The sequence below is a fragment of the Sipha flava genome, unplaced genomic scaffold (assembly GCF_003268045.1).
Source record: "Sipha flava isolate LNK unplaced genomic scaffold, YSA_version1 247_pilon_pilon, whole genome shotgun sequence".
Classification (NCBI taxonomy): domain Eukaryota; kingdom Metazoa; phylum Arthropoda; class Insecta; order Hemiptera; family Aphididae; genus Sipha; species Sipha flava.
Genome location: NW_020272895.1, coordinates 799 through 72,887, shown reverse-complemented (window position 1 = coordinate 72,887; position 72,089 = coordinate 799). Strand labels below are relative to the sequence as shown.

The window sequence follows — 72,089 nt, the reverse complement described above, 5'->3', positions numbered from 1 at the left end:
TGTAACGTGAGGAGCCAGTAAAAGAGGAGGGATACTATTTTGTTTGCTTCAAACGATGTTATTTGAAACTGAGTATTATACCTCCTAGAATTATCAAAGAAATGTTTTGATAGAAGTTGAGAATTATCAATTACATTTTTAATTAGGTCCGAAGTATCCTCAAATTGGTATAAATCAAATCTACTGTCAACCCAGCAAAATCCATGGGTTTCATTTTTCATTTTTTTGCATGACACTTTGGGCATAATATAGTCATTTATAAATTGGTCCTATTTCAAACGCTGGAATATTTAAATAATCAATCTATAATCAGTAATTAAACGCTTATTTTAGGCTCAAAACTTTACGTTGCTTCTGTGCAAGTCTTTGAGAACGTTTTTATGTGTTATATTAATACAATATTATAATTGTTTCTTTTATATTTTAATATAAATATTATATAATTAATCTTTGAAAAAATTGGAATTTGATGGGAAACCAGATGAAATTAATTTCTATTTTTGAAATGTTCTTTTAATTGCAAATACACGGAATAAAAAAAAGTGTTTCTATGAATTATGTTTAGGTATACCACCATGCTTATGAAGAATTAAACTCATTGTATAAATTATAAAAAAGTAGCAGTTTTCATTTATAGATATAATTGTAATTTTCTTTCACAAATTATATGTTTTCCACATGAGTTACAAAATATTATTTTTTCATTAGAACTTCCGTGTTTTTTTTTTTTTTTTTTGCGTAGGAAATTCACTTACATATTTTAGAACTAAAGAAGTACTCATTTTTTACATTTTATACTTTGGAAATATGTCCGTGTCAATTTCCAACAAGGTTGTAACAACAGTTTACTAAATTTTAAATTCATAATCTTTTGGTTTTTATTATAAAATTAAATGTATCATTATATCTATAACGACGGTAAGTATAAGACTACAATCAGTAAACTATCCCTCAATTTTAATTTCTAATCCATACATGTTGCATATAATACGTATTATTACGTAGAGATTTGTCAATACTGCAGCGTTTATCGACCAACATTTTTTTGGTAACAGTGCATGCATTGAAGTATGCAATAAATATGAATTTACAATGAAATATGCAAAAATATGCAAAATAAAAATTTAGTGGTAAATTCCATTCAGTATAAATCGTCATGATTATTAACTGAAGTTAAAAAACGCAAAAAGGAAAAAATTATGTAAAACATATAAATCCGGGATCTACCTATAAGCTATCATCACTAACATAATACGAGTATTATACGTGACCGTCGAGTCTATGGAAAATTTTGAACGCTTTGAACTAAGTCGTGGTCTCGATTTCAAACCACCGAAGGGTTTGATCATCTGAATACACAGTTCGCCGAAGCGTCTTTGAACGCTATTTTGATTAACATTAAAAACAGTGTAAAACATTCTAGTTTGACTTACGTAATATTGCACGTTGCGGTAACCATTTGTATAGCACCACGTTGTCCGGCTTGTCGGGCATGTGATCGTTTTCGTACTTCCAAATGATCGTCTGGGGCAGTTGTCTGAATACGGATTTTAGCTTGTCTAATATGTCCTCAGGCAGTGAGTTCAACGCCACCAAAGATCCGAAAGAAAACACGATTACTCCGAATTCATCACTGTCGTCCAGCACTTGTGCTAAATCCTTCAATCAAAATAATAATCGTTCGATTAGCCAATGAGAAATAAAAACGCTGACTATCGGTGTATATTATCGGTGTATTATGATATCACTATCCTCTTCTCCCACTCTTTTGTATGAAACATTATATACCCATTTTTTTTTTTTTTTTGTAATTACTCAGAAAATGTTAAGTTTCATCAATACATATTTTCACAGTAATTTATTTTTATTTTTTTTTTAATCGAACTGTCGTTGGTATTTGTATTTTATGAATATAAAATATTTTTGTTCGAATAAAACTCGTTTTACAAAATAATTTAAAATATAATATATATATATATTTATATATTATATAAATTAATTTTTACCATCATATAATTTGACTAAATTGTTAATCTATAAAAATAAAATTAACCATTGACGTTATTCGTGAAAAAAATAAAATGCTCAATCAAAATGTATGATATTGATAAAAAAAAAATGTTAAAATATAATAATTTCTATGCTTGTACAGATGTAAGTTGTAATATATTTTATACTAAATCCGAGAAACCTACGTGGTGTTGTTCATTTTTCCTCATACGTTTAAAAATACATTCGAGACCACTGTAGTACGACGAGTCATGTACACAATTGTACATATTACAATTCACGTACAAATTTTTCATAATACCGCATTTAAACCGGATAAGTAATTAACTCTATTTTTATACAATGCATTATTATAATAAGTAATTTAATTCGATGTTTGACTTTAACTACGTTTGTATTGATTATATGAACTGGCTCTATCAGGGAATTATAGAAATCGGATTTTACGATGGATGTGGAAGTCCTATTGGCCATTAATAATATCAGTCACGTACTTGAAATAATTAAACAGTAAACATTAATCAATTTATTCCAAATATTTTGCTTTTTAGTTTTATTTTTTAATATTTATGATTTTTACGACAATATATGCATATTACTTATTATATAACTTATTGTAACGAGCATCTTTTGATAAATACATTTTTTATCATATTTTTCAACGTAAACTTTTCGTTTAGATAACTCGTGGCAATTAATTGACTTGCAACTTATACAGGTGACTAAGCATTACAACTCCAGTTGTAATTTTCATCATAAACTTACGCCTTAGCGTTCGATCCGTTATTCGTATTCGATTGTAATATCGGTTGTCTTGTTTTCAACCTAAATAAAGTGATGGTTCGTTCCGCTAAAATTTCGCGTCGTCCGCCCATGCCGTCCAAAAGGAAATTATCCAACAGTTCAGTTACTACTCTTCACGATAACTTCAACGGAATAGCTGAGTATTTGACGAAAATTAACGGCAGTTTACATACTTTTCGTTCTCATTCTGTATGTCCTTTTAGAATTGTTATCAAAAACCTCCAACATTCCAGTATAGGTAATGCAGTATCTATACCTACCTTTGCCACACTGTCAGAATTGCACAGTGACTTATGAGGCAAGTCCATAATGTACTCGTATAATAAAATAACCATCCTCATCCAATATTTTTCGTCATTCTTGAATATAATGATAAAAATAACCAAATCTACAGCATAACTTAATTAATAAATACGAAAGTAATAATATAAAAATCAAATACAACCACATACGGTCCACCGCAATGTTTTAATCTGCAATTGTATGGTTATTATGTAATTACTGTCATTCGCTGCGTCAAATATAGCGAAACTCATGAGTCTGATAGTAGTACCAAGGATCGCTTCAGTCCAGCTAAATGCGTCCACTACTCCAAGGATAATACGCGACCAACTTCAGATGTTGCCGGTTCTACTAATCCATTTTAAATCGTCACAAATGTAGGTTTTCACACTCCCACAACAATACCTCTTAGTCCAAAAATGTAATTTCCAAGTCCTTTCCAACGACCCTTCTCAATAAATCCCGTCATATGCCTCTGTTACTTCTAGTCCCAAACCAAACATTAATTCACAAAGTTCAAATTTAAATTTAGCTCTTTTAATATTCCTTTCTGATTTAATCTCCATTCTAAACTAATATTTTCTACCATATTGATAAATAAATAATTAAGGCATAACATTCCCCAATTATTTTTGTTATTATGTATACTAGTTGCATTTGATATTGTTATTATCTGCTATTATTTAAATTTTTATTACTATACTATCATTATGTTTAATTTACTTTACCTTTTGCTCATCATATTTAAATATAAACAGTGCAAATTTAAAATTTTGACTCTCCAAATATCATATTTATTACTAAAAATTCTAAAAAAAAAACTCTGTGACCTACACATTCATAAATGTACTTGTATAATTTTATTTTTTTTTTACACAGTTTGCACATTTAATGATTAACCTAATATGAATCCTTAGTGCGTAAAATTGAAAATTTCAACCATCCCTCATATTATACCGATCCTGTCAGGCACCCTTAAACTTTTTTTTTTAAATAAAAATTTCAAGTATGGCGTTTTCAAAATGCTGTTATGTGCATACATATTATAATGTCACGGGCATACATTCTATCACATAATGTTACAGATATATATATATATATAAATACTATATCGATTGCATTACAATACCACAATGATTCCATTATAACGGGAATATGTAAATGTAGAATCAAAACCACACTCGTGGATAAATTAAATTATTTAATTAGTTCACATGATCATTATACGGGAAATTAAGATAATAAATAAATAATCGAAATAACAGTGACCACACTGTATACACATCCTGTATCTTTGCGTCAGTAATTATGTACCAGACGAGAGATCTCACACACACGCAGAATCAATAAGGAATTATCATATTTTATTATTATTTTCATATACACACACATACTTGGGATTTACACACACACTTGCATATATCTGATATAAAAGGGGGTCCCGAACAGGCCCTAATTTAGATGTGTTTTAATCTTGTTAATGCACGCACCTTCACGCCAGTTTGTTTAATAAATTAATTATTTGGACTTAGAATAATTTTACAAATTGAATAAATTGGACTTAGAAATATATCAATAAAGTTAATATTTTAAAGTCTTGAGTTATTAATTTCAACATTATTATTACTCTACATTGATTACGAAGCTGAATAGTTGAGTGTACTCATCTCTCGTTGCACTATCCGGTACCCATATATCGGCACGCAACATAAATTGGCGCAGTCGGTAGTTCTTCTTTTTGAAAAATATTTCTAACGAAATTCAATTCATGAAGGCTTATGGTCATGTAGTTACTTTACGGTCATGTGAAATTCGTTTAGAAACCAGTGATGTCCGGCAGGAATGTCGATCGGTATATTTTTAAAAATACAAGCAGGGGTGGATCTAGGGGGGGTTCAGGGGGTCAGCTAACCTACAGTAAATATTTGTTGACAAAATTGGTCTCTTGGAAATTTTTTCTCTTTTTAGATCTTGATTTGGACTCTTGGACAGTTGGCCCATCGGAGTTACTTGAAAAATGAACGCCATGTATATTCAAAATTTAAAATTTTTCAATTCATAATGTATATTTTAAATTATATCGTTTTAGTAGAAAATTAAGTAAATCATATTTTATTCCGTACGTTTATTGCGCTGATAAAATTAGATTATATTTATTAATCGTAAATAAGTTATTATCGGTGGTATCACTAATTCTAAATTGTAATATAAATATACTTATAAACTTTTATGAGCATATTGTGTTTTTTTTTTACAAGGTATTAATTTCTAATTTAGTTTTATCCTTAATAAATGTCCTCTTGAAATGGCTTGACTCGCGGTTCCCCGACTCTGGATCCGTCTCTGAATACAGGGGTTAGGTGAAATAAAATAATCGGGTTATTGAAATAGGTGAATGTTATTCTTAAACATTTTAAGTTAATATACCTCTTTATTCAAAAGGTGTATTCCGAATAAAGGACAGATAGATCAATCTATAGTTAAAATGTTATATATTACGTTAGTACGTGTATAATGCTAACATATGTGGGTATGCATTTTATGTTTCAAGTTCCAACTATTTATATTTTTAGATCATAAAATAACGAATACCGTTTAATGGAAATTTGTTAAACATTTGGTTATTGATTTAACAATTTTTGGTAATTTTTAACCCTTGAAATTGAACGCGTTTTATGAACTTTTAAATGTTGCAGATTTTCGTGACCATGGTCAACGAATTTTGTCTTTAAAATGTTTATAAGAATTGCACTTTGATACGTGTTTTAAATGGTTTTACATGAAAAAAATTCGCGCAGTAACGGTAGGATATATCGGGATAATGCGTCCGGCTTACTTCGAGTTCTCAGCGACAGGCACGTAACTAAGGGAGAACTAGGGTGTACCTGGCCCACCTTAATATGTGTCCGTCCTTAGGCCGGTCCACCTAAAGTATTCAAAGGGGCCCATTCTTATACGATGGCTTTTAATTTTACCAAATTTTTAATATTGCCTAAATATAACGCAAATAAAACCAAATACTTCGGGATTTAATTATAACCTAATATAAATAATGTAACTTGTAACTAAATTTAAACGATCGATTATATCATATCCTGTTTATGACGTTTTAATTAATAATATAGTAAACTAAAATTTAACTACGTGTAATATTAAATTAAATACTGTTATATTTGTGTATATTTATCTAACAATTGTTGTCTATATTTTTTTCATTATTAAAGTTTTAGCTTAAATCTACTAATTTATACATTTTGTTGTATTTAATTTATATTTGTATCTAAAGTTAACATGTATATCTACGTAATTATTTGACAGTAAAAAACGATGGCACGTTAACATAGTTTAATCAGATTAATTATAATTATTAACGCAAATGTTTGTTGTAAAAAATATATGAAATTATTCATCAAGTTAGTTTGTATGTTTAAATAATTTTTAAATAACTAACATGAAGTTAAAAGTTAAAAGCTATTTATAGCTAAATATCGCTAATATACTACAATGTCACGTTGTTCTTATCTTATCTAGACAGTGACTACTGTATATTTGTATGTCTATTTTTAAAATACTTTGTCGAATGTCAAAATAAAGTTACTTAGATTTGGCAAAAATAATTTCCCCTGCCTCCCGTGAAAGCATGAAGTTATATAAAACGGGATGTTTTTCTATTTCTTCCATCTACTTGAAATTAATTTTTTGTTCGTTCGTTTTTTCTACAAATGTTCCTACAAAAACAGAAAAAGCTCCGTCGGGCAACAAAATATCGAAGTAACGCGCAACTCTAACGTAGACTATAGTCTATTCCAAATAAGTCTGGAAAAATGTACGACAAAAATGCGTCCGGTTTCGCGCAGGTATGTCACGTGATTTGCCGATGGCGAGCGCTGTTTTCGACGATTCGGTTGTATACAGGCTGACTGTAGTTTCTAAACCATCACCACTTCGCTTGCCTACGACCTATTGACAACGTACTTCGCGTATACACTCCATATACCCGGAGGCGAGTTCCGGCCGTCGACCGATCACGACGCATATCGAATCCGAGCCATTCACAGCGGACCTGCATGCGCGATTTTATCCAGACTTATTTGGAATAGACTATGGTCAGTGGCGTATATAGGGGGGGTTTGGGAGTTCAAACCCCCCTCCCCCGAAATTTATGGTTAGTACGACCCACGTGTGCATTTCTTAAATCTATGTATTAATTAAAACCAAATTGTCTAGTATGGGAAAAAAATGCTCTCTCCTAATTTTTAAGCAAATTATACGCCCAATTCTTACCTACGCTTGCTCGGTATGGGGTAATTGTGCATCCTCGCACATCAAAAAAATGCAAATTGTCCAAAACAAAGTCCTCAGAATAGTTGCAAATGTTCCGTGGTTTGTCAGAAATCCAAATCTGCTATTGATATTTTGAATAAACTATCCGTTGATTTTTTTCCAAATATATGGTGCTTAATGTCAATATTAGTAACTTTACCAGTCTCAACAGCGTCATCAGAAAGATCGTTTTCGATATTGAAAAGATTGAAGTCGTGCTTGAGAAATAGTACAAGCGAAAATCGACTAACAGGATTATCTCATGTCAATTCATCGAAGTATTTCACTAAACACTGAAGAAGTGGTAAATAATTTTGCAAATCTACCTCGAAAATTAGACTTTGTAATTTATGTTATATTTATTTATATGACCTGTAATTTATGTATTCTAATTTTCATAGTTATTAAAAATAAGTTAATTTATAACCTTCATTTAGTATATATTTTTTCATAACCCCCTCCCGAAATTAATTCCTATATACATCATAGTCTATGGTTAGTGATTTATGTCAGTAATTAGTTTCTGTTCAATAGCTCCACGTGTAGAATTCTGCGTTTTCGTCGAAACGTCGAACGTGCCGACGAACCGGACCTAGCACTACTTACTCGGGGTATCGGTCCTGCGGGCCGCAGGTGAATGCCACCGATATCGACGACGTTGGGCCCCGCCGACCGGGCCGGTTCGATCGAGTGGTGCGTGTTGATCAGCACCACGGCGCCTGTTGACGCGGACGGTGACAGGACGGCGGTGTCGTGAACCCAGGAGCCGGCGTCGTGGTACCGCCGCACCAGCTGGGTGTGCACGTAAACGAGCGCGTTGGCCAGCCGGTCCCGGAACGTGACGGGCGTCGGGCGGTCGGCGAGCAACGCGCCCAGGTACGACGGGCTGTCCGGTGACCCGGTGGCCGCGGGCATCCAGCTGACCGGCGGGCACGGCACCACGTACACGGCGGGCACGCGCAGCGCCCGGGGCAGCGCGGCGCCGCACTCCGAGTGCAGCGACTCCACGACGACCGCGTCGAATCGGCCCGCGCGGCCACCGCCGACCAGATACCGCCGCGTGCCCGGCATCTCGAACAACAGCCGGCACATGCGCCGCGTCAGGTCGGTGACGGACCGCACGAGGAACGCGTTCGACCGGAACAGTGACATCAGCTGCGCGTAGTCCAGGTCCCGGGCCGTCCGGTGCGCGTGCTCCGGCACCCCGGCCGCCATGTCCACGTGCGTGTAGTTCGGATGGCCGGCTAGACGCCCGGTGGCCGGGTGCACGGTCGCGCACACCACCACGTGGCCCGCGTCCACCAGGCTCTCCAGCACGGCCGACATCACGTTCCAGTGGCTGTGCCCGACGCTCGGCTCGTACGCCAGGATCCGGTACGCCCGGCAACCGCCGCACCAACAACCGATCCACAGCGCCGCCATCATCGCCGTTGCCGCCGCGCGCCCCAGCATCTGTGAACAACACGATGCCGTTACGACGTGCCACCAGCGACTGCAATTCGTTCGACGTTTATTTTATAAGGTATAGTAGTTCACCGAAATCGGCGGAAATGAACGTCGAGCTCCGGATCCAAAGGGAGATAATATTTTCCGAAAAATCGACCTAAACCTTTTCTCCGCCCAGGACTGGAGAAACGTTCAAATGCATCTCGAAATCGGTCGTAGACAATCGAACACTTTTGTCTGTACATTTAAACGACGTTCGAACGAGGAATGAGAATACGTGCGGCATACCTACCGCGTTCAAGATTGCGAAAAGTTTTCTTGGACTCCTACGAACGTTTAATACCGATTGATGAACGGACAAACGCGAAAACCGAGTAAGATTCGGAGTGGTCCGGGTGAAAGTCCAAGTAGGGTAGGGTTCCGATATTTCTATGTCATGATACTATTATTAACTCACGAATTCCTTTGACTACTAGCCGCACTGATCGTGCACCTCCATGTAAATGTTAGAACTTGTAGTACTATTTCCGAATAACAATAGAAAAGCTACTGCCGAATCGGGAAATATTGGCTCGTCCCTTACACGTATATACATTTAAACCGAATTAACGATGTTAGCTTCACATTTTTAAAACATATTTTTAAAAATAATAGAAGTAGAGTACATTCAATACCAGTAATTGTAAATAGAGTTCAAAGGAAAATCAAAAAAGAGATAAGAACCCATTTTTCTTACTATATTTTGTTTTTTAAAAATTAAATTAATCAATAATTATTTTTATTTATATTTAACGAATTATTTTGAAAATGAACAGTTTTTTTTTTGTATTAATTCGTCATAACCCATGGCTTAAGACAATGTCTAACGTATAATATATTATAATTGCCATGTTTAATTGAAATTAAAATGAAAATATATAATCAAATTCTAAGTACTCAAAATGTTCTTGCCGTTAGTGAATATTTATTTTTAATTTGATTACAAATAATATTAAGAAGTATATAGTTATTAAAATGTTTTATTAAATATAAGGTTTTGGTGTATCCGTACTGGGTAATTTGTTGTAGTATTATGGTTTTATCATATTGATTAAACAAAAATATAATGAGAATCAGAGAATTGTGTTTAATATTTTCTAATTTAATTAATTTTAACGAATGATATAAATATATTTTTTTATATACTGTATTATAAAATACTTATATTGGACTTCAACCTAACTGATTATAGTTACCTATGAATATTGACTGTTTTTATGTTACGAATTCACAATTTTCATTTTTTAGACTAGAAAATGTAATTTAAAATAATTTTTACGACAACAATAATTAAAATTTAAACTGGTCGCAAAAAACGAAATGCACATTTATAGGAACCATACATGTGTTTTTGTAAAAAATCATTATTGAGTTTTTTTGTATTTGAAAAAAGTTAATTTAAAATTTTACTTTTATTTGATTGATTATATAATTTACAGAAACGCCAACCTTTTGTAAAAATGTATAGCGCCTACATGGACGCAACAACTGAACGTCTCTGTAATCGTTTGCATCCAACTTGATGAAAACAAGTTCTAAACAATAAAAATGATTAACAATTGTTGTGTTTATAATTAAAAACCTATTTTATCAAATTGAATGCAAACAATTACAGTAATATCTAGTAGCTGCGCTCGGGCATTATCAATATTTACAATAGTTTGGCGCAACTGTGTATCATAAAATCATTGCGTGAATGGAGAATAACTTTACCATCTGTTTGAACTGCATAAAATAAGATAACATTTTATAATATTTTATACGCTGACCTTTTTTTTCGAGTTCATTTATTAAATATTATGATTATTATTTCTATTGAATTTTAACGTACAGTATACTTAAAATCTGCATCCGTCATGCAGTGTTACCTATTCAAAGTTCCTGTACGTTTGTTTTCCGCTATTGTCCAGCCGGAAGAACTAAAATGACAAATTTAAAGAGTACGAAATTCAGTTTATTAATACTATGGTCTCTTGGCCTTCAGCTATTTGATTTCTGAAATCATGGAGCATATTTATATACAATTCTGATTCATATTGTTTATAATTAATAACCTTATTATTAATGGTAAATGGTTCTTTCCACGATGGATTTCCACATTTTTTTTAGCGGTAGATAAGGTCTGTGCACAGTGAATATATTTTGGTGTGTGTGTTGGTCATGATTGTCCACTCATCAAACTGACCCACGGAAGGGTAGTTAAAATAAGGTACGTGAAAGCGATATAGTTAAAATAAAAAAAAACATAGCACATTAAATGACACTCGACAGAGTTATAATAAAATAAAAAATAGTTCGACGGAACAAAAGTATAAAAGTCGCACGAGTGGGTATAAAAAGTAAAAGTACAGGATAGAAGTACAGGAGACAAAAAACGATCGGGCGTCAGACCCGGTCGACGGATCGGTGACGAGAGCGATCGCCGTAACCGTCGACGTTTGAATAGACAGAGTTTACATACTTTATAACATAAAGGAATCATATATAAAATAATTCAACACTATAATAATAATTATAAAATATACAAAATTAGGTGACGGTTGGTTATATGTGATGATGGGACTAGGCACTGTATCCCCACAATGGTTTAGATAGTAAAATTCCATAGTAAAAATACACGAAACACTTTTTTTAACGATTGGTCCGATAGTGGGAAAGAATTAGTTTCTTAAATAATTTGCGCACCCTAAAAAAAAAAAAATCTGAAATGGCGTTCCTGTTCAGTTATCCAACCAGTACCGGTTTCTATTGTACCGGGGATGCGCGACAACATGCGGTAACATGAATGCGTCTGAGTCAAATCTATTTTAAAATTACATAGATAGCTTTGACCTTTTATACGATTTACATAAAACAGTACGCGCGTAGTTTGTGCTTTGAAAGCGTTTCAGGCAGTTTTTTTGATATTTATTCCAAATTTTATTAACTCATTGTATTTTTGTAGTTTTTTTTAATACGAATGAGAATTAGTTCGAGTATACATTCTGCTTGACGAAATCAATGTGTGTTCGATGATTATTGTTGGTGCTAATATAATAAAACTATTATGATAAATATTATTTAATGTTACGTTATGTTTATTCTACCGATGCACTTTTAGAGCAAGATCGCACGAGCGTCTTGTTGACGGATGTTACGACGTCAATAGTTAAAATTATTTGTAATTATAGCTAACAGTCACATATAAGACATCCTTTAGTTTGACAGACCGTTCACTGTTGACGACGAATATGTTATAACGTCCGTTATAAATTGCCTAACCAGCGTTATAGAATAATATTAGATTCAATAGACAAATACAGACGAACGTTTAATCAACGTCCGTCATTTTACATATAGTAGATATTTTTCACTCGTAGAAGGAGATAGTGTACATTTAAAAAAAAAAAAAAACATTTTCCAATACAAATATGGAAGCTAAACAATTAAAAACTGAAATTGAAAACGACCAGTATTGTGGGACACATCCGATGAATTTTATAAAGATCAAAATAAAAAAAAAAAAATAAAGCTTGTTCAAACATAACGTCTGTTGTGTATAAAGATTTTTTAAATCATAGGTTCTTAACCTTTTTTTGGTTATAGACTCTTTTCAAGTATAAACTATAACCATGGACCCCCTCAAAAAAAACTAAATTTTTAATTAAAATTATTTTTTACAGTAGAACCCTTCTAATCCGTCACCTTCGTGACTGAGGGTTGTGGTCGGAACGCGAAAAAGGTTGGATCATCAGAATATAAAGAAACATTTGAAGATAAAATGTTACCAAATTATTTAATTTATTTATTTAATCATTTTAAATATTATTTTTAATTACATACATATATTAAATTAAATAAATAATTAAATAATAAAATAAATAAAAAATAGATAAATAGGAAACGGACAATTAATTTCATAAATATATCTAGTCATTTACTATAAATTGGAAAATCCATATTCATATCGATAATACTATGGTCGGATCAACCGCAGTGGCGGACTAGCCGTGGCGGATGAGAGGGGTTCTACTGTAATAATAATAATATAAGGCTTAGTAAATACTTAATTTTGTTAGGTCACATTTAGGATACATCCTACATACGAATAATTTTTTGGTGATTATTTAAGTTTCAGTGTGATAGTTGCTGTTGTTTTGATTGTATTATCGGTTTAAATCCGGGACATTTTTTTTCTTAACCAACGATTTTGATTCATCAAATAATTTGAAACAAATTTATCTTGAGGTAATTTTAAAAATCTCCGTATAATAATCGTTCACACGTATTAGCGGTCGCACTCATCATTTTATTTTGCATTGTTTTTTTTTGCTCATAACTTTCAAAGCAGCATTAGCGAAAATCGCAACCGTCTCGTCATCCACGTTGATGGACATTGACGTTGTCCCTAGCTGTGTGTGACTGGAAATACAACGTTCGTTAAAATAACGTGCGTTCGAAGTCCGTCAATAAAACGCTCATGCGACCTTATTCTTATTAGATTGAAAAAATACCGCCGGAAGAAAGTAATCGTTTCAAGAAAAATAAGATCGATGTTTACGTTTTACACGTGGATTTATTCTGAACACTTACCTTGAATTCGTCAATAGTGAACACAAACGACCAGTGAAGAATCCGGCGAGGGCAGTGCGTAGTGGGCAGTGGGTAGTTTCTCAAGCGTTGGTCAACGCATACGTATCGTTTAATGTGTAAACTATGATATAAATCACCGATTAACTAAGTATTTTATTCGGCTGTGGTTTGGCAAACGCTATCAGTTGAAAACCAACAAAGAGGTCATGATAATAATTTTTTAGACAACCTCGTAGTATAGATAACATTTCATATGCCTAACGTACGCGCATATATCTGTTTGTTAATACGCCGAAATGTATTAGTATTATTTTCCTTAATCGTAATAAATGAGTTATTACCAAAATATAAATCTGATCGGCGCTGCTATTTATCCATCGGGGTTTAAAAACCGCGATGAATTTTAACGGCTCGAAATTTGATTGTTAAGTTGTAAAACATTTTACTTATTGAAAACATGTTGGGCCCAGAAAATCATGTCACATATTATAGTAACCTTAAACAGTTTGTAGTAAATATATGTCTTATACTTCTTCGTAAAATATGAACTATGGAATATTTTTATTGGTATATTTTTTTTTTTTTTTTTATTATTACCAATGAAAGCAATCAATCATACATGTTATATGCGTCATAAGTTGCATAAACAAAATAGATGATTTGAGTATTTTTTTTCTTTTTCTTTTGATATATTATGTATATTAATTTAATTTAACGCATTTTATTTTAATTTTCTCGCAATGAATAAAAATTAAACAAAACAAGTGCAAAAGTATAAAATTTTTAAATATGTTATATAGAACATATAAAACATAGTGTTTCGTACTTAGAAAATGAATAAAATATATAATTCAACGGGTGAAGTTCAATTTGTTGTTTTATAACTGAAATCATTCTCCGGTCTGTTTTATAGTCATGATGTATAATATAGTATTAAAATAAAACTGTACGCAACATTGACAACTGATCGATTACGTGTTGGTAATTTATTGATTATTTTGTAAATACAATAAAACTTAGATGCGCGTACGATTCAGGTGGTTTATAATGATGAATATTCATCGATTGTCACTCATATGCGTTGTAGTATATGTGTTTTTTTTTTTTTTTTTTGGGAGAGGGGGTATTCCATGCATATTAGTTTTAAATTAAATATACAGTCGAGTCACGATAACTCGAAGTTGAAGGGGGATAAAAATTCACTTCAAGATATGTATTATTCGAGATATCTAACTAATTTATTGGGGAAGAATTTTCTAGAGGAATAAAACACAATTCGAGTTGTCAAGTTTTTCGCGTTATCGAGGTTCGACTGTATTTTTATTTTATTTTTTATTTGAAATGCGGTGGCTCACGTTTTAGGAAATCCAGGACGCCATAGCGCGGGTCTTTAATATCGAGTTTTCATTGGCCCATTTCAAATGTTGCGCGTTTTTCTAATATTCACATTAACTATTATCAATAAACTCATTTTTTATCATCAATATATTATATTTATATGAATTTCAGAATATATTTTTAATTTACCTATATACCATTAAATTTGAATTCTTATAGTATCTATACTCATATATATATATATATATAACACTATAACGAAAATGTTTGTCAATGTTAAAGGGATGCTGTATAATGTACAGAATACTATATACTGTCTATATAGTATTCTGTATTACCAGTATTACATTATAACTAGGCTTAGGGACTTCTAGCATTTGCATACTTTTTTTAATTATTGTTAAATATAGCAGAGTGCGAAATAAATTCGTTTCTCGATGCCATGATATGAGATCTAAAATTTGAATGTGCATATTTTTGGATATTTGATACATTTTGCAGGATAGTGCATATTTTAAAATTTTTATGCTTATTTTGCATATTTTGACGATTTTTTTAAATTTAAAATTAAAAACTATAGATACATATTTCAAACGATCGAAAAAAAATGTACTTAATAATTAGTACTTAATACTTCCAGTAGTATGCTATCTGCAAAATACCTCACAATCTCGTTATAATTTTTGTGTAAGTATAAATAATACTATAAACCCGTACCGATCGTATCTGGATATCAACCGAATGTCGATAAAGATAATAGTTGATGTAGAATAATAGATTATTTATTTAGTGTTCAGTTCAGTCGATTATTAATAATAATAATTTATTATCCCACGTTATTTTTGCGTCTCGCAATCACGCAACGTCGAATCATACATAAAACGTCGTTCGTATTTCGTAACATTGTGTCATGCTGAAAGTACAACAGTCTACGAGTAGCCGACTACAAAGTTTTGTTTCGGAGTTTATAGATACATTTACATCCGATGAACACGTTTTATTTTGTGTACTATGTGGTCATTTTTTTTTTAATGCATATAAATGCATATTATAATGCATATTTTAATGATTTTAGAAGCATATTTGCATGCATATTTGTGTATTTTTTAGAGCTATAAGTCCCTAAGCCTACTTATAACAAATAAGATAGTACAAGTTCTTATATACAACACTAATCTGTGGGCTTTTGCTAATCAGAACATAATATATAAATATAGAATAATATATTATTATATTTTAATAAGTAAATATAGGTAATATAAGTATATAGTTTTTAAATATAATTTAATTAATGCTCCCTAACCCAAAAAGATATCAAGATAAAATATAATTAAAAATAAATATTCATTATCATTTAAATTTATATGTAATATTCATATCTTATGAATTATTAAAATGAAAATGGTACCTTAAATGCATGGGATGAAACCCATTCCCCTAATATAATTTTAATGAAACTCATTATAACTAAAAAGTAGGTGGTCAACAAAACTAATTAGTGCTGTTGACCACTTAATTTTTAACCATGTTACCAGAAAGAGTAAATACGTTGCCTACTTAATCACGTTCAATGTCATCTGTTATTTCGGAGGTTACATCGCGACGCCACATCGAAAATTCCGTATTATACGAGAAAATCATCCTCATAAATCATCCTTTCATCCATATTTTCCATAAGAAATAGTTTTTTTGATGAATAGATTTTCGAAATAGATTTTTCCCATTTACCAGATGTCCCGCGACGGTTCACTATTTTTATTTATTGAATTAATGCCTAGTAATATCAAATACAGGTACGAAGTAAGTATATTGCACGAGTTTGATTGCATAAGTTAGAAAAAAAAATATTAGTAGTTTACAATATAATATCAGTTCAAGTTAAAATTTTAATTTTACATTACAATTAAAAATTATGCTTTAGGTTTAACAGACCATTAGTGAAAAGATCAAAGTTTCATAAACTGTCTTATATTTAAATGTATTTATTTGTTTTAACAATATTACATAACGTGTGATATTGTGTTTTGTTTTTTTTAAAAAGGTTTTCAAAATTGTTTATAGACAATGTCAAATACGACTTGTATAAATCATTTAGAAATAAAATATGATTGATGAATGTAGATAATATTATCAATTTTTGTCTAAAATGTTGCTTTAATATGTAAAAAAATGACCTAAAACTCAAAATTTTCTCAACTTTTAAATTTGAAAATTTCTTATGTAAGTTCATTGATATACTAAACATTCATTCTAAACATAAAAGCAATTCTAATTTTAGTTTGAAATTCTAAATCTTTTAATAAAAGATTATTTAAATGTTTACCAAAAATATCTCAAGAATTTTGATTACAAAGTTTCTTTTTACCACCGTAAAATTTATTGAAACCAGTGTAAAGTGATCTTTATTTGAATTTGTTTTAAGACAATGCTACGATAAGTGCATTTCGCTTTCAAATCTTAAGACTATCCTAAGTGGTTTGTTTAACATTTTATGTTTTTTTAAACAAATATTATGAATTATATTTTGTTGTTCAAATTCAATTTAAATAACATAAGATATTTTATTAGTTATAAAAACCCAATTCAATATTTTATAAGTTAAACTGTTTTGAAAATACTATCCACATTTCAATTTTCTGTATACTATTGATTCACAGCACATAATCAAAAAACTATTTTTAGTTGAAAGTGAATAACATAACTCATAAGATTTTTAATATTTTACTAGATTGAAAAATCGATGCAAGATTTTTTTTTAATATTTTCTTTAATTCAGAAAAAAAAAATACAGAAATGTCGTAAAAATATTTTTTAACGATTACATAATGAAATGTAGACATAATCAGGTATTTCGAAAAATTCCCATTAAATAATATTAATTATTTAGTTAGTATCCTATATAATCAAACAACACGAAGCATTTAATAAGACGCTTCATATTTTGAAAATATTTTAATGTTATTTTTGCTGTTTATAAGCACTTTAATTTTTCATTTGCCCAAAATCTCGGTGCCTTTTAATTTTTGAAAGTTAGAACTTTAAGCTTAACCTACCGCATAAAAAGGTTTAGGTCTACTATTATATCGATCATCATTAGAAATGTAAACTTATCCACCCGATCTCTTTCTCACAAAAAAATTGTTTTTTTTCGAGAGAAACGATACATTGGTTTTCAAGTTTAAAAGAACAATACAACAAAACTATTCTCCCGAATTTTGTAACTCGTAACCATTGAGTCTCTTCCAACCTAACATATTTACCTCTTATTGGTAGTTAATTTTCAAAATTTAGAAATTAATAATATTGCATGGCTGTAACTTTTTTGTTCGGAAGTTATTAAATTTGAACTTATGCAGAATATTATTGATTGACAATTATTTTATGACGCTCTATGTCTGTATTAAAATCACAGTGAAAGACAAATAAAGATTATTTGGTTTGCCACTAATCGCCTATTATTAACATATACTACAGAATAACCGATGTATAACATAATTTTGATTTAATACACAATAAGTAATTAGGTATTGCAGTACTAAGTAAACAATTCACTACTTCCTGTTCATAACGTTAAATTTTACACTTGGACATATATACAACTACTTATAAATATTAAAATATTGTTATTAGTGATATTGTAGATTATAATATTATAATATTATTTCCTTTTATTTTTTTATCGAAAATTTATTTACAAATGAATGTCTTTCGATTGCCTATAAACAGCGCCGTCTTACGTTTTAGGATCATACCAATTACGTTCGAAATCACATAAGATTGTAACAATAGTAAATAGAGTTGGACTGTAGTCTTGGATACATTCAAACTTCGAAAAATTATCGTATGATATCAAAATGTATTAAATTCGTGTCTCAAGCCATCAAGAATTCTGACTGAGATATAATAGAATCGTTTTTTACACGTCTTAGATGTAGAAATACGGTGATTGAATGAACTTTTATTTACTTCATAAAATTGAGTATGTTGAAATTCTGAAATTTAAGCGTGATAATTAAAATTTTTTACGGTAATAGCCATTCTCAATCGTATTTCTATCATAATTATTATAATTTGACAACTACATAAAAACTTATAATATTTACTTGAAAACGAATTATCAAAACAATGCTGTAAGTAAAGTCACCAAGCATAATCATAAAGTTGAAAATATTGAATTATTACATCCGAAAAATTGTAAGTTATACAGTAAAGCGCTAAACTCACATTCAGATATGCAGAATACCATTTAAACTCAGGTACACAACTTATAAATGGTCAAAGAAATATTACGCAAACAGACACGCAGCTAATTAGAAAATAAATTTACAATGTCCGAAAAAAAATAATACAAATAGTTCGTTTCAATTTAACTGAGATTCATGAGTTATTACGTAATGAAATAATTTTACTGCAGAAAAAGATCAATTTGTTTTAGAAAATAATTCTGAAAAGAATATTTTTTTATTTTCAACTGGAAAAATATTAAATTCCTCGGTTTATTAACGTGTATTTATGTGAACTGTACATTTAATTACTGTATTAAATTTTTCTATTAAATTGATTCACTGCACATGGATTTTAAAATAATCATCATATGTTTACCTTAAGCATTAATTTTATTACTCGAAGAAGAAACAAATTCTTATACAGAAGTTTTTAATTATACAAATGATAAATACTTGAGCTTTTAACTCGAATTTTCACCAAAATATAATAATGCTGACTTTGAAAAAGTTATTCACAAAGCAGCAAGTCAAATATGATAATAATTGATAGCAAAGGATGTAGATTTCACTTAGGATAAGCATGGTAAGGTGTACAACGATAAATTTTAAATTTTTATTTATTTCATAATATTTATTAAAGAAGACGTAAAATTCGACCTCTCAGATTACAAAATTAATATTAGTCAAACTTCGAGAATAGAAAATGTTTTCAATAGTTTTTTGACTTCCTTTTTTCTATCAAAAAAAAAAATTAGCAAATGTATTTATGTATGATGTATTGATAATTTTCCCTGCTGAAAAAAAGATATCAACAATATTGCGAGTGAACGTAAACAGTGATAAATCTGTATCAGCTGTTGAGTAAAAATGAAAATCCTAAGTTATGGCAGATTTACAATTAAATATGAATGTTAAAATTTACCTCCCTGGGTTTTAAGTCAATACGTAGAAAAATTTTGAACTCTACTGATTATTTTTCAAGTTTTCTAAAAAGTGAATTTATCACGAGTGTGTATAACACAACTTTATTAAGTGAACTGCCTATCACATAGGTTACCTAAAGATACAGTATATGAGAACAATATATACATATAGTTTTTAGTGATTTAGTCACAAGATTTTAAACAAGAAATATAATAATATTGAACCAGTGGCGGACTGGAACAATTGATATTAGGAGTGGACCTATTAATTCAGACAACTCACCTACATTTTAATCACTATCACTACCACCAAGGGTGCTCATAGGAGTAAAGGGAACATGCGCCCTCCCCCGATATTTTTTGGCTACTATAAAAGAAAAAAATTTGGGAGGAAGTAAAAAAAATAATTATTATATTATATTAGTTATATTTTCGAATGGTTATTATGTGCGTTTTTTACATTTGCTTGATATAAGCATTACATTAGCTTAATATCCTTTATATTTTTTTGAGTGAAGTAGTGTACAAGATTTAATCTTTGAAAATATAATGGTAATGTTTTTAATTTTAATCATAAGAACCACATAGCAATTTATCCGCATCAAAAATGTAGTGATTAACTTGTTGATGGAAACGACTTCTCCACTACTATCTTATTCAAATATATTTTTATTTATTTTTTTTTGAGCCAGCAATACTCAACCACTCTTCTTGGTACTTTATGCTGGAACTATATCAAGGAAAGAGGATTTCACCATCGTTCATTAACTAATATATATATATATCAATATATCACATATAAGGCCAAATTGATTAAGAATTACGGTGCCTCATCAAATATACAAAAATTTTTTCGCTTCGTACAGTTAATACTGTTTAATGCCAATGTGTAGGATTTGATTTTTGAGGATTCGTGATTGACGTTGATTTCAATGGCTTGGCTAGCTCGTCTTTCACGTGGTAATATACCTATCTAGCCTATCCGTCAATCTAGATATTTTATGCCGATCGGTCGTGATTGTTGTCCCTCCCGTGGTGCCATGGTGGGGTGGTAAACGGCTTAGGTGCTGGCACCTCCGCTGATTCCGCAATATCACGATATTCCGTTCCCATCCCCTTGTCCCGTTGATCTTTTCTGCCTCGAGGATTCTTCTTCTAGATCCGACTAAAAGCCCGCTAGTCTCATCGATTCCGTGCATCTTTTTTCATATAGCTTTGGTTTATTAAAATATTAGAAGGTTTTTTTTCTATATTGGGTAGTATCAGTATATACATCTGAACACTGTATTTTCCGAAATCCTTGGCCCTTACGGATGTGGGCTCCTGATGGTTATGTTGTGTTTGATGTGGTATGATGGTTATGTTGTGGTTAATGTGGTATGATATTCATGTTATGGTTGCATCTGAAACAATATGTAAATGTATTTTTAAAATTGGTTTTTAAAACATTCTTTAAAAATATATACAAACGGATTAGTAATAGGAATGATGATGGAGTAGTGTACAATGCTGTGGTATCTTTGTTTTATTTGACTTATATCCTCCTCCTACTCATGGCAGAACATATTTTAAGTAATTTTTACTTGGTGGTATTTCAATAAAATTGTCTACCAAGAAAAAAAATAGATGGGAAATAAGCAAATTATACCATATTTAGATTTGTTGAACTCTACTGAGACATATATTAAAATAACCAATTTTTGAATAATAAAACCTTAAAAAAATAATTAAAAATAGAGAATATATATCAGAATCTGTATTTAAATTTTTTTTACATTGTACCATTTTAAATAAATAATAAAATATAATTTAGGTTATATATTTATCCATGTACTCAATACATAATAATTATTAATTATATAATAAGGAATGAATAGTAAAGTGAATATTTTAAAATAACGGACATACACCACCCTACGGTTAGGAAAACAATCGGAAATTATAACACAAAAATATTTGAACAGGACAAAAAGTTAAGAAAAAAAAAAACTAACATTAATTTATAAATTGTATTAGTATTTTTGTATGCATTATGCATATAATTATTAATTTCATTAAGTTGACATTGATATTACCACTGTAGATAGCATTCAATTATCATTGGGAGGTATTAGTTCCACATACTTAATATGTTAAAATATGCTCTGCCTCATGGACCTTCATCATAACATTCTAACGACTCAACATTTTATTCTCAAATTTCGGAATTAGAAATTGTTGAATTCATTAAAAATGAAAATTCGTGGAAAAAAATTGTAATTTAAACTATAAAAAAAATATATATATATATACAATATAAACAATTATGACATTACTATGAGTTACATCCTACTGTAGTTATTTAATAGAAATGTAATTACTATCAAAATGTATTACTCTATATCTTCGTTTTTATTCTTTTCATCGTATTCTCTGTATTCTCTTACAAATTTCCGTCCTTTCCTCCATATTTCTCTCCCACCTCTTGATCAATTTCTCCTTCGTATTTTCCGTCTTTTTTTCGTGGTTTTCGTCTTCTATTATATTATATACAGGCCAATATTTGCCTAGCCATAAGGATGATGTCCTGGTGTCCGTACTCGGCCAACAGTTGTCTATGGATCGATGTTCTACCATGGATACCTCATTACTTGAAACCGACTCGATATTTATAAATCGGATATCGGTGTAATCGATCTCCATTCTAAAATCATTGTCGGTAGCCGGTTCTGAGGTATCCATGGGACATCCGAATGTATCCAGACAACGTATCAAGCACGGGTATTTTAGAAGATGCTATCCTGGCTCACAAATGTGTTTCATTAGCATATAAATCCAAATAACTAATTTTTATTTTGAATTTATTTTAGCATTTTTTGGTGTTTGTTACTTTTTAAGTCATTTTTTGACATTTTTAGTCATTTTTACTAATTTCACACTAGTTCACTTCTTATCATTTACTATCGATGATTATTCCAATAAATTATGACGTGTCTGATTTTATCTCGTCGATTACATTCGTCGTTGTCGTAATGTAGTGAATAGTATTATACCTAAATTTTATTAGTTTTTCTTAATATTCGATTAGTATCCAATAATATTTTGTCGATTATAGTCGTCGCTTCATTGTCATATTATATTGAATAATACCTATTATATCTCAATTTTATTATTTTTTCGTAATATTTTCGAAATGGCGAAAATTAAAACGTCGGTTAGTGCTCATCTGCGTCTTCCAATCACTTCAGTGGATGTGGAGAGAAATTTTTCCAAATATAAATATTTATAAACAGATAATCGTCAATGATTTATTTTTGATAACATCAAATACGCTTTAATCATACAATACAATGATTTTGATTTTTGAGTAATTGTAAGTTTTGATAAACTTATATAGAAATTTATAGTAAAATAGAATAAAATATTTAAAAAAAATGTATTTTTATTAATTTAAAACAAATATTTGTTATTATTTAGGTCATTTTTTTAGGACATTTTTTGTCATTTTTATGTCAGATTTGTATCTTTTTTTAGGTCATTTTTTAATGTTTTTAAGGTCAACTTTAACTTCCGAGCTCTAGTTATATTGTACACCCATAATCGAACAATGTGAGCTACATCTAGTGTGAGTAAGTTCATAGTTTTTGAATGGCTCTATTTATTGTAGCATTTTATTTCAAATTATTAAGGGCAAATGCTTAGATCCGCGTCAAACTTTCCCTTATACATAATTTATTCCTGCACTTTTCAAGACTCAAAATAAATTAGAAATTTTATACTACCACGGTAAGTAGTTTTAGAAATATAGATAATTGAAATAAAAAAACAACCATTCGATTTATGATGATAATATTTAATATTTCTATACTTCTGCGTTATCGTTAAAACAGTCGAATTCGTTTATATTTATTTTTATACCTTTTATTTTATTTTAAGTAAATGCTTCATTATCTGTATTCATTAGCCTACAAATTTAACAAGGTTAAGAAAAACGAGAATGAAATATTTACAGATAATTTATTGAGTGCGTATTCATATATTAATTAAAGGTAAAAAAAAATTACCTAATGATATCTTACAATCGATTACAGCAGAAAAAATTTAAACAAGTTAATTATTACTGAAGTAAGTGATAAAGTAGATAGTAAAAAGAAGAGGCTAATTAAAAACTTAAAGAAAAAACTAACGAAAATTATAATAATATGTATGACTGTATAAAGTGAAATTCTAAAGTATCTTTCATAAACAAAGAATCTTCGTGTGACACATGTATAAAAGAAAAATAAAGGCAAAAAAAAAAGAGTATAAGCTTTTGAAGAACAAAAAAAAAGCTGTAGTAAGAACGATAGTAGTTAATGATAAAAATTAATTATATGGCAGTTGAAGTTGTAAGTTATATTGTAGTATAGCGTGGCCAGACGTCCCGTATTATATAGGGAAGTACCGTATTTCAAAAGTCTGTCCCGTTATTCCGACATATGCATCCGGGACGCTATATTGTCCCGTTTTTAAAAAATATGAATATTTTCATATAATAGAAAATAAGTAAATAAAATTAAAATTATAATTTTTATCTGTTTTTATTAAATATCAATTACGGTCTACGGATTAAATGTATATTGTATATAATTAGGCATTTGTAAAATAATAATGTGGTTGCTATATTATTACTAACCTAATCGATTTCTAAGTATCGAATTCAATTATTCGAAAAAAAAGTTATTTTTGGTCTTCGTCGTGGGCGTCAGTCGTTTCCACCAAAACGGAAATATTCGATTTTCATCCTCACCAAATCTATTTCTACATAACTGTCTAAATTATATTTTAAGAACCCTTTAAAGTTACCCAGGGACCACCACGGAGAGGCGATTCTTATTGATCCCCAAAAAATTGTTTGACTTAATTTTCGGATTCATATTTTTGAACTTTAATTTAATTTTATAATTAAATTTGTATTTATACCTATATATATATATTCAAATATTTTTCATAATTCTATTAATTATTTATTATTTAATATTTTAAATAATTGTTGCATAGGTACTTTTCTTAAAAACGTTATTCTTGAAATTTTTTTATTTTTATATTCTTCTATTGCGTTTGTTGTACTTATTAATCGGTTTTATTACATTAAATTTTACAGAATAATTTATAATATATATATATAAATTCTAATATATTCAATAAATACGTATATTATTCAGTGAATAATATTTACGATTCACACTGTTATGTTGTCACAGTACTGATTCGATCACTATATTAAATCGACCGAGTGACGGATTAGCGATAGCTAACCTGTATATTTTAAACAGGGCCGGCCCAAGCAAAAATAGTGCAGTAGGCAAAATCAAATTTATCAAATATTTCTTCAAACTCAATGTGATCTATTTTTTAATACAATTAAAAGTGTCGAAACAGCCAATTTATCTATCGTTGAAGTAAAAAGTCATTTAGTCACTTTACTACTAAAAATTAAGTCGCGAAATATTAACAATTTTATGACGATTATGGAACATAAATCACTAAACAATTTAAGAAATGAATCAATTTTAACACAAAATATATATAATAACTACCGGACAATTTTTTTCGACTCATGTTCAGTTTACTGAGTGGACAAATCTAACATTATGCAAGTTCAATGAAGTTTCACATTCAAAAACTTGGCTCACTGAGTGATTTTGGAGAAAAAACCCTAATACAAAAGTTGTAGAGAACAAAATTTTGAAGATAATGACATATCCGTTTTTTATACATTCAGTATTTAACAAGCTATGACCAAAAAACCAATTTTTTACTTTTTCAAATGCTTGTAACTTTTTTCCTAGGGATAATTCAAAAAAAAGGTTATGTCATTATCTCCAAAATATTATTCTCTACAACTTTTGTATTGGGTTTTTTTTCTCTAAAACTACTCAATAAGCCGTAATATTGAAACACGTAAACACATTTTTGTACATGTTTTTTGGTGGTGTGGCGTCCTCTAACGGTCGAATTTTCTAGACACGATAAACCCCTTCACTTCACTGAACTATTCGCGCCACCTTACCCGATATATATTTTAATACGGGCCGCCGCGACCGGTCGGTGTGTCGTCGTTGGTTGATTGTTGCCCCGTGTATAATTCGCGATACCGTGTTATTTATGTTACGTTTGTGGTCGCCACATAATATCTATCGTCGGCTGTTGCAGTGGCGCAGTACGCAGTAATATTTGTTTATTATTCATTTATTGATATAATAATTATTATTATATTTATATGATATAATTATTAATTTATTATTCTATTTTATTTTATTCTTATTACATGTTTCGTTTATTAATGTATTATAACCAGTGACGGTGCTAGAGTTTGTGAGGCCCTGGGCAAAATTAATGTTGGGTCTTATAATTTATGTTAATAAAATATTTTAAGTTCAGTTAAATCAGAACCGCGGGGCCTTAATTATAATTTAAGGCGCGGGGCCCTGGGCAACTGCCCCTATTGCCCACCCCCTCGCGTCGTCTCGGTTTATAACCTTTACTTGATTATATTTTATATTAAATATACATATACATAAGAAAGGTGTACATATACAGTCCACTCTTTTTTATCGGAGCTTGGTTACCTCGAGCAAATAGACTTGTTCGGGAGCTCGCTCACACAATAGTTTTAAAAAAAAGTTATCAAAGATGGAAGATATATGTATCATCGTGCAAAAAGTGGTAAGTTTTATTGGATATAACTATAAAATATACAAATCAAGATATAATATAAATTATAATATAATTTGTATTTTATACTTTAAAACAATTTATTTTTGATGATGAAAATAGGTACATTTTAAGTAACATATACAAAATACGCATTAAAATATCCTTAAAAAAATATATGAATTAAAATAAAAATTTTAATTTATTGATTTATTTTGTTTTAATGAAGTTAAAAATTATTAAAAAAATACATATATAGAAATGTATAAAGAATATTGTATATTATTATCTTAGCTACTTCACCAACATAGACGCACCTACTCGATCACAAATAAATATAATGTAGTTAATGTAAATCAGTTTTTGGTCTACAATTGCCCTTTGCTGTTCATTATTTATTTTGTTGTTCATCTAATTCACTTATAATAACTTATATAAAGTCTCTAATAAATATATTGTTATTATTAAATTACAAAGTACACATCAATATATTGATGTGCATATGCTGAGTCACCATAAAAATTATAAAATAAAAACCAACAAAACTCCTGAATTGTGAACGCGGTGCACCATCTAAAGTAAAAAGTATAATATGCTTATTTAATTGTTTAAAATAAAATGAGTACAAAGAAATGATAAAAGAATATTCTTATTTAATATTTTTCGAATAGAAGTAAATAACTAAGAAACGTTATAAAAAAAACCTTTAAACCTATGTCAATTCGTCGAATTTTTTTTAAAAAAAAAAACTTATTTTTACTGAAATTGTATTCATTAATTTTATCAAATTTCCTCTTTGTAAAAATATAAACGATTGTCGGTTGTAATCTTTCATTTGCATATAATTTGATGAACTTCATATTGTTTTGCTTTCTTAGGTGAAAAAAAAATAATATATCTTTCTATATTTCATTGGTATCTACGTTTACGGTCTCGTACACGTATTTTGTTAGTATAATAATAAAGCATTAATATTTTTCAATGTGTGCGTATGTCGTGATGACCGTAATATGGACCTAAAATAATAATAAGTGTATAATTAAATTAAAATTTGAGTTGAGCGATATTATGCAGCACCAACAATATGATATCCGTTTTATACTAAGAAAACAATATGGGGATTAACGGTATCTCACAGTGTCAGAAAGAGATAAGCTTAAAAAAAGGTGAGGATCCTCAAAAAAAAAAAAAAAAAACACCTTGTGTGAATAATGAATATTAAAGTTGATTCAATATTTAAGCGCAGCATTCGATTCAACTGTGGATGGTTAACGTTTATCTGTTGCCATAGAACTCACTCATATACCGCCAATAGTTAAAATTATATTAAAGTATATATTAAACCATAAAGTTGGAACTAGTGATGGGCAAAAGTGACTAATAACTACCGACTTAGTGGGTAGTATCAAATGACTAATGTAGTTACTCGAACATTTTTATTATTCGACTAGTTATTATTTTTCGACTAATTTTTATTATTTGACAAGTTATTATTATTCGACTAATTATTATTCGACTTATTTTTATTATTCGACTAATTATTATTCGACTAATTATCATTATTCAATTTGACTTTTTTTTATTATTCAACTGATTTTTATTGGACTGATTGCAAACTTTAGCATGAATTACTTTAATTCAACAATATAACAAAAATAATAATAATATAACAAAAAACATAAACATTATTAGGAAAAATAAATACAAATTTACAACTGTTTTAAATTTTTGTTTAAAAATATGAACATATCTAAATTTTTTGGATGTGTTCTATTTTTTTTTTGCTGACATGATTTCACCTGCTTTTGAAAAAATTCTCTCTGTAGGTACTGAGGTAGCAGGGATCACTAAATACTTCAATGCTAAGTTGAATAATTCGCCCAACAGTATTTTGTGTTTGATCCAAAAATCGATTGGCTTTGAATCATCCAAGAAACTTCATAAATATACGGCTTCATTATTAGAGATGGTTTGAATTTCAGGAGTTTCAGAAATATTAGAATTTTCTTCTGTAATGTTAAAAAATATACATTTTTATAATTAATCAAAATTTTTAATGTAAAAAAAAATGTATTAATATTATTAATTCCTTAGTTCCTTACCATTCAAATTTTCACTGATAAGTAAAGATAGCTCATCTGTAATACTCTTTTCTACGTTTTCAGCATTAATTGTGTGCTGAAATGCCAACTTTTTAAAACGAGGGTCAAGTAGAGTCGCTCTTGAAAACTCAGGTTTAGGATTTTGCTCTTCAATGAGTTTAAAACGACTGTTTAAATTTTCCAGCAATTTTTTCTTGATTAGCTGACCTAAGTATGTTCTCATTTGTTTTGATACTAGAGAAATGTGTAAACCTAAAAATATTTGTTTAATTATTTATTAATTAATTTAATTTTTTTGAATTTCTTACTTACCTCTTACTAATGGAATAACTATTGCCAATGTCGGATAGTTCTCTCCTGATAACTCAGTAGTCATTACTTCAAATGGTTTTAATATGGGGATAACATCTCCTATTACTTCCCATTCTTGCGAATTTAACATTACAGGTCCATCCTTTAAGGAAAGCATAGCATAGGTCAATGGTTCTTTTAATTCGACTAGTCTTTCCAACATCAAGAGGCTACTGTTCTATCTTGTTGACACGTCTTGCTTAAGTTTTAATTTTAAAGCTCCTAACTGTGTTAATTTTTCGGCTAATTTCCTATTTGCAACTTCTCTTTTTTTAAAATATGTCACAATGGAACGACACTTCTTTAATAAATCATTTAGATTTTGACATTCATTAGATTCTAAAACATAGGTTCCCAACCTATGGTCCGCGGACCACTGGTGGTCCGCGAGACATTGTGAGGTGGTCCGCGAGCCATACTTACAAAATGTAAAAATATTTTTATAAATAAATTTATTTATAAATTTATATTACGTAGTGAAACCCATGTTATTATTTCAACCGATAATTTAATTTTTGTTTTACATTTTTACATTAAGATTAGATTATATCGGCACAATTTAACAGATTATGTTCAAAGTTGAATATAATATTGTTGGTTTTTGTTGTTAGTGTCTCCGTACTCGTATTCCGTAGTCGACGTTTGTGTTCTTTTTAATTTTTCGTGTGTTAGATTGTCGAAATATAGCTCCGAAAAGAAAGTATGACGATGGATACATAAAATTTGGATTTATCGCAATCGAAACTAATCGTGAAATTCGACCACAGTGTAATATGTGCCACCGTTCTCAGTTATGATGCGTTGAAACCCGCCAAGTTAGAACGGCATTTAAAAAGTGTCCATCCTAAATTTAGTGATCAACCACCAGAATTTTTCATTGGTAAATCAGAAAATTTAAAAAAAATGAAACTAGGAACAAGTGGTTCAAGATTTGAGGCAAACGAAAAAGTTCTATCTGCGTCATTTAAAATTTTACAATTAATCGCAAAATCAAAGAAATCACACACAATTGGTGAAAATTTATTAAAGCCTTGTTTACTAACTGCCGTAGAAGAAATTTTAGGTGCAGAAGCTAAAAAGAAAATTCAAGAAATTCCATTATCGAATAATACTGTGAAAGATCGTATTGATAAAATGTCTTTCGATATCGAAGAACAATTACTAGTAAAAATAAAAAATTCGCCTTTTTACGCATTGTAGTGTGATGAAAGTACTGATGTTTCACAATGTTGTCAGTTACTGGTTTTTGTTCGATTTTTGGACAACAACAATTTAATAAAAGAAGAGCTTTTATTGTTATAAGAATTGAGTACTACATCAAAAGGAAGTGATATACTGAAGATAATAAATGATTATTTTGAAAAGCACGACATTATGTGGGAAAAGTTAGCAGGTTTTTGTACGGATGGTGCTCCAGCTATGTTGGGATCACGCTCAGGCCTAGCAACGTTGGTGAAAGAAAAAAAACCGTAAAGTATTGACAACACATTGTATTATTCATCGACAAGCATTAGCATCAAAAACATTACCTGAAGAACTCCAATATACTTTGAAACAGGCCATAAAGTTGGTAAACATCATCAAAACTAGTGCACTGAATACTCGCATTTTTAAAAAAATATGCTCGGACTTGGACTCTGAATATGAAACTTTACTTTTTCATACCGAAGTCCGATGGCTTTCGAAAGGTAACATGTTGGCACGTTTATTTTCACTAAAGGAGGAGGTGGCAATGTTTTTAACTGAGAAAAAAAATGATAATTTATTGAAATTTATTTATGATCATAAGTTTAAAATATACCTGGCTTATCTTGTCGATATCTTCGAACATTTAAACAAGCTTAATTTGCAATTAGAAGGTTCTGGAAATAATAAACTGGAAGGCTCTGCAAATATATCCATATTTGAAGATAAACTTCGAGCGTTTATGTGTAAAATTGATTTGTGGATAAGTAAAGTTGAAATGAATAATTATTCAGCGTTTCAAACACTGAAAAGCTTGGTTGATAACGAAAAATATGCTGACCTCGTAAATGAGGTACAGCAAAACGTTTTACAACATTTGAAAAAACTTAAAAATGAGTTTAATCGTTATTTTCCAGAATATAATGATTTGGAAACAAATGGTATACGAAGTATGATTCGAAACCCTTTTATCATTAAAATCAATGGGGTACCTGATAATAACCAGGAAGATTTGATAGAGTTACAAAACGATCGAAACTGTAAGGATACATTTGAATCTGGCATGAATATCGAAGAGTTTTGGTGTAAAAAAGCGATTACGTACCCTAAACTTCGAGAAATTGCATTAAGATATTTAGTCATGTTTTCGACAACTTATTTGTGCGAACAAGGATTTTCTGGACTACTCTACATTAAAAATAAACAGAGAAATTTGTTGGACCCCACTAAAGACTTGCGTGTAGCTTTGAGCAGTATCAACCCAAGAATATCTTTGTTAGTGAACGAAATGCAAGCACAAAAATCGCATTAAATTGTTTTCATAATTTTTGTAATTTACCTTAAATAACTATAATAATGTAATGTAAATTTTTTTAGAATATTAGTTTGTATTAAATTTTTAATTATTTTTAACTTTAATAAAAAAAAATCAATTATAAGTATTATTAAAAGCCTCTTATAAAGAAATTATAAATTCTTGTTGATGAGCAAAAAAAAAAAAGATCTTCCTAGTTTACGTAAAATTGAGGTGGTCCGCGGCCTATAAAATATTGTCGAAGTGGTCCGTGGTGGTAAAAAGGTTGGGAATTACTGTTCTAAAACATCATTGTCATCATATGGACTTCTAAATACTAAAGCTTGGGTAACAATTAAATTTAATATGTGCGCTGTACAAGGTATGTGTGGTATTCGTAATTTGTTTACGGCAGATTTAATATTAGCCCCTGAATCTGTTACAATTGCTACGATTTTGTGTCTAATTCCCCATTCATTAAATATATTTTCCAACGTTTGAATAAGATATTCTCCTGTATGACTATTTTCTAATTTTAAAGTGCATAATACAAATGTTTTAAGAATGAAAGCACTATCAAACGTGTGGAAAGTAATAGTCATAAACGAATCTGTATTTAATGATGTCCAGATATCCGAAGTAATGGAAATATAGCTTGATTTGTTCAAAATATCTTGTAGTTTATTTTTGGTAGTAGGGTATAGGTCAGGTAAGATGCTTTTTGTTAGTGTTCGGCGACTTGGTAAAAGATCTAAGTACCTTGAATCAAGCAATCGAATTACGTTTTGAAATCCACTATTTTCAACAAACGATAGTGGTTGCAAATCATCAGTTATCATTTCAACAATCGATCTCACAAAGTCTGTCTTTTGTTTTTCTGATGAAATACCAAATCTATAAAAATAATATATAATTAAAATGGGCAAGATATAAAGAATCTTTGACTGATATTTGTGAATTTTTTATAAAAAACTGAGTTCAATATAACTACAAAACATTGAATATTTGATCAAAAAATCTGTGTTATATGACATCACAATGAAATTATGGGGCGACAGCCGACAACGCAAAACGTACGATGTATTTATGTTTTATTAAATTTATTTCATCAAATTACTGAGATATAAATGTCACGAAAAAGGTTAAAAAATACATACAAATCTGTTAGATAAATATTTATACACAAATGTATTTTAAAATCTTTTTTTTGTACTAAAATATGTAAATAAATCAAATAAAATTACCTTTTTGAAAGAAGTAATTGCTTTGTTTGTTTTTTTAATACAGGTACTTGAACTTCATTAATTGAATTGTTTGTCATTATAGTTGTTTCACTTGCTTCCCTAAAACTACGTTTGGATGTTAATGTTGATGTCTCTCTTAAATAAAATATAAAATTGAAATTGAATTAAAATATCAATTAAAAAAGTATATACTATCACTTACCTTGTTGAAATCGCAAATCTAAATCTTTGTCCAATTCAAATTTAGACTTATCTGCGTCAAGTTTTGACTGATGATTACGGCGCAAATGTTCGTGCAGATTTGATGTACCGTGACCATGTTTGTACACAGTATGATATAAATTACATTTAGCTTCGTCAGGTTTATTTATATTTTTAGTGAAATAGCACCACACGTTTGATGAATTTTTTTTACTCAACATTTTATACGAGTTTATTTATAACAGTTTAAACTCAATAGCTTATAGTCTATACCGTGTGGCGTATGCCGTGTATAACTGTCGAATGATAACTAACTACTAAGGTATTTTGGATTTTGGGTATTAAATATTTATCTAAATAAAATCAATGCAGAAAAATAGACCTTACAATATCTTAGAATTACCCATTTACAAAAACCTAGCGGCTAGCTTTGTAGTGTGTGCGACGTGCGCCGTGCGTGTCATTATCGTTATTTTTGTTTTGACTATGTATGACTGCTGCAGTCAACTGCGGAAACAAAACCTTACCTTTAAATAGAATTACGACTACAATTTAAATTTCTTAGAATTACCGAGTTATCAGTTATTTTAGTCGACTAATTTCATTTATTCATATTAGTTGGTTGAAAAAAAGTAGTCGAATAATTTTATTTATTCATAATAGTTGGTTGGAAAAAAATAGTCGACTAATTTCTATGATTTGTATATAGCTGGTCGTGCAAATTATTAGTCGAATAATAGTCGGTAGTACGTAATGAAAACCGAATAATAGTCGGTAGTATCAAATAGTCGTTTCTGCCCATCACTAGTTGGAACCCAATCCGATTTTATTCGTCAATAATCGATAACGTTTGCTTGCCAACCAAGACTTGAGTACCATGAATATTATTATATATCTTGTGTATCATGTATAAATGCCAGGCGTATCCGTTAGGTAAAAATTTGTCGTACAATTTAAAACCATGCTTTAGTGAATAACATATATATATATATCCCTAATAGTTGTATTTACTGTAGTTCACATAAATGAGTTTATTTAGCATATATTGTAGTCTTTAATATTCACATGGTTATCAGTTATGCTATGCGTGGTATCGACCGACATTTAAATATTAGACTTGCGTTTCCATATTTAAAGACCTATATCATACATAGTTATGTACATAATTTGCGTCAAGTCTCAAATATCTTCGGATACTGTGGTTCTACAACAAGAATGGATGAAAGAGTTAATTTGTCATTGTTTGAATATATTAATTATCATCCGACGGTTTCGTTAGATCCTAAAAAAAAAAAGTATAATATAAATTGTTAACCCTTGCAATATTTTTAAACACTAATTTATATAAAATCATATTGTTCTTTCATTTGTTTTGCTATTAATAGAAATATTGTATTCAATTTGAAAACAGTATCTAACCTACCTATCTAACTCTTAACCTAACTCTTAGAAATAATTCATTAAATCAAATATTCAGAATAGGAAATAATCAGATCAAAGAATATTTTTGTTAGGTACATTTCAAATTTTAGGAAACAGACACATATTTTTTTATTAAAAAGATAAAAAATGGTTTAACTCCATAAAAAAATAGATATAGATAGGTAAATAAAAATAGAAGGTGAAGGTTAATAAGGTTTTTTTGGAATAACCAACTCTATAAATCAATATTACAAATATTATATAATATTATAAAAAAACATTACATTAATGTACAACATTTTGTAATATAAATGTATGTATTCTAAGATTAAAAACTAATAATATATTTGAATAACTAAAAAAAAAAACCAAAAATACAATTTTTTCTTCAAATTTCCCATTGAAACGACCGAAGTCTTTGACAATTTTATTTTCACTTGTATTCCCTTCTGTAAGTAGATAATTATCACGTGTGTGGACTTCACTTCCAGTTGGTCCGGTGGAGTTCAGTGTAGAGCAACGAGAAAAATGGCAGCGGAGAGAGACTACAGTATAAATGTTGCGGAATGTTTTTTAACATTAAGCCGGTTAGCGATTTCTCCACCCAAGATCAATAATATTTTGCCATCCTTCTTCCCTAAAGTATAAAACTAAAAATAAGTGACTCCAACTATTCATTAAAAATTTGCTCATAATAAATTTTCCCCATTTTAGTACACTATTACACAATATTTGTAATTAATATCAAATCCAAAATAATAGCTGAGTTATAATTACATAAATAAAGTTACAGTAAATTGTCTTTTATAAGACTGATAGTACCCTTAAATAATTTAGTACCTTTCAGTTTAAATGTCCTGTCCCCGTGCAAATCAACATTAAACTAATACGTATATCTCAATAAAATAACATGTCAAATAAAATATTTTTTAATATATATATATACATATTGTGAAAATTTAAAAAAAAAAATGCATGCACAAAAACGAGACCTCTAATTTAAATCACGATTAAACAATGAATAAAATCAACGTATTTAGAATGAAACGTAGAAGGTTAGATAAGCTCTTCATGACAAAAATGCGAAGGTTTGAACCATTAATAAAGATAAAAATAAAATATTATTTGTAAAATGTTATTTGTTTTATGAACTTTTAACAATATAAATAATTACTTGATGAGATATCACGGATGTAAGATATTAAGGGAACGTATATTCAAGACGAATTCTATTAATACATATCATGAATAATGTGGTAAACAATAATAAACTAAATAAGCATAATGCATTTTATACATTTTCACTTTGTTTACTCAAAAATGTACATTTAAGTACACACAGTTAACCTATATTATGCAATCATAAATTCGCATTATATTTGCACTACTTTAATTTAAAATAAAATATTTCCCAAGTTTAAGATTAAGCATACTATTATTATATTAGATTATTATTATTATTATTATTGTTATATTAGACTTAATACTATAAGTCTGACAACTTCTAAGTAAACTTTTGTGTGGTTTGAAGTAAGAACATTTGTTTCAATTTTAATAAAAATGTACGTATTACATACGGTAATTATAGTAGTTTACATACATTAAGTGCCCTGGAATCAATAATAATAGGAGAATAGAATTTTTCGCTGTCAGTAATTTCATGTCATGTTTGCCGTTATAACTAAACCATTGGGATCTATAAATTTGTGACATTGAGTACATTTTTATAGTGTGTTCTACTAATATACATGTTTGGTTATCATATACATTAACCATGACATTTGTTTTTTTAATTGTATTTAATTCTTTAATAATTATAGGCTTGAACGTATTCTATTAAATAAATCTAATTATAAAAAGGATTTCAGAATTGTCTATATTATAGACCATAGAAATAATATCAATTTAAATATTATTAAAAGAAATCCATAAACATATTAAAGAACAAATGACAATTTGACAAAATTCGTCAAATTATGTAAAAATCGTTTTTTAAAACTAGTAATAGTTTGATCAAATATATAAAAAATACAACTAAAAACTTCACTAAAAACTCTTCTTCTTTTGAAAATACTGGTATAAATAAACTTAAATCTAATTGTAATAAATTATATTTTGGTAAGAAAAATCAAAAAATCAAAATAAGGTAGAAATAAAACATTTCTGAAATAAAATCTAGAAAACTGTCTCTAATTCAAGTTTTGATAAACATATTTTAAAAAATAACCATAACATACATTTTGCTATCAATATAGACTTAAAAATATTAAATATTCAAAATAACATTTACATTCATTCAGTTTTGGAGGAATTATAAACACTGGATGAAATACAAAAATATAATTTTAATAATATTTGAAATGTAAAAACTGATTTTTAAAATAATATCTTATATTAATACACTTTAGATAATAATAAATAATAAATATAACAATAAATAAACAAAATGTATATCGGGGAATATTTATATATTAATATTTCAGGCTACATATTTGTATGTAATTTACTATTTATTTATTTCTCTGTGTGTTATTTTTTTAAATATGTACATATTTTTCGTGTACTTTTTTTTAGTAGATTATTCGGGCTTTGTATGTCCATCGCTGCTATTATTAATTAATTCCAATGATCTTTATTATATGCGTTCACTAATTTATTTAATTTTGATAAAATATAAATTGTACATTATGATAAATCGTGTGCATTGATATTATATAATAATTTTAAACTTCAGTACGGTACTATCAGTTTTCGAGTTCACTTGTTCGGTTTATTAATGTTTGATCATTTAGTTTTTTTTTTTTTTTTTAAAAAAAACATGTCTTCTCAAAAAGAGAAATTAAATTAAATTGAATAGTTTTTTGAGTTTAATTCTTGTTTTTAAACTGAGCATTGTGTGAAGAGACGGTTGATTGCAAGGTAATTAATAGATTCCAAATATCAGATATAGTTGGTTCCTTTGGTATCGTATTGGTATTTTTTGATTTCTTATTTGGAGTGTCTTTATTTAAATCCATGGTGTGATAAGAGTAAACTTAGGTAAGAGTTTTGATTGAGTAGGGTATCGTAGAGATATAAAATACAAGTTAAATACCTTCGATAACTGCTGTTTAACGGTGAGCAAGAAATAACTTAATATGTGTATAGTTATAAGTTGAATTTGACTGTTGAAGGTATGATGTACATATAGTTTAATAATAAACCCACCAAAAACATATATTTAAAATGAGAGCCAAGTTCAATACTATAATATATGCCTTGATTATTTTACTTTAACGACAAAAGAAGTGAGATCTAAATGGGTGCCAAGTTCAATGGTCAGTCCTGAAATTTATTTATAACAAAATATTTTATAATAATTTAAAACATAATTTCTTCTTATAACTTAGGATAACATATTAAAGCTTAAGGTCTGACTTGGATAGTTTTCATATACGAACTATTATTAAGTATCTATTAAAACAGTTATGGAAGAGTGAAGATAATTTTCGGAAAAATAAAATATGACAGCTTTAGAACTTGCGAAGGCTATAATATAATTCGTAGTTAAGTCAGACCTTAAGCTTCAATATATTATTCTAAGTTATAAGAAGAAATTATATTTTAAATTGTTTTAAAATATTTTTTGTTATTATAAATAAATTGTCGGACTGACCATTGAACTTAGCACCCATTTAGATCTCATTTCTTTTGTCGTTGAAGTAAACAACCAAGGCATATATTATAGTATTGAACTTGGCTCTCATTTTACATATATGTTTTTGGTGAGATATCATTACTTTATGTTTGTAAATTATTAATAGCTACTAATTAATAATAAAATTATTTCCAAGTGGTTTTTGTTAAACTATTGTATTTTCCTACAGTTACGGGTTATAATTGTCTTTTTTGTGTTATTATTTATATTTTCTTGTATTTTTGAAATGTTTGAGTGAATTACCCATTCAGTATCCAGATTTTTTATTACGCGTTTTCTGTTTATATTTAATTTGGCAAAATTGGGGTGGTATAACGTGCGCAGGCAGTTGTACTCTACAATAGTGCTCTCTTGTGCCTTGATTTGACTTGGATCTAAATTGATAAGATGTACTCCATTTAAGGTTTTAACTCTTGAGAGTTCAACGTAAGCCTACCCTTTAGTAAATACAGAGTAGCCTATATTGAGAAGAGTGGTTTTATCGCACCGCTCCCCACCCCGCTACTCCACGACAAATATTGTGTTCATTTTGACGATTTATTATTTTAAGTGACGATGAGAACATTATCTATGTTTTAAAATATAAATATTATATATATATATATATATATATAGGTTATCTAACAATATAATTGATTTTTATTTTTTTATTTATTTTTAGTACTGATTTTTAATTTTTCCCCCGAAACGACCACGCTGTAGATCGTCAATAACAATAATTTACCATGACGTATTCTATAAATAAAGTTTATTACCAGGGTTCGGATTTTATAGCATTTGCTACATACTTATTATAGGATAAAGATAAAGATAGCAAAGTGAGCTATTCATTTGTGTTATTAACCAGGGACTCTAAATTGGAAATTTAATTCTGTTATTTTTTATATATTTGAAGTATTTTAGATTTTTAGTGCTATTTTTGAAGTTTTAGTCATATTTTTTGCTATTACACATGATTTTATGCTTTATTTTGTATTTTCCATAAATTTCGTTTATATTGAATCAAAAATAATATTCATTAAGGTGAATCCAAAAATTCCCACATTTTCGTTTCATATTGATAATTGATAAATAATATGGTATTTACTATTTAACATGTTACTAGAATCTATTTTTAAGTAATTTGGCGATAACAAATATTCATTTATGCCCTCTTATCTGTTTTATTTATTTTTATTTTATTATTATTCTATAATATATTGTCGTCTATCATATGTATTTCATGCTTTCAGTGTCAGTTCTCCGTATTGTTTGATTTCGTTTCATATTCATTTATTATTCGATTGTGTATTATTTGTTTTTCTGTTTCGATACTTAACGTAAAATACCGAAAGTTAAAACATCGAATTATTTGAGAGTTAGATATTTTGTGTCTGAGTTTGGTGGCAATGATGTTCAAACGATTGACGCTAGTATTCTATTTTGTAAATTGTGTGAATGTAAAGTTAATAGTGTCAAAAAGTTTAACGTTATTCAACACTTAAAAGCGAAGAAACAGTTACGTATAAACGATGTCATCATTCAAGGTAAAACACGTATACATACAACAAGGCGTACCACATATAAGTTTTTTGAAATTATTAACAGAAGATGGTCATTTTAGTTTTTTTTATTAATGTATTATTTCATAAAATAATATAATACATTTAATAAAATTTTGACTTACTTTTTTTTTTTGCTATTTTTGTTGTTTTTAGGGCATATCTATAGAGCATATTTTAAAGTTTTTTTGGTGCTATTAAATCCGAACCTTGTTTATTACTATATACTATAACATTTATTATAAAATATTTTCTGTTGTATACAGTGTATAAAATATAAAATTATTTTATCTCTTTTTGAATATATTTTTAACTACCATAATTTTATTTACTATAATATCTACTGGTAGGTGGGTGATTAATAATCATAAGAGAAATTATTTAATTATTTTAATTGTAATTTTTTTAAAAATTAATATTAATTAAATACATAGAAAATAGAAATAAAAAGTATGTTGGTGTACGCGGGTCGCCAATATCGACACATATTCGACTGGACATATTTTTAATGCGGCGATACGGTTAAGGTTAGCGGAGCTATATAAGTCAACATTACATTACATTATATTAAATAAAAAAGAGGCACTTAATTAATTGAAAAATTATAAAAAATCAATTAATTAAAAAATTAAAAAAATTTACAAGTTTCTGATTTTTCCTTTGTACTCACCTAACTACCTATCTGTATGCCAAATTTGAACTTTCTAGGTCATCTGGAACTGGGTTAGAATTTTGATCTTTTGGTCAGTCAATGATTAAAGTGACGATTTTGAGACGTTAATATCTAAATAACGATTTTAGATGTGTTTATGAAATTTGGAACACATATGTATCTCGTAAGTCTCAATATATAAGTCAAATTTGATATATTTATGTGTAGTAGTTTTTGAGTTATGAGGTGGTCAAAAGTGGCTCCAAATGGTTCGTGTAATATTACACACGGTGCTCCTCGCCAGTTCTGTTAGAACTTGGCTTGACACGCTACCGCGTGTCTAAAAATATATTATTAATAAATTAAGTATAGTATAATATAAATAGATATTGAATTATAAACTGATCAAAGTTCAACGTGATGGTTCTAATATACGGTATAAAGATAAGAGACGGACGGATATATAAACTATAACTTGTGTAACGGACAATGGTCTATACCAGTGTTTCTCAACCTTTTTTATGTTATCGCCCCCTTCAGTAGGAATCAATTCTTTAACGTCCCCTATGTGAAAATTCTATAATGAATGATTTGGGCTTAGAGATAGGAAAGAAGTTAATGATTTGGAAAATTTGAAAAAAAATTTGAATAATTATCTCATAACTAATGTTTTCATTTATGTTTTATTTTTCATATTTTTTTAGTTATGGTACTAGTAAATTAATTAAATTAAACGTTTGAAAAATCTTAAAAAATTATCAATTTTATTTTATAATAATAAATACATTTTTTAGTTTATTTAGAAAAAATATTACTTTTAAAAAAAAATTTAAAATTAAATAAAAAATATTGCTTTTATTGTTTTTGTAGATATTTACCCATGTATTTTTGTAATAATTTTTTTTTAAAAAACGCGTTTTTAACAGACTGAATATTACGAGTATAATAACGAAAACTAATACAACATGTGCGGGTCAAATCAAACGGTTTGCTAAAAGGTTGGTTAATATAGGTACGTATCTATAATAAAATACAATGTCCATGCACAATCGCTAAAATAATAAAGATAATAAATGTATCAACAATGAAAGATATGTTATTGTGCATTGCTCAACATATAGTACCTATTAGTAACTAATAGTTTTTATACGGATTATTAAGTATGAATTATTTTTAGGTCACACCATGCACAACGTTTTTGCAACACGCTTGCCTCCCCTCTACCACCCAAAACTAGTTCACCGCCCCCCTCCCCTACCACCCAAAAATAGTTCAATACCCCCCAGTGATACTACACCGCCCACTGAGGGGTGATATCGCCCTCGTTTATAACCACTGGTCTAAACTATATTGTTTTATAGTTATATAGATTTTATTTTGAATTCTTACCGCTAGTAGATGTAGGTCCTTATGAGTTATATTGTAAAGAAGACCACATATTACATAATCAATATTAGAAAAACTATTATAGATAGGCATCAGTAAGATATGTGTAAAATACGGAATTCACGAGACCAACCGGTTACATAATAGGTAATCAAGGATTGTGAGCACAAAATACAAGTAAAAACAAACTGAATACCAAGGCGAGTCGCACAGAACTAGTTGGTTAGCATTTGCCAGGTCCGGATCAACTATGAGAAATGGGGTATATAAGATAGTTCTGAAGACACCAATATTCAGATGATTTTTAGTCCGATCTAGTAACAGAAAGGTATTACAGTCCGACCTTGCAGCATCTTCACGCAAGTCTATTTGTTAAATTAAATAAATACTTATAATTAGAATGTTTCAATAAAAACAGTTTAACTTAGATTGAGTATTTTTATTGGAGTTATCCTAACAAACATCCTTTATATGAACTGTTGTATTGACGGCATGCAATATCTGAATAACCAAATAGTCTACTTGAAATTCGTATGATTGATATTCAGGGGATTTCAAAGAATTTTTTTGAATTACCCGATTTCGTCAAAATTTAATATTCTAATACATGTAAAAAAAATTAAAGCTAAAGATTTTTAATATTTTTACACTGAATTAAGACCAAATTATAAGTAGTCCTGTATACAAGTGTTAGAAATAAAAATTTAAAATGTTATTAAACCATAGACAAATACAAATAAAATAAAAGGTCGAACATTTCAAGAGCTTAAAAATGGAACAAAAGAATCAGTCTTTTAAAAATCATAAGATTTTTAGAAAACGATGATATTTACTAGTATTTAATTTCAAGTATATTTTATTTTTATTTTTTGAATTAGAAAAAAAGAACATTGATTTTTTCGTTAACTGGTATCTTGTAAACTTTTCCGTCTATAATTATAAATTTCTCTAAATAACCCGATTGGAATAGTTTTAAAAAAATGCATGTAATATCATATTGAATTTTCGAACCGAATAAAAGCTATCAGGAAAAAATACTAGTTAATAATGGAAGCAATCCTTGTAGAAGAAATCTTATGTACAGTCTCAATTTAAAAACTTAATTGGTTTCAATATGTGGTAATTTTTAGATATAACTCAAAAGTTAAAGATTTATTTACTTATGATAATCGTCTTGTCTTGCTGATTCTACCATAAAATAAATTTGCGAATATTGTAACGAAATAGTGCCACTCGTATGGTGCATATATCACGCGCCTGTGCGTGCGTAAGGTATCGGTTGGTCGGCTGCTCGACACGGTGAAATTGTTAATAGAGCGCTCTGATTTTCTACTCGTAATGAGAATGGATGGTGGCCGTTTACCTACGACATTTTCTGTCACTGGACAGAGTATGTTTGAAATGAACAAACCCTTCTGACATTCAAGAAATAATTATACACATATAGGGCAAAAACTATAGAATGAAGTTGAAGGAAGAGAATGAGAATATAGGCTACAAATGATTCAGGCGCTAATACCGAGCTACTACTCGCAACGGGCAGAAATAGAGGCGGTGCGCGACGATTGCGGCCTAGTCCGACCGTTGAGCTTAAGAGGTCAGGACGAGTACTGTTATCACAGCGCAACACGATTACCCGTATTACTGCCCTGTATAGTTGCCTCTCGTTCCGGAATCACCAAGCTAGTGGTCACTACAGTACACGACGTCTGCTACAGCAAAGCCGATCAACGGAGAACATTTACATCGCCATCTATCAGTTGTGCCATCAACGTCATCATCAACACCCGACAGCAGCGTGATCACAGTGAGTTTTGTAATTTTACTACTACTTATGTATGGATTACAGTTTATCCGTATTAACGCCTTCACCAACGGTAGCTAGTGTTTATATGTTTGGTATTATCATTATTATCTTGTATACCATTTCTCGTATTGTAAATAGTACTACTATTTACTATCTACTACTTGTGTATGGAATACGGTTTATTTCGTATTAACGCCTGCTCTAATAACAGTGGTTAGTAACTATATATGTATTAAATTGTGTATTACATTGTACGACAGTTTTCGAAGGAAAACAAGAACAGATGAAGATAAAGATCAGAAATCGTATTTCAGTGTTGAAATATTATATAATTTACTTGAAAGTTAATTTGAACGAAAAAAAAAAAAGCCGATAACGATAATTTTACAGAGAGAAACATTTGAAAACCCTCCGTTTTTCTACTACGCAGTGACTGCACTCGATACGATGTTCGACCGATGTTGTTGGTTAGTAGTGTGTCTACTAGCGTTGGGATATCACCGCGCGGTTGATGGCGCGCAAATCCTGGCGCTGATACCGTTTCCGGCCAAAAGCCACTGGAACGTGATGGACGCCGTACTGCAGACGCTCGTGGGCCACGGACACAACGTGACGGCCATAACGCCGTTCCTCAAGAAGGAACCGGTGGGCAACTACACGGAAGTGGACATTTCGCACCTGATGCCGTCAGGCATGAGCGTGCCCTGGGACAAAGTCGTAGACGAATCGTCGAAAGCCAACAACCTACCGTTCCTCTCCGGCCGCCACAAACTCACTTGCCGGAAACTGTTCGAGCACGAGCAGTTCTACCGAGTCATCGAATCCAACAAGTAATTGTCCACGTACCCGTTATCCTGTCGCGGACGATCCACGAGTAGTACGAGTACGAGTCGAAAATAACGCGTTTCCGAGGGACACTCGCTTGCGTTTGGTTGCCGACAACGGTCGGTGCGAGTCCGTCGAAACGCGCTGTTTTTTGATTAAAATTTTTTTTTTTAATTTTTATTTCCACAAAGACGGTGTGTTTAACGGAATACATGCTACTTGCGTCCCCCAAAAAGGTATATTTTTTAGATAGTAAATTCAACACGTAACTTGCGTCCCGTCTTAGGGACACAACTCGACCATATTATTCTTACCTGCTATAATAATCATGACCGAGATGCGTCCATAAATATTATGTGTTACAATAATCATAGATGTGTAAATTGTGTTTATAGTATAATATCTGTGACTATCGATAAATTAATATTATCAGCTAGAGTTGGCGGTATTTTCGATGTACCGGTGAGTCACCGGTATTTATAAATATCGGCATCTAACACTAACCGGTACACCGATCTTTCGGTATTTACCGTGGATCGGTAATTATTATCAAAAGACAAAATTTAAAATTAATAAATATGACAATTAACTACATTATTTACACAGTAATCCGCAAGGGCTTATGGCGTATAATAAGAATACATTTAGAGGATAGTCAATTGCGCAAAATGAATCAAACATTTACTAAACGGCATTTTACTTTATACTTTTATAGTATTTATTATGAATTAATCATGTAGACCGTAGACGTACAGACTATAAAGTAGAGACCATAGGTGATAGTTATACTTAAATAACGTATTAATTATTAGTAATAATTAATACGTTATTTAAGGCCCGGAATTATATACGCTAAAAACGTACGAAATATGCATGCATTTATGCAATGGTTATCATTCAAATATGTACTCAAAATATGAAAAAATATGCGAAAATATGCAAACAAAAATGCACGTTTATTATTTATTAAATTAATTTAATTTTAAAATGTATACAATTCATTAAGTAATTAATATTTAACAAAAAATATACTTTAAAATATATCAACTGTATTTTATATATTTTATTAAATTGTATAGAACTGTATGTTGTATTGAAATTAAATTTTATTTTAACACTCACTCATTTAAACAAATATTCACAAACGAAAATCAATTTAAACAGATGAAGCGGAATTTTATAATATTTTTAAAGTTACCTGGAGAGTTACTATCGTATTGGTTCTTTTAGCCAACTTTATCTTGTCTTATTAGAACACAAAAATCAAATTATATAACTGCACGATTCACGGAATTTACAATGGACATGTGCTAAATAATAAATAATAATATTAATAACTTCATAATATTTTTTTCTATATATGCATTATATTTCAGAAAAATGCTAAAATATGCATAATAATTTGAAATGTTCCAAATATGCAAAAATATGCCAAATTTAATTTCGCATACCAACACTTCAGGTTAAGATTCAAATTTCTGTCTTACCTAGCTAATTTTTAGTTAGATATATAAAAATTTGCAAATGGATACAATTCCGGGCCCTAGTTATTACTAATCAGTCGTATTAGTAACTAACTGTAGTACTGTTTTTGGACGAATTTCACATACCGCTAACTATATTATCAGCTATTATAGAGTTTCGGTATGATAAAATTAATTACGTACCATGACAATGTTCAGTTGTCGCCATACAATTTCCGAGCCGTATTTATAAAACTGATTTGAAAAACTTAAAATGTAATTAATTACTTGTAATACTTTTTTTATGCTATGTGTATGACTTATTTGTCTTGGGACGCAACTTGGCTGTCTCAATAGGTATTCTTGGACGCGAATAAGCTATGATCTTTCTTGAACCTTTTTTGGTGGGACGCAAATTACATACTGGTAATAATCTCGAACGTAAGTAGTATGCACCGGCGATCCGTCGGCCGTTTCGTTCGGGTTTAGCCGATCCGTACCGAGAACCTCGTGCGCGGACGGCCGCGATCCGGTTTTAAATATCCGATTTTCAATCCGATTCTCGTCCCGTAGATTCGACTTGTTCATCACCGAGCTGCTGGCCTCGTCGTGCGACGCGTACGTGTCGTACCGCATGGACGTGCCGCGGATCGTCATCACGTCCAGCCACGTGCACACGTGGTACCATCACACGCTGGGCAGTCACATGAACCCCTCGCACGTGGCCACGTTTCACGCGCCGTTCGCCGTGCCCGAGAGCTTCGCGCACCGGATGGCCAACGCGTACGATTATCTGTTCGCCCACGCGGTGCTCAAATGGGTGGACCGGCAAGCGACAGCCATCGGCCGCAAGTACTTCGGGTCCAACGCGCCGAACGCCGACCGCCTGATGCGGAACACGTCGCTGGTGTTCGTCAACGGCCATCGCTCCGTCGACCTGGCCCGGCCGCTGCTGCCCAATTTCGTAGACATCGGAGGCGTGCACCTGGTGCAACCCAAACCGTTGGCCGACGTACGCGTTTTTACTCTTCTCTCTATTTGAATGTTTAACAACGCGCCCCCGCCCGTCGGAGTATCGTGCCCTCCGCGGACACTATAGACGTTTACCCTTATGCATGGGCGCAACTAGAGTCCAAACATTGGGAGTGTTGAAATTGCTGAATATAAAATAAAATAGTACCTATTTAACTGTGATTACTATAGACTATATAGATCTGAAAATAAACATGAGTGCTACATTTGAACTCAGGGGTGCTAAAAACCCTATTTCGCCTCTCTGCCGTTATACCATTTTGTCAATAAACTATTCGGTACGTCGATCGCACGCGGACATTTTCAATCAAATACATTGTAAATCGGATGATTTTGATAAAAAAAAAAAAAGAAGATTTTAACGCCTATACTATTTTTTTTCTTTCTATAATCTGCGATAATATAACGATTAGCATATTTGACGTCACTAATAACGATCAAGAAATACACAGTTTATTCTATACTTACACCATACACTCTCACGCGTACATTAATCACGCTATAAAACGATGAAGTCGTCCACTGTCCTTTCTACCAATCATAAATTGGAAAATCACAAGGTTCGCCTAATTCATTTTTATAATAATAATAGTAATGTTCTTCACCGATTCTTGCCACTCAGCTACCCAAAAAAAATAATGAGCGAAAATTTAACTTCAAATACACGGAGAAATATTTTTTAATGGAAAACTGACTTTCTTATCTGGGATATAAGTAAGGTTATTATTTTATTATGTTTAATATTTTTCTTCTTTGACAGGATATCGAACAGTTTATTAACGATTCTCCAAACGGCGTTATATATTTCACATTCGGATCTACGATCAAAATGGATACTGCACCAATACGTTTGCAAAAATCGTTCGTAGAAGCATTAAGTGAATTTCCCCAAAGAGTTTTATGGAAGTATGAAAGTACAATCATAGGTGACTTACCAAAAAACGTAATGATAAGAAAATGGTTTCCTCAAAGAGATATATTAGGTAAACATTTTAAATATTAATAGAAGATTAATAAAATCATTCGGTACATGTATTACAGATAATTATTTAAAACAAAAAAGTAGATTTTTATACATTTTAATGAAAAGTAATTATCGTAATACCAAAGAAGAATTTGCGTTTTAATTATCGATTATTTCAACTAAATCATGACATAATGACAACCAGTGTCGGCCTGGGATATGAAAGGCCTAGGAAGGGATTTTTTTTTAGGGCCAATTTTTTATCAAAATTTACCTAATATTGGGTTGAAATTGTGAAAGGCATGTTTCGTTGTATCGCACTTACATACAAAATATATACATGAATATTTTGATAGCATATTAAATAATGTATTATAATTGAATATATACTTACTTGATTTCATACACAACATATAGAAAATATATATTTAAAATTAAACTATTATTTTGTTATTATAATAAATGTGTACAATATATAATATTGTGTGTAATAAATAATAATAATAATAATATGTAAAATAATATTTCTTTTTACTAAACAAAAAACTTCTTAACACATCATATTTTTTATTTTTTTTTTGACACTCGTTTATCAGGAAAATCTTCTTATATTTCTACAAAAGGTTCATTAAGAAAATAAGAGTTAACATTATTTGCACATTTTTGATATTTTTTGAACAAAAATAAAATATGAGCCTCGTTTCTGAATTTTTTTGATTGGGTTTTACATTGTATAATCATGGTCCAGGCTCGCAAATAATTAATTTATTTTGTTTATAAGTATTTGGATACAGGACTAGTAATAGAAAAATAAATATTATTATTTATTATTTGTCAATCAATAAAATTGCTACAAAAATAGTTTCAAAATTTGACCAATTACAAATAAGAGAACGTGCCATAAATTTTCACGCATTCTTGTCACTAATGACAACACATTGTATAAGATATACTATAATCTCGGTATACTTTTTATTCACTTGTTAATAAACCAATACTTTCATTTCAGATCACAAGAATGTGAAGCTATTTATATCTCATGGTGGTATATCCGGAATATATGAAGCTATCGATAGTGGAGTCCCTGTACTTGGTATTCCTCTGATTTTTGATCAACCACACAATATTGCCAATTTAGTTCATTGGGGTGCTGGTGAAATGTTAGATCATCAAACGCTCACCAAAGATATTTTAGTGAATGCTACTAAGCATATGATAACTAACTATTCTAAGTGAGACCTTTTATTAAAAAAAAAAAAAAACATCGATTTGTTCGTAAATAACTTGCTTAAGTACAAATAATATAGTCAAATAAACGTGTACTTAAGTTTGGTAATATTTTGAATATAGGTATAAGTTCAACATGATGGAACTTTCAAGAAGATTCAAGGATCGACCGAAAACGCCAAAAGAAGAAATAATATATTGGACAGAATATGTCATTAAACACAAAGGTGCTCATCATTTAAAATCAGCTGCTCTCAAGCTAACTTGGTATCAATATTTTATAATCGATGTTTTATTATATGTATTATCGGTTATATTACTTATTTTCTATGTAATTTATTGGTTAAAAAAAGCTATCAATAATCAAATGTTTGGTTTTAAAAAAATCAAATAAAGATTAAAAACTTAATGTTTCTTCTAATATTGATGTTCCGCTAGCCCGTAATTTAAATTTAAATTGCTATAAATGGTAAAAAGTGTATTGATATAATATTTAAAAAATGTTTAATTATAATGAACGTAAGGCAATAGGAAATAACGTAGGAAATTAAACTAAGTTAATTTTAATTTAGCTAAGCTATGGATAAATATTTTTGTTACCAACTTTTAACCTACCAATATACATTCTTTTAAGCTTAACTTATTTTGTAAAAAGAAATATAAATTAAGTTTCACAACTTTTTTAGTATTAATGGTCAAATATTTTATAAGCAAAGAAGTTCCAAAAGAAGTACGTATCATTAATTTAAAATCTGTATAGTTTAAATGTTACAATTAGTATTTTTTTTTTTATTAAACTAAATGATTCAATACAATATCCTCTGTTCGTACCTCTAGACAGTTCAATACTACATTTGTGAGTGGCCACGAATAATAATTGTTAATAATTACAAAAATTAATTATTAATTTGATATTTTTAACTTTGTTAAATACTGATATTAGGTTATAATTCAATAAATATGATTGTATATTAATTATTAGAAAAAAAATTCTTGAGAAAAGTATTTGATTATTGGTTTATGATAGGGCGTAATTTTAAAACTTTCTACGAACGTAAAAATTCCTAGTTCCATCTTTGGCTTACAGCCATATGTCTAATCTCTAAATTTTTTAAATTTTGATTAAGCAAATATAATTCATTGTATACATTTGCTTTTAATTTAAGTTTTTCTTATTTTCTATGGGGTGTGCTATGAAAAAAAATTTGGCCACTTTCCTTTATATGAGCCTTACCGAATCTCACCTAACCCTTTCTCCTAAAAAAGTCAGAATACATTTGGATTAATCCATGGATTAGAATTTTGCCATTTTTAATGGCGATCCTAATTTAATTTATTTAATTTTTACTATTTGTAGCTTAAACTTGAAATAAAGTCCCCGAATGAATAAAAGTTGTAAAAAAAACCACGGGCCACAGGGTGTGCTGTGGCACAGCTGATACACACTGAGCATACGCTATGTGTATTATATTATACAACTTTAAATGATTATACCATGTATATTAAACCAAAATATTTTTTAAGTGTTCTTAATCTATACTGGATTAGATTTTTCTTTGAAGCTTTTATTATAATCAATTTTTATATTTTTCATGTATATTTTATAACTATCACCACAACGCTTATAAAATATTTATATTTTAGTCGTATGCATCCAGTATTGCAAAACACTTTATATAAAAAATACTATATACTTTATACTACTAAAATATTTTTAATTCAAATAGGTATTCACTGCTATTACAATGCACTGATGTGTTATCATACTAACAAATACATATCGTATAAATGTTGAGCATGGTGGAAAATATCGAATGATTTAAGATTTGAAACTTAAGTACAAAAAATGTAACACGAGAATCAATTATTTTATTTTTAAAATTTTGTGAGCCATGCAAAACCAAACTGGATTGTAAAAAAAAAAGATTTGGTAATAAAACCAATGGTTTTTTTTTGAAAATTAATTCCTGATACCAAGTTGATTTGATAGATATGTAGGCCCGACCTGTTAAGGATTACACATAAATTATGGTCTATCGATATCAGTAACTAATTATATTCAGATAGATCATTCATAAGTAATAAGGTCGAAGAATTTGCCAAACATTGATGATTATTATTTTTTGTATTTTCGAAGCTCCTTCTATTTTACAATCAGTCAACGGCCGTGAATTTGTGAATCGTGTATTAAAAAATATTCATGATAAACAACGTTATAGCCAGTGCCAGAGCAGCACAAAAAGAACAAATAGGGATATTCAAGATATGTTAATCATTATATATATATAAATAAACAACTAATTTATATAAATAAACAAATAAATAAATAAATAAATGTTTAGCCTGAAATTTTATAATCATTGTAAAGTACGGCCAGTTTTAAATTAAAAATTTATCGTCAGATAAGTCACATAAGTCACAAAGTCATATAATTTGGATAGGTACACCCAGAGTTGCGCATAGATAAATATTTTTTTTATCTAGATAAAAATACAAATAAGATCAACTAAAATTATCGTTGTAAAGGATAAAAGATAATTATAATTCATTTAGATAAAAAGAAAGATGCATTTTTAAACAACAGTGATTTTATATTACAATTTCCATACATTTTAAGTATTATTTGGATTAACACTTGTAAAAAATTATATATTCGTTTCAGGCATTTGAAATGTGTTGCAATTTTATAATATAAATTGAGAAATAAAAGTTATTTTTATATTCATAAATAATGATATGTTTAAATTGATTTCTGCCATGAATTAATATTAAATATATATTACCTCATTGCTTTTGGATACACATGAGTTGAAGACTACAATACAGTTAATGTTTAATGGTCATAATTTCAAAGTTTAAACTTTTTATCTTTTTTGAGTACATTTTGTAGGAAAGAAAATCAATACAAAATATAAATATGCGTTCGGAATCAGAGGCGGCTCCAGAGCCTTGGTTAGGGAGGGCCAAGTTATAATTTTACAAAATCTTATAACAAAAGAAAACAATAATTTTTACAACGTAAATTCAAGTCATCTATTTTTAAAATTGGCAAAAATATCAATAATATGATCTATTTGATCTTGAATATCTATTTATGATATACATTAATTAGATATAATGCTGATAATCTACCTTCAGTCATCCTTGAACGAAGCCAGCTTTTTAGTCTCCAAAATATGGAGAATCTCCTTGCAATCGTCATACCTCTATGGCTTTACTTGTGCGTGTCGTTTGATAGTCCATATTATAATATGCATTTTTCGTTAACAATATAAATTTTTTTATAAATACGGTACGGGTTCGAGGGGGCGCAGCCCCTTGCCCCTGGAGCCACCCCTGTTCGGAATAAGATAACAGTTATATACTCAATAGTCAATTTAAACAATGATGATAAATTGATAACAATACATCTATAGAATTTACTTGTTATATTATACTCAGTCCAGCCACTAACTAGCCCTCGAACCATCCAGTTTGTTTGTGTTGGCGAAAGATGGGATAACAAAAAATATTGTACATCCTGTTGCATTAAGGGATTTATATTGTTTTTTACTAATATTTTCAGAATTAGCAATATATATATAATTTTAATGGATCAATTTTAATAAATTATTAAAAAAATAAATGCTTGATGTTTTTCATTTTTATTGTCACCGTTCTCAGCACTCCATACCTCTTCCACTTATATACCACGTTCTTACACGCCTATATTAAATTAGTTATTTTTTTCTAGCAAAATATTTTCTAGAAATAATTTATATGACAAAACAACGTTTGTCGGGTCAACTAGTCTTTTATAATATTATTATTACTTCAATAAATCAAATAAATCAATTGTATTAAATTGTTTATCTTTTAATATTTTAAAACTCGTGCAACTGATGATAGTTATTCTGTGTAGTACGTTTGATCGTGAATATTGTATACATTCTATTATTATACATATATAATTATATTATATATTGATGTAAATATTTTTATTATATGTAAATATAAATTGTATAAAAAACTAGGTTTGATAGAAACGAATTAAATTCAAATTTTAATTCGGTGTGTCAACATCTATAAGAATTAGGTATTATTATACAATAACAACAAAAATATATATATACTTCACAGGACTGTGTTATTACAGTATTAAGAATAATCAATAAACGTCCATCGATATTTGGTAACCTTTTCAATTGTAATAATTCTATAGAATTAAAATATTTTGGTTTCATCAATGAACTTGGGATAATAATTTCCAAAAAATTGAAACCCATGGTCCAAGGCACTTTATGTGTGAATATTTTTATTATATTTATTATATATTTAATAATAAATAATTAATTTATAATAATATTAATGTTTTAAATAATTATTGATGATTAAATACTTACATAAATAAATAGTACTAAAAATAACCAAAGTCTTTATCTACTCGTAAGATAGATAAATAGATAACGTTTATAATTCTATCTACATAAAATAATAGATGATTAAAATTTTTATCTAGATAAGACTTAACACTACGTACAAGTTCAATAAAATCACATGTTTAATAACTTATTTTTATAGTTTCAATATACGAGTGTTCATATACTCGTATCTAAAATCTTATCACTAAAGTATGCGATTTATCGGAAGTTCAATGGTCGTATAGACTTAAGTTTCAGCGTCTAGGCATAATTCATGATAATATTTTAACAATAAAGGTTTTGCCAGATTCAGTGCATTATAACGATTCATTTGAACAAAAAGGTATTAATTACACGGTAAAAACAAAAACTAATACATCATTGTTGCATCGCGTGAACGTGGTCGGTGCATTTGATCGTATTATAATGAAAATTACCGGAAAAGTAATTATTATAAACATAATATATCTTTTATCAACCGTTATCCATGGAGCACAAATATTTGCTGTCGTGCCGATGGTCGGTACGAGTCATTGGAACGTAATGGATGCTGTGCTACAAACACTCGTGTCTGCCGGTCATAATGTAACCGCTGTAACTTCGTATGCGAAAAAAGAAAGAATCGCCAACTATACGCAGGTACGCATTTTTCCGGGTAAAGCGTTCTCGTATTATTTATTCGCGATGATCCAATAAATAATGACTGATTAGGTGGCATAACCGTTCCTCCGCAAAATTATTCTTGAACGTGGTTTGAATCGGCAAATAGTAATATGACACGGTGAATATTAGTGAGCACTTGGAATTTTATTTTCCTTGCACTTTATTCGTACACTACATTTATCGTTTAATATTTTTAGAAATTAGTCAGTAGTTTGGTAAACTGTAATTGTTCACAGATTACGATATTATTATGTTTCATCGTTTACAATGATATTTTGTAGTGACGTGCATGATCAAATAAGTTTAAAAATAAATAAATACTGAAAAAAGGAAAAAAAAATTAGTTCAATTTAATTCTTTAAACTTGAGTTGTATAAAATCTCTATGGACGTAACCCAAAACAAAAACGTATTCCACATTTTTGGGAGGCTAATTTCAAAGGAATAATTTTTTTTTTTCGTATTCCGGTAACATTACGAAAACGATGATGGTCGAATGATCGAAATGTATTCGAACACCACGTGAATTCGACGACAATTGACTTTGTGACTCTTCTCGTTAAGATCAATCCGCTGTCTCGGCAAGACTACACTTCAACAATATCGATACCACAACCCTTTAAAAACTGCGCCGGGTTCAACGGTGTTGAGTATCTAATCAAGACGCATCAGAAAACATGTGAGACCATTTACAAGTCTAAAGACTTTTGGACAGCGCTCAAGTCCAATAAATACGATCTTTTCGTTACGCAGCTGTTGGGCTCCGGTTGCGATGCGTACATAGCGCACGAACTGCAAGTTCCAATGATCGCGATCACCACTTCTGCCATGCCCACGTGGTATGCGCTTGACAGTGTTATCAATTCTCGTACCGTGCGTTTCGCACGGTATGAAATACGTCAACATTTTTCTTTTTTTTTTTTGTAATCGCGCCGTTTTCCAGGTACGATGGTTTGTTGGGCAATCCATTTATTACGTCCAGCACTTCTACGATATATGCTCCGACGGCAAGACCTAGAACTTTTTGGGACCGTTTGTTAAACAGTTACGATTACGTCTACACGAACGTTCAGAGAATGTGGTACGACCGTAACGCAACGATCATCGGAAGAACATACTTTGGTAAGGACGTTCCGGACGCCGACATGCTGATGAAAAAAATTTCACTCGTCTTCGTTAACAGTCATTTTACTTTTGACTTGCCAAGACCGTGGTCACCGAATTTAATCGAAATTGGAGGAATACATATAACCCATCCCAAAACATTGCCGGAGGTAGTTAATTAATTACTTGATAAACTAGTATATTTGTGGCTTCGGAATGTTATTGAATTGAATTAACTATAAATTATATTACATAAAAGCAAGAGGCTTATAACGAACGATGTTCTTTGATATAAGATGTTAAAGTTAATTTTTAATCAAATTACATTTAATTTTAAAAATGTATCAATTTCTTTTATTTCAATTGTTAATGTATTTTTTTAATCACTTTTTTATTATTTTTTTATTTTCGTCCTACGGTACACAATACATAAAACGTCAACTCGTGTTGTAACGAATTTCAAAGGGATCGAAAAAAAAATTCGGTAAATCGAAGGTTCGTTACATCAATAACATAACTAACAAAACTTGTTTTAGCGAGATTTAAAAACTTAAAAATTTAATTTAACATATTACAAATACGTATTCATTTTCATTTAATAAAACATATTTATATTGGGTACATGTAAATATATATATATATATATAGATAGTTAGATATATGCAGTTATTGATATTTAATACATAAATATAAAAATCATTATTTAATTAAGTATTCATATTTATTATTTTCAAAATCAGTAATTTATTTAATGTGTAACCGTTTTCGTTTACCCGGTCAATAGCGTTGTCCAAATCCAAAATGTTACAAAACGCATTGATGTTGATGTCATGTCTCTTAGATAATTTAAAACAGGGCGGAGATTTGATTTTGCTTCTATTAAGGTTACGGAAAATTCCAAAGTATAATATCAAGCTCCAAAATTATATAAAAATGTTTCATTCGGAGAGCTTTGGCCAAAATAACTTCGTCATATCGAGGAAATAAAAATACATTTAAGTGTTTGTTGTATGACGATATTTTTAAAGGGATGCCAGTTTTCTTCGTTACATTGAGATTTTCATTATATAGAGTTTTGTTATATCGCGAGTTGGCTGTATTTTTATTTTTTTATCTGGTATTTCAGCTGCATATTGGAGCTGAATAAAATATTGAATGGTCTGATCAATAGCCACCCAATTCACAACTTATAACAGATCCTACTCAAGTACATATTATAAAGGGTTAGGAATTCAATCCCCCCTCTACAAATTTTTTAACATATTTCAGTATTTATGATAGCTTTTAGGTACATTAACATCTTATAAAGTAATAATTAATTGGGCAGTATTATAATTCATAGTTAGTTGGAATAATTAATTTACTAATCGTACGAGTATACTAATCCACCACGGTACCACCCATTACCCTAAAATATGGTCTGGTCATGACTAGACTTGAACCCTGAGATCGGCGCCACTGTGACTGCAGCATATAGAAGTGAAAATATTTTATGATCTACATTTGTTTTAATTTATAAAAATACACGTTATTACTTAGGAAATACAAAATTTTATGGATGATGCTCCAGATGGAGTGATATATTTTTCTTTTGGCTCTATTGTGAAAATGGATTCGATTCCAGCAAGACTACAAAATGCCTTAAAAGAAGCATTTTCTGAACTACCTCAGCGAATTTTATGGAGATATAACAGTGATGTAATGGAAAATCAACCAAAGAACGTTATGATAAAAAAGTGGTTTCCACAACGAGACATACTAGGTGAATAAAAATTTAAATTTAACATTTTTTAACGAAACTTAAAATATATATTATAAACTATGAGTGTAATCGTTTGTGCTCAACCCTTTTTCATGCTATTAAACTTCCAACTTGGGGCTGGGATAATGCTATGTCCGCCTAAGTCTTTCAAGAACTTCTTTATAAAAGTGTTGGTTTATTGTTTAGCCTTGAGTGATAACTCTTTGTGAACTATTCCTTGGCTATCAAAGAAGAAAATGAGCATGCTTTTGATTTTTGACTAGCTCATTCTTCTTTTTTTTTGCATTGGTGAAGCTGAAGTGTGCCATTCTTGGATTTGGCGCTCTGTTTCCGGATTGTGCTCGAAAATTCAAGACTCATCACCAGTTATGACCCGTTCTAAGAAAGAATAATCATTTTCAATCAGCTTCACGAAATCAAGACTCCTGTCCATCCTGTTTTCGTTCTGATCTTGTGACAGAATTTTTGGAACTAGTTTTGCGCAGATTTTTCCCATCTCCAAATAATTTATTAAAATCTGATGAACGGTAGTATGTTTTAATCCCAACTGGATAATCGGACAAGATCCCAAGATCCCGAACTTTGATGGTGTTATCATTATTTTTTAGCAATTAGTTACCAACAGAAACGTGAGAAGAAAAAAAATAATTTCTACAAAGGGAAATAGCTGGGGTAAATTTCATTCCTCTACTTTAAATTTGGATAGCTTGAAAAAAAGATTGAGCATACACGACAGGATTGAAAACACAAATCAGCAAAAACGAATTACAAACAAATGGCAAAACTTTGGTTTTGAATTTTTAAAGTAGAGGGGCAGGGACATAGAGCCAATAAAATGTTGACCAGAAGAATTACTTCGATCTACAAACTGTACATTTTTTTTACAGCAAATACCTGTTCAATGCGTTTAGTATACATAATCATTTATTTGGTTTTCAAGCCTCAAAATATTAACTGTAGAGATTTGAAGCAAAAACTGCATAATTATACTAGCATAAAATAAATATGTATTTTAATAATGATTTTAACTGTTATTATTACATTCATGTATTCAGTAGTATATGTATGATATATAATTTATGGCACCCGGAGGCTATTCCAATCCATTTGATAAAGATATATAAACCAATATTTTTATTCTTTGTTTAAATATAGCTCATCCGAAATTGAAATTAATTATCTACCATGGTGGGTTGTCTAGTATGAATGAAGCAATTGCCAATAAAGTGCCTATACTAGGCATTCCATTATTCGCCGATCAATTCAGAAACATAGCAAATGCAGTTTATTTAGGAATGGGCTTAAGTCTGAATCATAAAACACTGGATAAACAATCAGTTCTGGTTGCCATTAAAGAAATAATCAATAACGAAAAGTAACTGTATTATTTCATATTATCCATATGTTTTACAAAGACTGATGATCTTATGATTTATGTAAATACGATCCAGTATTGAACTTCTTAAATTACCTTTTATATTTTTGTATTTTAATAAATGTTTATGATTTAAGTACCTAATATTTTTATTTTTTTTCAAATATATAAATTATTATAAATATTCATGTTGTATGAAATAAATGATATTGAATGGCATGAAACTAATGGCATTAGTAAAATTTTATGTTTTTAAAATTCATCAGAATACGTTAAAAAAAAAAAAAAACGTTAAATAGAATTTAAAATTATGAAATTTATTAAAAACGTTTCAAATATTCAAACCATTTCCAATATCTATGTATTATTTTCTGTGTACGTGAATAACGTTTAATAACAAATTATTTTTGTATTTAAATAAAATGTGTTATCATATTCAAACTAAATTACATTACATAACGTTTATAGGTACAAAAGAAATGTTCAAAAGTTGTATAAATTATTCAAAGATCAGCCAATGTCACCTAAACTATTAGTCACTTATTGGACGAATTATGTAATTAATCATAAAGGAGCTAAACATTTGAGATCACCAGCAATCGATTTTTCTTGGTATGAGTATCATCAATTGGACATTGTACTGTTCGTATTATCAATAACAATAAGCTTATTAGTTATGATTCTGTATGTTACAATAGTGATTAAAAATAATATTACTAGATTTGTACACGTAAAAAAAGTTAAAGCCAAGTAAAGTTTAATTTTAAGCATATTTTTTTTATGTATAAAAATTATTCGTATCATTTTTTATTTCATAAATAGTTTTGTGTTCTTTCACTTTATGATATACAATTGACACAAATATATTTTTAAAAATCATTAAATATATTAAACATATTACCTACTTATTATTCATTAGTAATCATCAAAACTATATTTATTATTTTCTTAAAATTGATAATATGCTCTATAATGAGCATTTTTACCAAACAAATGTCTTATCAAATAAATTATTTAATATATATCAGTGATTGTCAAAATGTGCCCTAGGGCTCAGTGAGAGAAGTGTAGGGTCTCCATGGGCATACCTAAATTAATTAAATTTAAATATTATTATAATTCTTATTTATCGAGAAAAAACACTGGTATGATTACTCGGATTGCGCAATGAATTGTACGATCGAGTAACACCCATTTAATTTACAACTCAAACTTCCGATACAATTTGATTATTCCGACTTCATTATTTGGTTGGTATTTTTTCAAAAAAAAAAAAAAAAAATGAAGTAAACTTATCAAGGCAATATAAAGTTACCATAGTTTTTAAAGCAAATGACAAATCCGGGCTTATAAAAAAACAATTAAATTTTAAATTTTGGACTGTGTATGTTTCTCAGTATGAAATATTGATAATTATTATTATCTTGAATATAAATTTCTGATTTTCGGGACTGTAAAAACATAAGGGTTCCGTGAACAAACAAGTTTGAGAACTACTGAAGTATTTATATAATTATGTGTTAGGATTCATTACTTATCATGGATATCAATAACAGGACATGGCATTTTTTTTTTTTTTTTTTAGTTTTTCAATCAAATTTTTTTTTCTTCTAACGCAAATTAAACATAATTTATTTTAAATTCATCTTACAGTGAAAAAAAATAATAATTCCTCATTATGTATAGATATAGAGTAAATAAATAAATTAATAATAATGCGACATTTAGGACGCATGTTTATTAAATTTTAATAACGCAATAAACTGAATAATCAGTGCCGTAACATTGAATTATAAGACCCGTGTGCTAGGTTTTATTTTATTAAAACAGCAATTTATTCTATTTTATTAGTATTTAAATATAAATTGAATTATTTTTATTCTAATACCGATTATATGCTAGTTACATAAGCATTACCATATACATTGTACAATTAATCATATTTACGGTAACTATCATATTGTAAATATGAAACTAATAGATTTACTAATTCCAATAAATACATCATACATTTTTAAATAATTTTAAAGGAATTTATTAGTTTTAGTATTTCTACACAAATTTTACCAGAATGATTATCCCGATCATCACAATAACAGTAATGCAAATAATTAAAAATTTACACCATATCAAAATTTGACAAATTTAATTTTCATATTTAACTTACCTTATTATATAATAACCATAGAGAAATGAAAATTGCACAAATATTTTAATTTTGGCTTTGATTTGTACATACATTATTTAGCATCACTTATTGAAATCACTTTACAATATAAATAATACATAACTTTAATATACAAAATATAACAAAATGTATCTCACGATAATGTTAAAATAACAATAATATAACAAATATAACATTGCAACAAGCTAAAATAACATGTTATTAATAATAAATGTATAAACCTACTTATATACTTGCATATGTATTTCTAGTTTATCTACTAATTAACAAGACATTTGTACAACTTATATATTTCATTGTCTTTATTCAACAACAATCATTGCTCACCATTGTACTGCTGACAATATTTTTTCACAAATTTCCATTTATAAACTTGTTTTAGTTGATTATTTTTTTATTAAACATTAGACTATTAACTATAATCACTAAAATAATGAAAAATGTAAAATTGAATTGTTTATTTAATTGGACACACACAAGTCGTAAATGCAGCGTTATAAATTATAGTATGATAGCGACGGTAGGAGAGTAGGTATACAATATGAATAATAAATCACAGGGGTTATAATGTATTTTAACTTACATTTGAAATTATAAAATAGTTTGAAATACAGCGTTGAACGATAAAAGTTCAGCGGTGTCTGATTTTGGTTTATTGGGTAGTCCGTGTTTTGATGGAAGAAAAAAAAATCAACTCAAAAAGTTGAACATTTCTACTGATATAAGAATATTGAACATTAAATATTTTTAAAACCGTTTACAGAAGTATTTACGCAGTGCGTGTGGATAGCATTTTAAGTAATAACTATAATAAAGTATAATAACTCATGATTTTAAATTCAAATGGGACCTAAACAATATAAAAGTTTAATACAAATGTTTTTGCGTTTTGTATCAAAATATTATAACATGGATCTTTGATCTTTTCAATACAATAGTTTATCATTGATTTTAATTGTATACAAATAATATTTATAACACATAACTAGGACCGCTGTGTCTAACCGACAAATACTTATTTTTACCATCTTATCTGTAATTATAAACAATACGTTGGTACGAATAATCTTAGATTATAATAACTTATTATATTCAGTTGTATATATTACGTAACTTTATTCACTAATATTTTATACTACAATATATTATCATTAATGCGTATATGACACTATTATTATTATTCGTATGGCGGCTTAAACGATTATAAAATAACGACGATGTTATTGTTGCGGGGTCTAACTTCGTTGAGACCGAAGTCAAGATTAGAACATTTTTCTACGTCTTTTGCACGGTTTGTAAACGACTATTTCTCTCCGAAACACTACTATATTTGTTATTAATATAGGATAGCGCGTTGGGATAAATCCGTTGTTATTTTTTGAAATAAAACTTTGACGGCGCAACTTTTTAACTTGTTAACCTTGACTACGTTACCGATGTGTATTGAGAACGGCTGAAGCGCTAATATCATTAATGTGATGACCATGACGGCTAATAACCGTATGTGCAACGATTGTCGGCCGTACGCGCCCAACAATTTTCTCTCAATTTTCAACGCGAAGGTCACATTGCGACTTTCCAAACCAGCTCGTGTCGATCAACGCGTGATTCCGAACGACATGAGAGGTATTTTTTTATTTTTTCAATTTTAATTTTTCGTTTTAAACGTATATCCGACCGAACGGGCCAGAATACCGTCCGACTCGGGAAGGGGGAACCGGTGCGCGTTCTCCCCGCAGGCCGCCGACGGTCGGAACGAACGTAGCGACGGACTCTCGGGCACGTCGTCAGTCAGCGACCGTCGTTCGTGGTACGCACCGGCCAACAACCAACGACGTCGTATCAGCTGGTCCGCTGTACGTTCACGTAACGCTTTTCGGTTTCCTCTATTGCGTTTGGATTTTTTTTTCTTTTTCTTCGTCCGATTAACGCATCCGTATCACCTCATCTGCCACCGTCGCCGATCACGTAACTACGTTTATCAAAAAAAAAAAATCAAAAATCTATACGCAGGAAACGCAGTCGCGCAGAAGAGTTGATGCATCGCGATCCACAACTGTTTCATCACCGCGTTGACGATATTCTCGCTACGCTCCGACGTGCACTGTTCACATCGTAAACCCGTCCGCCGTCCGAAGACCGTAAGTACATGTAATCACAACGCGAGGTCGCGATTCCAAGCAATAATCCAAGCACCTCCTTCGTCCCAACAGCAATTCCGTAGTGTTAGTTATGCGTTTCCGCGCCGGTTTCGGTCGCTCGTACGCGCGACGTTTTGTCAACGGACAACAGCCGTATTCGATTTGCTCTCGGAGTCCGTTTTATCGTTTTTTTTTTTTCTCGTCGACGTTTCGTTGATCATCGATATCAGCTATTGAACTATGACCGCTTCTGTTGTACACCATACTCTCCGCGCTCAATCGCACCGTTCCGTAGGTTTGTAACAACATGTTATTTTTACCGAATTTAAGCTACGCACGGATATTCGTGTCTAACTGCCCACGAACGAATCGTATTCGAATAGCGATAAGCATCCAATCGTAACGTGCAGCGAAACGTTTTCTTACGACACACTACGCTTTAAATGAATTTCCGTAGCCTGTGACATAATCTACAGTTAACGATGACCCTATAACCTTCCGAAACTCGATTTCATTTTCTCGGCATTTAGTACGAAACCAATTCTACGATATTTGTTTATGTACGTAGGTAACTGTTTTCTGTGTTTTGAACGATTTAGACATTTTATTGTTCACTTTGAAATCTCGTAGTACACATTTTACTTTTTCAAATTCATAACTGTACATTCAATTAGTCGTACATTACGATTGTATGATTATTAAAACAAATACGGTTTGTTTGATTCACTTCGTGATACTATTAAAAATTAAAATGATCACAATATATTAGATTAAAATAAACGTTAATCATAATTTGTTATGTACGAAACGTTTTAAACAGTTTCTTTGTGAATATATTTTTACAACAAATGGATTTAAATTTAAATGTTCGATATGACACGTGATCATTTGTAGTTTTAATCTATAAATAATTATTCATTATTTTTCAAGCCTTGAAAATTTAGGAATATTAAAATAATTTGAAAAAATTTACAAAATAAAGAATAAAATTATAGAAAATAAAAAATAAAACAATGAAATCAAATATCGGAAATACGTTTCGGTTTAATTACCTTACGTCCTAATGTAAATATATTTTTATCTATAAATGTTAGTTAGATTGAAGTATTGTAGACATTTAATAATTATATCTTGTCAATGTAAGTACCAACTTTTTAACAAACGTATTTAAGACAGATAATCCAGAAATAATATTTTACAGTTTACAAAATTATTGCTCATTAGATTCAAAATATTCCACAACTTTGGTGTCCTCCATTAATCATATAATATTTACATCACAAATTATTTAGGTTCTTCTATAAATCTATCTAATTTTTGGTTTATTATTGATAGTTTTATTCCATACATTGTCATAGGTATACTTAAATCATTTTTCAGTTGCAATAATCACATTTATATGTATTTTTTTATTGCTTTATATTTTATAGTTTTGTCGGGCAATACATATATTTTCTGCGTTAAAATTACGTAGGATATACTCAAATTATTATTTTGAAAAAAGAATAATATGAAGATAAAATTGTTACATGAAATAAAAAATGAATAAATATATGTTTATAAGATTATAAATTAGTGGTTTTTAATCTTGGCGCCGCGAAATTTTATAAGATTCTTCTTCTTTTTGTTTTTTTTTTTTGTTAAATGTGACCGATAGATTTAACTTATAACTGTGTCGATAAAATTTTATTAAGAACACTGTGTTGTGATTAAAATAAAAGTTTAAATACCACAGTTATAGTTTATTACTTTATGTAAACTTATAAATTAATGGCAAAATGTATAGCATTTTAGAAATGGTTTTAATTTATTTTCACCATTTATCGTACACTTTAACAATAAATAATATTAAATTGGATAAGTCAATCAGTCATATTTCAAATAAGTATACTATAGTATAGTTAATATATATTACTAAATAGCATAATAAAAATAATGCATATCGGATATCATGTAATCTAATTCATATCCTTTAATTTCAACAAATAATAGGTACTGATATTTAATATTTACAAATTTTTTTCTCACAATGATTTGATAGTATATAAATAAATAGTCTAAAGTATTATTATATTTGTAAATTACACCAGGTTTGAGATTAAAAATTCATCGTTAGGTATAATATATATTTGTTTACGAATATCAACCATTTAATAATAATAATTTTAATTATATTTTTATTTTTGTTTTATGATTCGGTAGTATTGAAAAAAATAACCCTCAACTCATAATTTTAACTTCAATTTTACAAGGATTTAATAAAACATAATTATATAAACAAAATTTTTTTTTATATATATCTTGATTGATAAAAAAAAATCGAAAACTGATTATTACATAATCATAATATAATAGTATACTCGTTGCGAAAATTCACAATAGATAATTTATTTATATAATAAAAATTATAGGTGCAATCGAATCAATACATAAAGACATTTTTACAAATCAATAAATGAGAATAATATCGAAATAACAGAGTGTTTATTAAAACTAATTGGTAAGAGCCAAATATTGTATAGTGCAGTATTTGGAAAAAATTGAAAATAAAGTTGATTGTGCACGCATAACTTTTCTCAAACTCAACGAATTTAAGCAGTTTATTTAAATTTATTAAAAATATAAAATTTAAATTCATTTAAATTCAGTTTAATTCAAAAGAATGAGCTTGATCCACAGAGCGTTCTGAGAGTGAAAAGATCCATTCATTAGAAGATGAGCCATGAGAATTCGGATTGCTTGAGTGAATGTGTCCCATAAGAAATGTACAAAGAAGAATCGCGTTTAGTAAGTAACTTAAGTAAGGTAGGAGTTGAGTAAATTTCAACGATTGATAACATATATGTGTCTAAATACCTTCCATTTAAAAAAAAAATTAAGGAAATCAGCTGGAGAGAATGGCCAGATGAACTAATTTTAGTTTTCACACATTTTTTTTGATACATAAGATTATCAATTAAATAATATTTATTCTCTATACTGAATAATATTATACTTAGAAAAAATGTACTATATTGCTTTATGTTCATATGTCATTATTAACTATTATATTTAAAATCAAATAAAACAATTGGTTTTTAAAAACAAAATACAATTGTCTACACATTTCTATCTAGAGAATATAATGAAAAAAATAAATTTACATAATTCAAAATATTTGTTATTAAGAAGCAAAAACCACAAACGTTATTAAATGTAATGATTGCAATAGAAAAACAAAATAAAATTCTGCGAAATATTGAAACAACCTATTTTCCCTTCCAGTTTTTCTGCAATCAGTTCTATTCGAAATTATAGTTTTATCAGATTCGAATATTATGCTAATATTAGTTATAAGGGTCAGATTCTTTACTCATAACTCGTATTTTTCATTAACAATAACCGTGAGCTGAAAATGTTTCAAAATACTCGTTATTTGATGTCTATGATTATCGACATGACTACGTGTACAATTTACGGAGGTATGTGTACTTTAAGGAAAACGGGAATTTGTATATTATATCTGGGTCTGTGCATTTCATAGATTTATGTTCAGAGTCTATGGGTATTTATCACAGATATATAATTACCGACTCAATGTCAAGTCCCATAAGAAATATAGAGTTTGGCAGGTATATATTAAGTGGGAAAACTAAACAGTTTATGTCATAATGAATTATTGATTACCCCATGAATTAATTAACAACTCCTAAACAATTTTATATTGATAAATCAAAAAAAAATATTGGATTCATAAATATTATAGGTAGTACCACAATCATACTTATAAAATGGGGATTAAATATGAACGACTATTGTATGATAAACTATCATGTTTACAAACAAATTTACAAATTTCGAATAAAACTCCAATATTCAAAAGTCATGATTAGGAGTCCGGATTTGTATGCATTTACATATTTGTAATAAGTGTATGCAGTTTGATGGGAGTAAGAAATGTGGACGATTTGTGTAACAGAGAATGTACAGGAAAAAGTTTATTTTAGGATGACTGCATATATGAAGTATTTCGAATATTTAATTGTATTTTGTATAAAAGTTCGTTAAACCCATTTTTTATTTTTTTTGTATAACAGTAGAAACTAAATTATGGCTTATCAAATGTACAAAGCTTCGACTACAAATATGTAGCACATACATTATGTAGTATATTATCATTTTCGTACAGGTTTGTTGTTATTTACGAACAGTTAAAATCTATAACAATTACCAATTTTACATTCAAAACTTTCACTGTTCAAAATTTTTTACTCCTAATGGTTTTTTCCAGTCTAACAAATTATATTATATTTTCGGTCCGATTCGATAGGATAAGAAAATTATAATTAGTCCAGTGCAATCCATAAACTATTACAGTCCGAAATTTGTTAGTTCAGACCGAAGGTCCGGTCTCAGTCTTCTATCACAAATCATTTTAAATTTTCAGTCCAGTCCGGTCTGAAAAAAAAAATGTAGCAATCAATTGGGCCCTTTACCAATATTTTCAGTTTGATCCGGTCCCTAAAACTACAGATTATGCAGAGCACTAGAGCTATACACTTTATGCACGTATATACACTCTATGTATGATGTATTTTCGACTACATTACGTCACATTATGTTTATCAAAGTTGTAAAAAAAAAAACTAAATTTCACACTCGTGGTTGTTGATTATTCATGCAATGTACTATTCACAGACACATTGGCACACACATGCTTCATGCCTTACACCATAAACGTAGCCACGATACGGCTACTACATACCCAGAATGCCGATGGAAATAACAATTTATATTTAAACTTTTTGGAGACTGCTATTTTTTTAAATAAATATTTCTTAAAGTTCACTTTTTTACATATATGCTATAGATTTCCTACATACATTGCACGTATAATCTGACCACGACTATGTCTTACACACAACACAAACGAGTAAAATACACCGTTTCCTTAACAACAACTTTGCTGTCATATTAAATTCAAAATTCATAGTAAAGTTAAAATTAAAATACCAACCAATACTATTTTTATTTAAACTTATAAAAAACATTTACTATAAATTTACAATGAAAATCAAATCATTGTTAAGGAAACGGTGCATTTGAATCATTTATTCTTATCGTTCGATGGATATGACATTTTGGACGACATCTGAGCATGATATATCTACTCGTATGTCAAATTATTAAGACCTAGATCTAAAAGTTACCTGATTGTATACTGAACATGTATACTAACCAATGTTGAGAATTATCTAGTTAAATTAAAAATTACTGATGTAAATACTTGAACAACATTTATTTCCTTTAAATAATTTTTTAACTAAATATTTTAGACTTATTAGTAATTCTGAACTAAATATTGACTAATATAACTGTATAAATAATACTAACTAAGCAAAATATTGTGACAAAAACATAAAATGTGAGTATCATGAAATGCGTTTAAAAATATATAATCAAGTAGTATTATAAATGATGCATGAATAGACATCATTTCGTTATAAAAATTTTGTATTATTTATTTATCATAATACTTTATAATATAAAGGTTACGGCGTCGAATTTTTTGATTACTATCTAGATAATTTATCTACACTACAGTAAAAAAGGATTGGTAGTAAGATTATAACTTATATTTAGAAAACATATTATATTTATCAGAGTACTCAATACCTATGCAATGATTTTACGCGAAAATATGTTGATTAAAATACAGGAAATCAAAATAAACTATACTAATAATAATATTTGATATTTATTTTTCAAATGAAACTCGCGATCCTCAACTTTTTTGTTTTTAAAACCTTTTTTATTTAGGTAAAATTATTTCTCCAGTTTAATAAGTCATAATTAAGTAAACAATTATTAGTCTAAGATAGTTAATTGAGTAATCAGGACTCGGATTATGTAGCATTTGCTAATTATAAAAAATTACTAATAAAAATATCAGATGAAACGGAACGTCCGAGGTAACGTTCCGGATCGTGAAAGAATATGAATGCACGTAGTTATAGGTATATAATTCAGTGATTATATTATTAGTGACAATATTATTTTTTATTTAATCTTTCTTTTACAGTATTATTTTGTTTGCCAGTACACAGTGATCGACGGACTACGATCGTTATCGTGTCAATGCATATATCGTCAATCGTTGTCGTGTTCGTATTTGTATTTGTTATTTTATATTTATTTGGGCTCATATTTGTAGTATAATATGCCAAAAGAAAAAAAAAACATAAATTAATCGGTTGAAAAGTTTCATTTTGGAATTTGGGGGTAATGTATTTTCCGCAGACGGAAGAGTTTTATTTTGTAAATTATGTGAAATTAAAATAGAATATGAACGACGATCTAGTGTAATACAATATATACAAATAGTTACAAATGTGAAAATGATTAAGCGGAGGGAAATGTTCAATACAATAACCCAACAAATGATAACACACACTTATACAACTAAGAAGTCTACTTTTAATATGGACTTATGTAAAGCATTGGTATCGGCTAACATTCCGCTAAATAAATTATCGAACAAAGTATTTCGAAATTTTTTGGAATCTTACACAAGGAAAGAGATACCGTACGAAACAACTTTAAGAAAAGGCTATATTGATGATTGTTTTATTGAAACTATGCAAAAAATAAGAGAATATATTTCTGATCATAAAATTTGGATATCGATAGACGAAACGACCGATGCTGAAGGTCGATTTATCGCAAACGTGATTATCGTTACTTTAGAAGCTGAAAAATCTGGAAAAATATTTCTTTTGAACACTGAAGAACTGGAAAAAGCCAATTAATCTACAGTTAGTAAGCTATTTGACAAATCTCTTTCTATATTATGGCCAGATGGTATAAAACATGACAATGTTTTATTATTTTTTTTCGGACGCAGCTCCTTACATGGTGAAATATGGTCAAACGTTAAATGGTTTATATTCCAAAATGATACACGTTACATGCACTGCTCACGGGCTACACAGGGTGGCTGAACAAGTACGAAGCCAATATAAATCTGTTGATCAGCTGATTTCAAATATCAAAAAACTATTTAGAAAAGCTCCATCTCGCATGTTTCTTTTTAAAACTGAGGCACCGGATTTATCTTTACCTCCAGAGCCAGTAATAACACGGTGGGGCACCTGGATAAACTGGGAAAAATATTTGTAGAAAGATGAAAAATGTATTGAAGAAAAATGTTGGCCTTGCTATGCTAAAGAAAATTAAAAACATTCTTAACGGTGAATTAATTGACATGAAAGACTTACCAGAATACTTAGATATTAATGATCTGATATATTTTAAATATGCTCCCATCACATCGGTAAACGTAGAAAGATCATTTTTCACCTATAAAACTTTACTTACAAATAATAGAAGGTCTCTCAAAGTCGAGAACATAAAAAAACATTTGATAATCCAGTGTAACGCAAGTAAGTACATAATTAGAATTATAAAATGATTATTTTTTAATAAATAAAAATTGTAATTGATCGGTATAGAAAATGCTAAGTGTTGAAAAATCCAAAGATCTCCCATTCAACAGTTAAACATTTTTTTTTAGTAATATAGTATGTATAAAATATACATTTTTAGTTATACTCGTATGTACAAGATATGTTTTTTTTTTTTAAATTAAATTTTAATAAATATGTATATTTTAATTAAAAATAAATGCATATTAAAGCGCATATTATGATATTTTATGGTGCATATGTATGCGCATATTTTTAAGATTTAAGCATATAAAGTTCCGAGCCCTGGTAATCACATTCCTCTATTTTGGTATAATACATAAGTAAACATACAATATAAAGGGCTTAGTAAAGCGTAGGCATGTTCCGACCAGACTTAGAAAAGTGGGTAGGAACAGTCGGTGGTGCTTGTGAGTATTAGCCAGGCCGAGGCCGAGCTCTAATATTACAATATCGGGTGTGTCATGCGTTATATACAGTTATGGGTTTAGGGATCGACCGTCGCCGGTACAGACTTAACTAAGCGGTACCCCGGCGATGGATCGAATCCGGGGAGGTTAACATGATTAAGTGCCTCGGTATTTTGGAAGCGATGAAAAGTGCTGTTTTGATGACGACGAGTTGCGGCCGAGTGTTGGTCCGATCGTCGTTAATACTGGAATAATTCCTTTGGATCCATTCGGTCGAATGGTTGGCAGTATTTCCGGGCGGTCTGGTATTCACTGGCTGGAGGTAGTCCGTGACACGCTGGACGGGCAAAGGCTGGACTTCCCGGGTCTTCGATCATCAACTCCGACTTTACTCCGTGTCCGGGCTTCGGGTAAGGCACCGTCCGTTATCGGTCGACCGTTGAGTCCGGGGCCATCCGTAGGTCGAAGGACCGTTTGAGGTCACACCGAGAGGGTATGTGAGTCGTCGTGTATTATCGACCGCGATTGCACTTCGAAGACGTTTGCTAAATAGTGTTATTTAATAATCGATTTGCCCTGAGAGGTGTAATCCGGGAGACGACGCCGTGCGGTGTGTCGTATATGCAATATACCGTTGCGGTGGTAGGCCATGCGAGTTCGTTGTAGTCGGTGTGTGGTCGGTGGGCACTGTCTGCTTCCGTTGCGAACGATGTATGTAATCGTAGCGACGGTGTGTTGGGCTTTCAGCTGTGGCGGTGGTTTCAGGCCTCTGATTGACTGTACAGGACCACTTGTAAAATCGTCACGGCCGTTGGTATCTTCGTAAGTCTTCCTTCTCAAAATTCAATTCAGTCCTTTTGTATGGTTTGATTGGTGTCTTGAAAGTTGGTGTGGAAGTTGAAGAAGTTGAATTTGTCGTTTTGCTTTGCTTTGCTTTGTAGTACTGGACTATGTCGTTTACTACACCAGGCTTGAGCCTTTATTAGTGGATGAATGGTAAGGGATGGATTTGGATTGGTTTAGTTATAAGAGTTGGTTTGCCCATGTTAACGTGTAGGGTTTTAGGATACGGGTAAATTTTGTGGATGGAGGAAAGATTGTTTTACCTAGAAGTTTGATGTGGTTGTGGTTGAAAAAGGAGTTTTTATAAAACATAGTTTTGGATTGTGATCTTATTAAGTGTTGGATTGATTTTAAATTTGTAGATTTTAAAAGGATAGGATTTTTAACAAAAGTAGGCATGCCGGTTGTCGTTCGGATGCCAATGTTTTAAATGGATTCAATTTTCGCCATTGTGAGGAAGAAATGAAGAGGGCCAGGAAGAACCTGCGTAAGCGAGGATAGGGGATATGTAGAATTCTTAAGTTTTGTTGTCATTGGAATGGGACTAGTTCTGTTTAGTATGGGGTAGAGTATTCCACGGGTGTGGATTGCTTTTTTAGTAATGTTGGATATGTGTAGGGCGAAGTTTAGTTTGTCGACCGATGATACTCCGAGGTATTTGGTGTGTTTAGACCAGTTAATAGTTTGATTGTCGATGAATAATTGAGGGA

At 29.8% G+C, this 72,089-nt stretch overlaps 5 protein-coding genes and 1 long non-coding RNA gene across 9 annotated transcripts in view; 3 read left to right on the top strand and 3 right to left on the bottom strand.

Annotated features, from left to right (window-relative positions):
• The window catches only part of LOC112684241 (UDP-glucuronosyltransferase 2B1-like), a 24,374-nt gene extending 10,746 nt beyond the window's left edge, over positions 1-13,628 (bottom strand). Inside the window, exons 1-3 of one of the 3 annotated variants that reach the window (XM_025555644.1) lie at positions 13,477-13,628; positions 8,026-8,871; positions 1,434-1,659 (exon numbers count right to left, since the gene is read on the bottom strand). In XM_025555644.1, coding sequence (XP_025411429.1) covers positions 1,434-1,659; positions 8,026-8,871 — 1,072 coding nt within the window. In that variant the 5' untranslated portion in view covers positions 13,477-13,628. Of the gene's footprint in view, positions 1-1,433; positions 1,660-8,025; positions 8,872-10,100; positions 10,180-13,476 lie in introns of those variants that run through there. The other 2 variants (XM_025555646.1, XM_025555645.1) reach the window with 2 other exon arrangements.
• A 14,790-nt stretch (positions 13,629-28,418) lies between these two features.
• Positions 28,419-29,419, bottom strand: LOC112684266 (zinc finger BED domain-containing protein 1-like). Its single transcript, XM_025555693.1, has 3 exons — positions 29,053-29,419; positions 28,741-28,992; positions 28,419-28,647 (listed from the first exon to the last, which is right to left on the bottom strand). The coding sequence occupies exons 1-3, from the start codon at positions 29,252-29,254 to the stop codon at positions 28,577-28,579; spliced, it is 525 nt and encodes a 174-aa protein (XP_025411478.1). The 5' UTR covers positions 29,255-29,419; the 3' UTR covers positions 28,419-28,576.
• A 2,444-nt stretch (positions 29,420-31,863) lies between these two features.
• Positions 31,864-32,409, bottom strand: LOC112684268 (zinc finger BED domain-containing protein 1-like). Its single transcript, XM_025555695.1, has one exon. It carries the CDS (start codon positions 32,407-32,409, stop codon positions 31,864-31,866), a length of 546 nt encoding a protein of 181 aa, XP_025411480.1.
• Positions 32,410-37,188: 4,779 nt separating this feature from the next.
• Positions 37,189-42,483, top strand: LOC112684248. The gene is made up of 3 exons (XR_003148677.1): positions 37,189-37,356; positions 41,254-41,339; positions 41,505-42,483. It is a non-coding gene; the product is annotated as an uncharacterized LOC112684248 (long non-coding RNA).
• A 156-nt stretch (positions 42,484-42,639) lies between these two features.
• LOC112684267 lies at positions 42,640-59,096 on the top strand. The gene is made up of 13 exons (XM_025555694.1): positions 42,640-43,520; positions 43,951-44,350; positions 46,382-46,820; positions 47,601-47,823; positions 48,814-49,036; positions 49,155-49,395; positions 49,743-49,761; positions 53,643-54,070; positions 54,658-54,932; positions 55,037-55,367; positions 56,737-56,959; positions 58,115-58,334; positions 58,803-59,096. Exons 1-13 carry the CDS (start codon positions 43,214-43,216, stop codon positions 59,086-59,088), a joined length of 3,615 nt encoding a protein of 1,204 aa, XP_025411479.1. The 5' UTR covers positions 42,640-43,213; the 3' UTR covers positions 59,089-59,096.
• Positions 59,097-61,586: 2,490 nt separating this feature from the next.
• On the top strand, positions 61,587-70,174 carry LOC112684247. 2 transcript variants are annotated; one of them, XR_003148676.1, is made up of 2 exons: positions 61,587-62,958; positions 65,343-65,584. XR_003148676.1 is itself a non-coding variant. In XM_025555659.1 (2 exons), exon 2 carries the CDS (start codon positions 69,041-69,043, stop codon positions 69,449-69,451), a length of 411 nt encoding a protein of 136 aa, XP_025411444.1. In that variant the 5' UTR covers positions 62,210-62,958; positions 68,725-69,040; the 3' UTR covers positions 69,452-70,174. The 2 variants fall into 2 exon arrangements, 1 of the variants encoding a protein (XP_025411444.1); XM_025555659.1 differs by lacking the exon at positions 65,343-65,584 and adding an exon at positions 68,725-70,174 and having other exon boundaries at positions 62,210-62,958.
• Positions 70,175-72,089: the final 1,915 nt, after the last annotated feature.

What these genes read in the sequence shown, in the direction of transcription:
- LOC112684267 (XM_025555694.1), top strand. Translation starts at nt 43,214, where the DNA reads ATGATTCAGGCGCTAATACCGAGCTACTACTCGCAACGGGCAGAAATA. An exon ending in TCCTCAAAGAGATATATTAG is followed by an intron (nt 47,824 to 48,813) that starts GTAAACATTTTA and finishes CTTTCATTTCAG; the next exon opens with ATCACAAGAATGTGAAGCTA. An exon ending in GAATCGCCAACTATACGCAG is followed by an intron (nt 54,071 to 54,657) that starts GTACGCATTTTT and finishes CTTCTCGTTAAG; the next exon opens with ATCAATCCGCTGTCTCGGCA.
- LOC112684268 (XM_025555695.1), bottom strand. Translation starts at nt 32,409, where the DNA reads ATGATAACTGATGATTTGCAACCACTATCGTTTGTTGAAAATAGTGGA.
- LOC112684247 (XM_025555659.1), top strand. Translation starts at nt 69,041, where the DNA reads ATGATTAAGCGGAGGGAAATGTTCAATACAATAACCCAACAAATGATA.
- LOC112684266 (XM_025555693.1), bottom strand. Translation starts at nt 29,254, where the DNA reads ATGTTGGAAAGACTAGTCGAATTAAAAGAACCATTGACCTATGCTATG. An exon ending in AGTTATTCCATTAGTAAGAG is followed by an intron (nt 28,993 to 29,052) that starts GTAAGTAAGAAA and finishes AAATATTTTTAG; the next exon opens with GTTTACACATTTCTCTAGTA. An exon ending in TATCAGTGAAAATTTGAATG is followed by an intron (nt 28,648 to 28,740) that starts GTAAGGAACTAA and finishes TTAACATTACAG; the next exon opens with AAGAAAATTCTAATATTTCT.